The sequence below is a fragment of the Corvus hawaiiensis genome, chromosome 3, assembly GCF_020740725.1.
Source record: "Corvus hawaiiensis isolate bCorHaw1 chromosome 3, bCorHaw1.pri.cur, whole genome shotgun sequence".
NCBI lineage: Eukaryota > Metazoa > Chordata > Aves > Passeriformes > Corvidae > Corvus > Corvus hawaiiensis.
The window spans coordinates 36,668,162-36,740,250 of NC_063215.1; the positions used below are offsets into that span (position 1 = coordinate 36,668,162).

At 40.5% G+C, this 72,089-nt stretch overlaps 1 protein-coding gene across 1 annotated transcript; it reads left to right on the forward strand.

The window, feature by feature from the left end:
- The first annotated feature begins 14,732 nt into the window (after positions 1-14,732).
- Positions 14,733-39,539, forward strand: LOC125322334 (hormonally up-regulated neu tumor-associated kinase homolog). Its single transcript, XM_048295970.1, has 9 exons — positions 14,733-15,065; positions 16,022-16,314; positions 20,697-20,752; positions 21,864-22,002; positions 25,940-26,067; positions 28,191-28,326; positions 29,840-30,017; positions 36,499-36,718; positions 37,768-39,539. The coding sequence occupies exons 1-9, from the start codon at positions 14,733-14,735 to the stop codon at positions 38,517-38,519; spliced, it is 2,235 nt and encodes a 744-aa protein (XP_048151927.1). The 3' UTR covers positions 38,520-39,539.
- The last annotated feature ends 32,550 nt before the right edge of the window (positions 39,540-72,089 follow it).

A 72,089-nucleotide genomic window follows, 5' to 3' on the forward strand; every position in this document is an offset into this window, starting at 1 on the left:
TTTATTTCTTTCATTTATTTTCTCCCATAAGCTGTCAGTGTGGCCCACTGTCCATTGTCTTTTCTAATGTGTCCCCTAAGGGTAAATATGACTCTGGATGAAAATAACATTTTGCTGAGGCTCCTAACTCGCCCTTTCTGTAAGGCTGTGCCTGGTTTTGTCAAAAACAGTATCACTTTCTTCAGTAAAGTATTTTTGAAAAGCAACAGCATCGCTGTATTTTCAAAAGTGAGCCAGCTCTAGCTGTGCTGCTGAGAAACTACAGTCTTTTCATTCTTCCACAGCCTCCAACAGTATAACAAATAATAAGGTTACCAGAGGGTATGCAGCTTAGTGTGTAAAAAAACCCCTAATCAGATATCTTTATTTCCCATAAACACTTACAGCTGCAACTTCTCTGCCAAAAATAAAGGGTGGTTTTTCCAATGGGGTTGCTAAATTCAGTATCTCACTGGGAAATTTCAGGGAAGGGAGGGCAAAAGAGCATATGACTAATGAAGGCAAATCCCAGGAGGAGTGAAAGACCTATCTCAAAGTGAAAGCTACCTGTGCTGCTCTGAATTGGGGTTTTACCATGGGGTAAGCAAGCACTCATCCAGCAGCAAAGACATAACCTATGAACAATTTTTTTTCCAAGAATTATAAAACTGATGCAGAGATCTTTTTCTCTGAAATGTGAGTAAAGGTCATAGGTGATGTCACATCTTCAAAGTGGGACAGACTAGCTTACTGGTTTTCTCTTTTAAAAACAGCTCACATATTCTGGGAATTACTGTTCATCATCAGGTTCCTGGGATTGCAGAGGTTCACCCAAATCACACCTATGAGGGGTTTCAAGCTTTCGTATCTATTTGTGATAATCAGATGTGTATTTTCTGTCTGGTCTCATTGCAAAAGCCTCCTGATGGAGTTTGTGTGAAAGGAGTATTTCAGCTCTGCAGGTGAGCTATGCGAGGACACAGGCAGCCAGAGTGAGCTGAGAACTGTGAGACCTCTGGGAGGACAACCCAGTCACCCTGTATCCCTGGTGCAGGTGCTGGACATATGATCTTTCTGAAAAATAGAGCAATTTCCACAAAGAGACTCAAATCCCTTGTCTGCCTCCTGCATGCATCTCACCCCACCCAAACATCAGTCGTCTGGATGAAGCCACAGTGCAGTGGCCTATATAAAAACATAGACTTGGAGGGTCAGCAGATTCTTTGAGGTCTTACGCCAAGCTGCTGTGGGAGATCCAGACACTCAGCTTCCACTGTCTTCCCAGGCTTTGAATTCGGGGGAACTGCATCTTATTCTGGGTATCTGCTTTGCCTGGAAGCACGTGCCCTCAGTCTCAGCAGGGCTAGCAAGCTGTTCACAGCACGCAGTTTCAAAAGCATATGGGCCAAAAGTCAATGAGACTTTTTTCCTGAGTAATAAGACTGGGTTATCCAACATCAACATGCAGCTATTTCTGCAAATGTGTGACAACATGCCACAAAGCTACAGAGCAGTCTTCCCAAGAAATGCCATCAATGCATTAGGCTGTCTGCCATGATATTCTGGGCTTATGAACAGCAGCAAGGCAGCCTGGGATCAACTCAAGAGCTGAAGTGAAAGCTGGGGTTTTCCTGTGAGCAGCATTCTTCTCTAAAATAAAACCTTGATATTTTATACTATGGAAGTCAGTCTTGGAAAATGGAGGATTCATCAAGGTAAGGAACAATTTAGTAGTTTAATTATGAGCCCTTTAATGTCTTTTCATAATCAGTTAATAAATACCTTAACAATAAAATTGAATTTAAGCTTTTAATAGGCTGTGTTGGATTGAACCTAAACAAAAGAATTAGCAGCTCCAGGCATTGTGCAATAACTTCTCACTGCTTGGTGCCAGGAGAAACAAAGCATTTCAAGTATATTTTTTTGTACCTCACTATAATAAACGCTTGTAATATTCCCCAATTTCTGGAGTGTAAGATGCAGATCTTATTTATCACAGTATGTGACACATCTGGCACATGGATCAGGAAACAACTGTTTTACTTCATTTCTGTCATCACCTTCCAACAGATTTCTTTCACATTCCAATTTGGACGAGAGAACTTGGACTTTCTCTCCATAAGTTCTCCATTAACAGTTTCACAGCAACGAGCACTATTGGTTCATTCTCCTTCCACAGCAATTAGTTGCACCAAGCTGCATATTGTGACTTTTACTGCAAGCAAACATGTAAAATCGCTGGTATTTACTCCTATCTGCTCCCAGTGCCTCCGGTGCAGGCAGAGCAGAGATGTTTGCTGACTGTCATTGCCTCTCTTCAGTGCCTCTTTCAAGTGGCATCGCTGCCTGGGCGCGCCTTGCCGTTTTCTGCCGCCTCCTGTCGCTGCTCGGAGCATGTGTTTTATTTACAGTAGGGCTTTTGTTGTGTCACTGAGTGTGTTTCCCGGCTGAAGGGAGCGCTCTGTCTTCTGCTCCAGCAGGGGCGGGCATATCAAACTCGCCGAGATGGGAACTTTGCAAGCTGCACAAACGACTGTGCACTAATAAAGCTTGAAAAGCTTGAATTACACTGGAACCCACAAAAATTTTCAAATTAAAATTCCATATTTAGAGGCCCCCTGTGGGCTGTGATTTTATTTAGTTTAATCCCCTCTTGAGGCCAATTAGGTAGACACTCTTCTGCACATGCACACACTAGCACAAAAAAATAAATATATAAGACTAGTTAAAAAGGAGAGGGTAGTATATCACTCATCCATTCAAAGACTGAAATTCTTTTCCCTTCTGTTGTCCCTGAAAATAGCGTGGCTGTCAGAAATCAATAAAAGTACGTGCAAACAGTACTCATTTTTTATTTCTAGGCTGTGCTTTAACTTTCCCTTGCTTCTTTCTGCAACATCTAGTAAATTTTCACTGTCGCATACTGTTTCACCAAATGTATAATAAATGCAAAACCTCCAGTGTTACTGGCAGAGAAGGGCTGGATGCCTTGTTTCTTAGCCTGGGAAGTAAAGAGGTGCTGTGAAAATAAATTCCTCAGGCAACAGATTGAAATTTATCATCGCTGCATAAAGTGTGTGCAGGGGGTGGGAGAAAGATGCACTCCACTCTCCCTAGCTGAATCCCATTAAGTGCAATAGGTTTGCTCCAGCAGGGAGCCCAAAGAAATTCTGACTGCATATGAACAGATTTAATTCACCCATCCCCACAATTTTTTAGGGTTTTTTGTATGAACTGTTGGGAAGGAGCCAGTTTTCTCACTGTCACTCTTTGCCCCAGAAGTGCAAACTTTGTCTTCTTTGTACCAAGTGGCAGACACCACGTGCCCCATATGAAAAAGGAGTTAATAAAATGCATGCTGAAAGTATAAAAGAAGGTCAGAGGTGATGTTTAGGTAATGAGGATTTCTCCAAGTGGGAAAAACAAAAGAACAAAGTTGTTATAACTGTTACAGCTGTCTACAGCAAGGGAAAATAACAACTTGTGCATTCACTAACAAAGTAGGTTAGGAGTCCAAAATTATAAGTTCTTTGAGCTTTGTCAGATATTTAGCAACAAAAGCACCTTTCCCGGAGGTAGCACACTTGTGCTGAAGTGCTTACAGGAGAAGGTGTCTGCTGCCTGGATCAAACAGCCACTACAGTGTGCTCGGGATGGAGCAGCCTCCTGGCATGGGTGGGGGGCTCAGGCCAGAGGCAGTGTGGGGCCTGCAGAGTGTCTCCTGGCATATTTTGGGAACAAACATGAGCTATGGCTAGGAGCTGCTGGCTGCCACTATGCTACAGGGAAAACAACCCCCGGTATGGAAAAGGAAAAGCCAGTTCATGAAATTCAGCAGCTCAGCTGAATTTTCAGGATAAGCATCTTTCTGATTATCCGAGGAACTGCATGGGGTCTGTGCTCAGATGCAGTGGCTTAAATCTTTGAGAACAACATAGTGAAAGCAAGAGTTAGGGAAATGCACCTGAAATAAATGCAATTTTAAGGCATTGAAAAGAGATTAGGGAGAAAAGTCTATTTTGTTTTGCAGGGTGTCTTATCCTGTGCTCATTGCTACAGCGTCGGAGCAGCATTTTGCTGCTCCCACATGTTGTTTATTCTCTCATCTGCCACACAGGGGCAATGCATCTGCAACAACTGTCATGTCTGGGGAGGCTCCCACTTTGCCTTTTTAGAGAGATTGCACAGAGATGTGGAGGGGAGCACTTCTGCCTTCATGCTTTGTTTGGGATTTATGCTTGAGAAAGTCAAGTGCAAAAGAGAAAGCTTATTAAAGAAAAAAAAACACCAGACACTGAAGCAAATTCAACTTCTTCTTCCAGACCAAGGGTAAAGATGCATGGGAAAATCCTTATTCAAGATATACATCAGTTAAAAAAGACTCACCTAAAGGGAATAATCTAAAAAGAATAAAATTGTCATAACTTTGCAGATACTTTAAAGGATTCAACATACATACACAGAAAATGTATATATCCATCTCTGGATCTGATTCCAAGTCTGGAAAAAGATGTCTCTTAGGCTCAAACTGAGATATGGGCCAACTGAAGGAAGAAATTTTGCTGCAAAAAATGGCATTTGGGAACTCAGTCACTGTAGTGTAGCACAATTTTACCATGGTCTTTCATGAATTCATCCTTGCAGAGCACAAGAGGAAGGAGGAGAGGGTGGAAAAGGCTAACATGCCCCCCACACACATACACTCAAACCAGAGAGAAAATCATGGACTGAATTGTCAGTCTTCTCCTTTTCCCCCCAAAGAGCCAACATCTGCCTCCCACTGATACCTGAGATGGTCACTTAGAGACTAGACAAGAAAAAGGGAATAAAGGTAGGTATTTATTTGAAGGGCCTTGAAAGGTACACCCTGGGCAGGCCAAAGGCTACACCCAAGATGGACCCCATGTCACGAGTTCTTCACACTTTTATAAGTTTGGTTCATTTGCATATCAGGGTTAATTGTCCAATTATAACTTCAGTTCATTATGTAATTTCCCCAAGTTTTCCCCCCTCTTGGAAGCTTTTAGTTTACACATTTTGGGGCCTGGTGTCCTTGAGGTGGAAACCTAGAGAGGTTTGCTATGTCTAACCAGCATGAGAGAACAGCAGCCAGCAGGCCACAAGAAACCTCAGAGCCACACACTAGGCAGTACAGGACTTGAAAAACAGAAAAGCCAAAACCTAAGGCATCACCATCAGACACCTTCATGTGCACAGGGTTGGGTCTGGGGCAGTCCCCAAGCTCAATTTGTGGGCTGAAGAAGGTAGATGTTGCTGTAGTGATATGAATCAATAAATGCCACTATACCTCATCTGCACCAGATGAACAGGTTTCTTTAGATACTCGAGTGAAATTACACATCCCCTGTCTTTGTATATTTTCTCTAAATAGGCATAAAGCACACATAATATAGGGAGGGTTAAACCCATCTGGCATAACTTTATGGCAACAATGCAATTTTATTTTATTCAAAAACATAGCAGGCCTCACACTGCCTGTTAGGACTGCAAGAGCTCAAAGGCTGCCATTTACAGCCAAATACTGTGCTGGTGTGAAGGTCTGCCAGGGTGCCTGGAGTGCTGCATGGACACAGAGCTGCCACCCCTCTTGTGCTAACGGCAAGGCTGGAACACGCAGCTTATTTGCCTGATGTTTTGTGAGGAGCACCTAATGACGACTGCAAAAACAGTCTGTAGGACAACTAACCAGAAAAGATGGTCCATCCATAAGCTAGGGAGGCAGATATTTATTTTGTTCCATGGACGATGCAAGCCCTGAGTGCTTAGCCACCCCCCTCCTATGGAGAAATGAGCAGGAAGCAGCATGCTGAAATTCATTGAGTTTCCTCTACCCTGCCTGTGTTATTCCCCTGTAGGGGAGAATGGGGCCCTTTATACCTCCATAGCTCTGGGCTCTTTGAGTAATGAAGGGAACACATTTATTGGTACAAGGTTTTGGTGTTTATTGATGCTACCCATTTTTCACCAGGTTTAGCACTCTGTGGGGAAGGCACATGGACTTTCCAAAACACATTTTATAATCAAGCCATTTCAAGGTTTATGCAGTATAAGACGTTTAACTGTTAAATTGTAAATAAAAGTCACTGCCCAGTACTAAGCTTCCTTCAAGACATCATAGTCAGCTACATCTTTAATTATCTGATTTATAAGCAGCTCTGCTGCATGTGTTACATGCACATATTATTTGTCTGGCAGATGTAGCATGCAAAATTACCCTTCTAGAAGAGGTTGTGGGCTTCACCCGCCGCTGCCTCACTGTCCCGTAAGGTTTGCCCTCGGCTGCCGGGTGTGCTGTGTCCCCACGCCCGCCCCAGCCGCTGCGCTCCCTCTTGTGGCAGCTCAGACCCCAAGGAAACCCCACAGCCCAGGGGATTACTCCCAGAGAGCGGCCGGGGACACAACACAGCTCCGGATACACGGAGGAAAGGTGTTTCAGCAGGCAAAACCACACGCATATGCACGAAACACTAGGCACCTCCACCCCGCAGCAGACATTTGGCTGTATTCCTAATATAAATCAGTGGGGACTCACCGTGCTGTGTGTAAAATGTTGTGCTGCAGTTTGACGCAGGAGACCCTGCTGCCCATGGCCCGGCAGGGAGCCCCGCACGCCCAGCAGAGCTCCCCGGCTCGCCTTGAGGCCGTGCAGAGGGGTCCGTCCAGTGAGGCATGAGGAGTATTAACCATTTCCAAAATCCTGCATCCAGTATTGATTTAGCAGTCTGGCCCTGGCAAACACTGCTAGCGCAAGGAAGGCTTGCAGGAGTCATTGCTCTGCCCGCATCTGCCTTTTGGCTGCCAGCTTAGCAATGCCTGTTCAAAGACCAGTCAAGTACTCCAAATATTTACCTAGTGTGTTATTCTCCACCAAAAAGCAAACCCTCTAACGAAGGAATAAATTAATAAAAACACACCATCTCAGATTAAGTCTGAGAAACAGGTATCCCATCAGTTGTAGCTAGTAAATCAAAAATCCTCAAAGATGGTGAAATAGCCCTTTTTTTTCCAACAGCACACCCAGATCAAGCACTTCTCATGGCAAGACAGAAACTCACAGCGGGAAGCTCTCCTTTGCAGAGATTCATTTGCTATCTGGTATTGATGTGCTACTTAATTTATTGATCCACAGAGGGATGAGGACCTGAAGTCAGTACAAACTTCATTCTGCACGGGTTCTTTTGAAAAAAAAAGGGGTTTAGCTTCTCTTCTTTCTTGTAACTATTTCTGGAAACCAGCATCCCTGTCGTATTCTCACTGTATTGTGATGGTATAAAAAAATTCCAGATCAGTTTAAACCTGACAGCTTGTCAACAGGTTTGCACAATAGGCCTTGCTCTCCAGTCCATTCACGTTGTTCACTTTGTTAGCACAAAATCTGCAGATGTTCATTGAAAGAAATGAATAACTTGCATGTAAACATGGTCTGTAGTCCTTATTCTTACTTTTAAAATCAAAACCCCAATCAATTTAATGGAAAGGTGTTAAGGAGACAACCCATGTAATACATGGGTAAACATTCTCCCTTTTTTTTCCTTTATTTTTACCATTTTAGTGCTGTTCAGAGATTACAAATCCATGCATGTGAATCTTACAGCACGGTACAAGGGATCCTGTGAAAGAGACATGTGAGGATAAAGGATGGAGATTTCCACTAAGGCTGAGTCTTCCACAACTTTCATAGAGAGCTTCGTTTATGCTATGAAGGCCTCATGCTGTTATTTGGGGTATTATGTTTTCCCCAAATCACCCAGACAGTATTGGCATCTCTGCTTTTCTCATCTCGGAGCAAGGACAGGTGTCAAATAAGAGCTGTCTCCCTCAAGACTGATTAACCCCCCAGTAAGAAGAAAACACAAAAGATGTGCACTCTTTTCCCATTGCAGGAACAAGGTGTCAGTAAGATCAAGGGATACATCCTTTCTCCTATTTTCTTACCCTTCAGCCAGGTAAAGGGGACTAGACTCCAGCTAGGTTAAAAAATCATACCACTACAGGAGCTTGGCTATCACCCAAGCATGATCTCTCAATTTGCAAGATCACAGAAGGGAACTCACCCTCGCAGAAGTTGTGGAGCTTGCAAAGGCAAAGATCTCTGCAGCTTTCATTCTTCCCTGTGCTCAGTGACCATGCAAATGGTGGCCATCTGGCCTGAAAACAATGCCACTGTAGAAAAGAAACCTGTAAACAGCATATTACATTTCTACATGTAGAATGCAAATGTAATGCAAACTACAATTCAACAAACAGAAGATGCAATTCGATACAGAACTCAGCAGCAGATGGACAGCCAAGAACATGGTTACTGTCATATAATTATTTGTATTCTTGACATCACAAAAACATGCATTGATCTTGCACAATTTGTGACCTTTACATGTTCAGTATGTCACTAATCTTGGGTGCTGGACAGAGGGCACCACTCCTACTCCTGCATGCCTGAAATCTCTGGATGGTGAGGACTCAGAGAGCAGGAAACCAAGGAGAAATCTTACAATAACATGAACTAATGGCTCCCATTTGCCTCTTTTCTGCCAGCAGTATATTAAACCTCTGAACTCTAGCAAAATGTCTAAAAAAAATTTTTTTTTTGTAATTGTCCACCCTTCTCTTGGTCTCCAATGATCATTATTAATTAGAAGTCCAACATATGTTTGCATTAAAGTCTATCAGGAAAAATGGTATGATCTCCGCCCATCTTCAGTGGGATTTCAGGACTATTTATTGCCATGATTCTGCTCCCATTTCAGTGAGAGGTAGTTTTTCATTTACTTGAGCGAGGACAATGTTAGATCTATACTGAGAATTTTAGGGGAGAAAAAAAATTGCTGATTACAACAGGCTCCAGACAATAATAGTATCACTTTTCTTATATTCAGAGCAGTTAAGTGAATATAAAACAAGCAACTAAAAACTGACCAAAAAAAAAAAGGGAGTTCATTCTAAGTTCAGTTCATTAAGAGTTACAGTTTGATACTGTTGATTTCCCCTGAGTTCAATAAACACAAACTCACAAAAAAAGAACATAACTATCCTTTTCCAAAAGACATGAATGGGGAAAGGTAATAATGAGATCTGACTTTATCTAATCAGTGAATTGCCACAGCAGTACAACTTCATCTCCTGAAGTCATCAAGCTGCTGACAATCATAATGTTACATGTAAAACTTCATGATGCTGCAGTGATAAAAATCCACCTTTAAATTAGCAGGCTATCAAGGGCAAAGGATTATCTTACACACCCACGTAGCGCACTGAGGAGTGGTTACTGCCTGAGATCAAATTTCCTCCAGGGAAATCACTCAAGAAGAGGCTCAGAGTTCCTGCTGTACTCCATGGAGATCCTGGTACACTTGGAGAAACCTCAGCAGTGATTAATCTCATCCTTATCTTGGCACTGAAAGATCAGTCCCATTGTCTAGCATAGTTGTCTAGTGTCACTTGAGACACTGCATGCTATCCAAGACACCCCCCTGGGGCTGGCAGATGGGCCCTGGGGATAACCATGTCTGTCTTAAGCAGGATCTGAAAGCTGACAGGATATCTGTGGGCAATTCAAACACCACTAAGTGCCTAAACTTAACCAAGAGACCCCCTTTACTGGCCCCCATGGGGACACCTAACTGTAAATGATCAAGTTACCATGTCTTATTCTTGAACTTTATTCCACCAAAGTCAGTTGGAAACACCAGAGGTCAAAAAGTAAGTCAATAACCCTAGCAATACCCCATTTCTGAATGCATAATAATTTTGTCCTTCCCTTCATCAGGCTATAGGTAAGCAAGTAAAACAATCCAGGTGCTATAGTATGTGCAGCCACCTTGGTGAGTATCTTGTCCCAATCACAAAAAAAATGCCTCAACAGACCCAGCTCTTCACAATCTGCACTAAATGCTTATTATTTGGGGAGTAAAAAGTAAATTGAAATAACAGGGGAAAAAATTGATATAGCTGAAAAAAAGAAAAGAACTCCAGTTTCAGCAAAATCTTTGAAACTCTTCACTTCTATCAGCAATCTGAGTCCACTTCATGCCTCTGACCACACATTTTTAATACCTTAGTGAAAAGAGCAGAATGTCTCAGTTCAATTTCCAAAAGATTATTATAAAGATAATCTATAGGCACTTTTGGTGGCAGATGCCAAATCTGATTTGAGTTTGAGAAATTACTCTTGCTTCTACCATCACTGTTCCCTTCAAACCAAATTGGAAGTAGATTGCAGAGATACTTCTGCCATTCCTGATCCACAGGCAACTGAAGGACTAGTACTTCTCATCAGAGCATAACACTGAAGAATATGTTGAATTTAAGGATAAAAGCTGTGGGTATCCATAGGGTTTGAAAGATACAGTTGTAAATAGTGTTGCAAATAGTCAACAGCAACCACCTTTGGCACACGAAGCCCTCGAGTGGGCAAGTGGTGGAGCTGGGATGTGTTTCTGGTAGGTCAGGCTTCACCTGACATGCTCAACTCCAGGTACCTGGTTTCGGCCTTGCCCAAAGGCTTGGGGATGCTTTTTGGATTTTGTATTCATGTACACATAGAAGAACCTGACACAATAGTGAAACATGAATGAAAACGTAAGGCTATCTCAAGGAATAAAGTAAGGATTGCTAGACCAAAGTTGACAATATATTTGAAAAACAGCCACCCACACTTGGAGAAAATACATGTCTGACATAAATAGTTCATCTAAAATATACCATGAACCAGTACTCATGGACAATTAATAAAATATGCAGGATTTCTTTCCTAGAAATGGAAAATGATCTTAAAAGAAGTATCAACATGAATGAGAAAGTTTTTGCAAATCTGGTAAGCATATATGGCATTGCAGAAGACAGACTATCTGCAAAGTAAACCTATTCATCTTTAAATTTAACCACCAGCCTAAGGAATCCATGCAGAATCAGATGTAAATTTAGTGGTGGTATGGATGGTGTAGTGAAATATGTTCACACGTGACATCTTGGAAATACTCTTACATGAACTAAAATTTAATATGTTATGGAGAATAAAGTCTTTTGCACTTTAACAGCTTGATCAAAGCCCTGAAGACAAAAGAAAAATTCCCATTCACTTGTGTGAATGCTGGACCAGATTGATTCAGAGAAAATAACAGACCATATGTTTCTGATTCCACTGGTCTTTTGGTGGTGAAGAACAGACACTTCTTTGACTAAGGAAGTACTAGGACTCTCAAAGAGAGCAATCTCTGATTTACTTCATTCTGGGAGGAGAGTGTGACCTGCCCTTGAGTGCATGCTTTCTTAACTCCTTAACACATGGCAGTAAGTAAATCCTGCAGAAAAGCTGCTGAACTTGCACATGCAGTAACTTCTAAAGTAAACTCCACGGCTGCCAAAAAGTGTATGAGGAGTCAGAAATAACTTACAATATGGCAGGTGTTACAGTGCAATAAGGGCATATCTTAGGTACATTATAAAACGCAGACTGAAGTGGTTCCAGGACCTAAGAGTTATTACGATACAGACTGTGAGATTGCTATTTAGATTAAATTCCTCCTACCATGTCTTCAAACCAATTTTTTCCCCTTATTTGCTCCATTCACCACATTTAGATGCCACCATCTTCTCAGAAAAGGAAATCCCCACTTCTCAGCATGAAACCTGAAAAGCTTTCAGTCTTAGAAGGAGCTGCTGAGCCTACATCCTACAGCCAGGTAACATAAGCCACGTGGAAATACAAACGGTTCACAACCTTCAAGACCTTCACAGTGGGCCAAGCTCAGGACCTAAGCCAGCACCATTAATACCTCAAGCAGCAGACAGCACCAGTCAGTGGGAAAGTAGGAAGTCAATTAAGTGGGGAGCATTGCCAAAGCACCAAAGAATATGTGAGCATTAAAGCACCACTCTTGGAAAATGCTCCCATTAGTTCTGTGCATGCTGGTACATCTCTGTGACAATGCTGATGCAGGAGATGCTGACTTTGTCCTGCGAGCAGGATGCTGCCTCCCAGTTAACCAGACCTGTCTCCAGTGGGATGCTGCCCCCTGACTAATGATCCATGTTTCCCAGCCCACTGCAGCATCACTCCTGATCAGCAACACAGACTCCACAAAGCTGGCATGCCCTCAGTGCCTGTGGAAAGCCTATCCCTAGGTAGGGCATATGCTCTGCAATCCCAAAAATCCAGGTTTTGGGGGAACTCTTGAGTCAATTCAGAGGGACTTCACAGCTCTAAGGATCTGACTTTTTGGCCCTTTTGAAAAATCTCACACTAGATCTTACAAAACTGACAGCATTCATGAGAGTATAAATTAGGAATTCAAAAATAATTCCTCCAAGAAATAAACCCCAGCCTTTCATCAAGCCAAGGCTCCATCCTGTAATTGTCAAGTCCAGAAGCCAGGACCACATTGCCTCATCTCTAATGTAAAACAAGAAGACTGGAAAGAGCTGCAGGCAGGATTTTTCTTCACAGGAGGAAATCCAAGATGGTGGCTGCAAAGTGACAAATTCCTGCTTGTGCTGTTTAATTTCTGCTAAACCCAATGAGGCTGTTTAAGGAGCCTGGCATTAGCATAAAGTGGCCTCTTGCACCCACATGGCCTCATGTTTTTTGGATCAGTAGCACAGGTATCATGAGAAACACTCTTCAATTTCCCTAGAAGGTAGTAAGAATATGGAGTGATAAAGTAAAAGTTTTCTTCTTAAACATGGAGCTAGTCTCCAATTTATACAAAAAAATTTTTTTCACTTGTTGATAGCAGAACTGGAGACCTTATTCAGATCTGCAGGTTTGTTGTTTTGGTTTGGTTTGTTGCATTTCTCAAGGAAGCAGAACTGTCTCCCCTCCCACCACACCCCCAAATGAGTGCAAGGTGGTTACTCCACAGTGCTTGTTTGGGGAGGAAGACTGTTTGATTTTTGAAGCCACTAAGGTTGCCATTCCTTCTATGGTGCTAACCCCTCCTCCTGGCTGGAGATTATTCCTTATTGGCACCTTTCTTCTGTCAGAGATCTGCTCTGTTTGGTCTCTCCTCACACTTTTTTCACGTTGCAATGCATCACATCACATAACAGCTAAACCACAGAGCAGAGACACAACTAGCATTGGAGGGTGGCTCCCTTCTCATCCAGCATTTCAGCTTCATTTGGCTTGTGACCAGTAGCCATTGACTCCCTAACACAGAGATGGACTCTCTTATGCTCCTTCTGCCTTACCACCCTTTCTTAAATCCTCCACTGTGCCAAAAAAACCCCAACTTTGAACGGTATTTGGAAGCTTTTTGATTTCAACATTTTTAAAGGTGTCGGGCTGGGACTTCCCCCAAAAATAACAATAGTTAGGTTAGCTAGCTATCATGTTTTAAATGTTTGTTATATTTTTTAAGAAGTTTTTTCCTTTCTTCTGAAATGTGCCAGAAACATGGGGTTTCTGTTCTATACAGTGGGTCCACTCACTTTTATTGTCCTGGTCTTTGTAGGAACAGTGGTTTAGGAAGACAGGAAAGAGACAGAGCAAATAGCAAGCACAAATCAGGGACAATTTCCTTGTTCTTCCCTTTAAAAAAAAGTCTCATTTGTTTCAGGCTTTCTGTAATGAATAGCTAAAAGGAACCTAAGTCCCATTCCAGCTGGGCAGCAGATATATCTCGAAGTGTGACAACCTGTTCAACTTAGTGGGACTTTATCTTTTACTTAAACACTAAAAGACAAGTGTTTGCCCTGTGCCTGCAAGAAGCTGCATATAGATGGCGATGCACTGAACTCACCCAGGAAGGTTTGAACTGCAAAGCATACAGTAAATCCATTTGGGAATATAAACACTATTTTTTAAATTCCTTCTAATTTTCACTCATCCTGGGAAATTTTTGCCCTTAGTAAGCTTCACAAGTCAAATCAGGCAAGCAGGACACTTATTTTTCAACTCCAAGTGATGAAGGGCGGAGAGAGGATTTGTCATCGTACTAAGTTCTGGGAAGGGCTTTGGGTCCCAAACATTGTAGTCAGTGGAGAAAGATGGCAACTCCCATCTCAAATTGCAGGTATGTGAAAGCACTCTTTGGAAAAGCTCTTTTCTCTCTTCATGACTTTGGAAAGAACCCAGGTGATGAAGACAGATATAGACAGACAACAGCTGTCGGAAAGAAAAAGCCTCTTTTTTTTTGGTTTTTTAATCAGTCATTGCTGTACAGAGGAAAAAGCTCACACACACATATACATAGACATGCAGAGTCCCCACCGGACAGAGAACTAGAATTACATCCCAAGAAATGCAAAAGACCTCTGTGAGACCTAGACTCAGATCAGTACTTAAATGTGCTACAAGGGCATGAATAGTTATATGTTTTACACAGCAAATATATAAATGCTTGCACAGCATCAGGTACATAACTCAGCTTTGCATTCATGCTACCACAGTGTTTTTAGAGTAAACTTGTGTCCTTGCACACCAGCCATATGTGAGTCAGGAAAACTGTGACTCAGTTTAATTTGGTGCAACTTACACTGGACATGTGTTTAGGAAACTGTTGTAGGAGGAAGAGAGCCTTATATTCCAGGCTAAGGCTGGGATTATCTGTCATCTGGCTTGGCAGGTCTGGGGCATTAACTGGCATCACATATCAGGTTAGGTTAATAATCTACCACTTGGTTCTGCTTGAGCAGATCCGTGTGCCCAAACTAGGGATCAGTTGACAAACCCAGAGTCTCGGGGAAAAGGGTTAGTTGCTCTGTGATCAGCAGGATGTCACTTGCACCACGAGATGTTCAGACCTAATGCCTGGATCTGCCGTGAATCAGAAGCTACGTCTGGAAAGTGGCAATACATGTCCAGCTCTCCAGGGATGCCCAGGGCAATGAAAGCAGGCTTGGATGACAAAATGACAGATAATGGCAACTTGGACGAGATATTACCAGAATGGGAGAAAAAGTTAAAGGGTATAAAAATACCTTCTTCATTTAACAAGATACCCCAAGAGACTGGGAAGACATTCCCTCACTCCAAACAAGTTGGGAATTACCTAGTAGGCAAAATGATCAACAAGGGCTCCTTTGCCAAGGTGATGGAGGGACTGCACATCCCCACAGGGGAGAAGGTAAGCTCATGAGAAGAGGGTAACATACACTAGGAATCACAAGTAACCTCACACTAATTCACAGCAGAAAATTTCAGACCATTTAATCTGAAAACCACAATCTACTCAGTGAATTATCCTCTGAACCTTATCCTCATAAATTAACCTCATAAATTTAGTTTATTGCTCATGTATAATCAATCACATGTGTGAATACGTATTGAGTGCAACTATTTTCACAATTATAAAATATAGACAACAGAGATATCCTCCTTCTGAAAGAGAGAAGGATGCTGGCATAAAGACAATTTCCAATCTGCCTTGCCTAATAATCCTCATTGAGCAATTAGTGCCTTGCATCTGAACTTTAAAGTTATGGACAACACTTAGTGAAAATTAGCTGCTCCAACAGCAAATATTTATATGGCAGGACACACATAGCATCTGTTATCTCTAGTTCAGTTGGGATAAAATAATATACCACTAGATGCAAGTGTGGAAAGGTGGGTTGCTCTCAAGTAACTTTTTGAATTTTACTTCTCTTGTGGCTTCAGTAGCTTCACTGTCTGAATAGCTCCCCAAACTGCAAAGAGTCCAATCTCAGCCCATAATAGCCAGTACCTGGAATGGCTTTTAGACTAAGTCAGAAGGGAGCATGTTGGAAAAAAATTGCGGTGTGTTTCAGACACAGTTATCAGTCAAGCATGTAGGGATTTTTGCATTTCAGAATATTTCATATGTGCCTCTTTATTAATGCAGTGAGAGGGACAGATATGACAGACTTCAGCCGTCTTGTTTTGCCCTTCAAGAGAAATAAAAAGCAGATTCTTCCATCAGGAACCTCTCCCTCTGTGGTACTGATTATCAACACCATGTCAAAAAAAGCCTCTCCCCCATGAGAGCTTACTCCATATCCTTCTGAAAACTAATCCTGGTTGCAAAGCTTGTTGCTAATTTGCAAATATCCTGCCATTTAGGTAGCCATAAAAGTCATTGACAAGAGGAAAGCCAAGCAGGATTACTATGTTTTAAAAAACATGAAGCGTGAGCCACGGATACACCAGATGATTAAGCACCCCAATGTTGTTCAGCTATATGAGACCTTGGAGACTGACAACTCCTATTACATGGTGATGGAGCTGTGCCTTGGTGGGGACCTCCTGGACAGAATTTGTGACAGAAAGAGGCTGGTGGAAGAGGATGTAAGGAGATACACCAGGCAAATTCTGTCTGCAGTAGAGCACCTGCATTGCCAGGGGATTGTTCACAGGTAAGATGTTTCTCCTCTTTCAAACAGTAAGAAAAGAAAATGTTCAAGAACATAGAGTGTTCTTCTTCACCAAGAGAATTTCTTTATTTTTCCCTAATAAAAACAGGAATTGCAAAGAAGACTATGTACTCTCAGCTCATATTAATGAAGCATTTTATTCTCAGTAGTGGTTATTACTATTATAAGTTGTTATGAACTCCTTGCGCAGTAAAGTGGCAAAGATACTTGTCCCAGGGACAAGAGCTGATGAGCACAACAAACCAATACTTTACCACAATTTTCTCAGAATTAGTTCATGACAAATGTCATGAACTCATTCAAATATTTTAGTGTGGCTACATATATAAATATTGTCCTTTGGTTAACCACAACATATTGAAATAACCATACATCACTCAGAACAGAAAACTGAGGAATCACAGCCCATGGCTTGTCGAGACGACAGGACCCACAGATCTGGGTCTGTGACAGGTTGATGACCATGTTGGCTTTTGCATTACAAGGACAGATCATACGTGGTGTCACTGCTAGAGGAACCTCAGCAGCCCATGCAGGGAGAGCTGATCATCCCCTCTGTCAGGGATCTCGGCACATATGCCAAGAGCAGCAGTGTAAGACTTCTATGTTAGGTGGAAGAATAGGCAAGAAGCAGTTTTTCCCACCGTTTTTCTGTTTAACTTAATGATTCACAGTCAATCAGATTCTTAATTTTAAGTGGTAAGTGCACTCACCAAGAAAGCCCACAGGACCTAAGAAGTAATCCAGTTGACTCCATTGTTACAGCAACCATGAAACAAATAAGCTGTAAATGTGATGCCTCAGCATTTACAAGGGCTTTGTGACTTGAAATGCTTGCAATCCAGCACTTCATTATATTGGATTTTTCAATTAATAAGGAATGAACAAGAAAGAAATAGTTAGTATCTGACCTACAGATTTTAAACGAACAACAAAACCAAAAAACACCAGAAAATAAACCCAAGGGGCTTCACCCATTTAGTCCAGGCTGGCATCCCTGCCTTGCTGGTTCCCTAAGTAATCTATTTTACAGCATTTCTTCAGTGCTTACAATCATAACATTTATGTTCTTCCCATGACAACATTCACCATTAATTTCTCAAGTCCTGTTCCCATCTTTTTGTTTGGAATAATTCTTCACAGTGAGCAGGAGAGTAGCCTGACTTCTTGCCCGACTTCTTTCTTCTTCCATCATTCATGCTTTGCCGGAAGAGCTTAGTGAGAGAGAAGAATTTTGCTGCACACCCTGAGAGTAGCCAGGTACAAAGTGACATGAGCTCCCCTGGTGACTTGATTTACTATCAAACTACCCTAACCAAGGGAAAATTCATTCCTGGCTCTCCAGCACTTTGTTGTAGGGTTTATGAAGTTGCATGGTCTGGCAGGATCCCAGTCACAGGGGTAGGTTCAGTCAGCAGTACTTCAACTCGTGACCTGCTGCTAGCTTTGAGATTCAGACCTATAGCCTTGACCTCTTACCAGAAGAAGATTGAGAAGGATCTGGACGGGCTTCCCTGCTCAGCTCCAGCTGCAGTGATTTATTACAACTCACTTCAGAGATTAAACCAACAAGGATAATTGTGGGTGTATCCTCTTCTGAAAAGAAGGCATCAATGTTTCCAGAAAGATGAGCAAAGAAGTAGGAAAGTTACCTCACAAATCCAGTCTGGTTTTCTCATCTAAGCACTTAGCAAAACTCAACTCCTTGCATTGCTTTAGCCCAAGGAAAGGAGGGTTCCCAAGCTGCCTGTTGGGAGCAGCTGCTGATCCGTGGGGAAGATCCTGGTAGAACGTCACCAATTATACGTTCATGAGATGGATAATTGTTGCCAATGCTTGGGTCTATGCCAAGAATGGAGGTGTCTGGTGATTGTGAAGTCTCATCCCTAAGCTCATCACTTAGGAACGTCCTAATTTAATTTACTTTTCTCAAAAGTGTCTTATGGGCATTCCTGATTTTTAACCCTGTATATATCTCAGAAAAACAGTATCTTCTACCGCCTTAATAACGTACTTGATGAAAAACTGGCTAAATTTGTAACTGTTTTTAGTCCAAATTGATACATCTCAACAGAAATTCGACACTATGTTCAGACAGCTATTTGGTTTCTTAAGCTTTACTTCTCCAATTCATCGCTAAAATCAGCACTGATCCGACAAATCCTTACAGGTTAAATTAAGTTTGAGTCTACATTTCACAGTAAAGGTAGTAACCTTTCTTCTCCATGCAAGATCATGGCTGATCTTTTGCCATAGTTGCCAAAATGACCCAGAAGATGGACTATTGACTCACTTGTTCTCCCAGCATTTTGCTGTGCCAGATATAAGGAGGCTCAGGCACAAGATCTGGCTCAACAGCTCCACAAGCTAACATTCATCAGCTGAGTTCTGCTTACTATCCCTATGCCTGCTCTGGACACGGCCAAGTGGTGAGGTAATGCATCTGAGCTTAGAAACCGCCAATAAAGACGTGCAAGCTAAATCCCATCGCCTTGCAACTGGATTGGGATAGCGCATGCGCACAGTCAGCTACCAACCCCTACAGCTGGCGCTTGTGAGGTGGCAGTAACTTGCTTGTATGTACAGTTCCTAATTTTTCCTGGCTGTTTTTCCTGGATATTTTCCCTTCTCTCATATAAAAATGTCATATATGCCTTTGAATCCCTACTGAACCAAGTCCTGGAGAAACATCACAAGCTGCCCTCTAGGCTCTCTCTCTCTGAAGTACCCATGGGAATGAGGGGGAAAAAAATCACAGTGTTACTTAAATTTACAACATTCCTTGGAAAGTTTCTTTTGGGAAAGAAAAGAGCATGATGTATCTTTGATGTAAGATAACTTCTGACATTACATAAACTTTCATAGTGACCATTATCAGGTATTTCAGGCAAGAAAGTCTACATTTTTATTAACTCTGCGAGCAGTCAGCTCAGCCTATAGAACAGTGGTTGTAGCAATCTAATATAACATTATTTAATGGCAGTGAGTAAAAGTCATCAGAGTGCACTGTGGGGTGCTAAATCTGATAGAAATGTCAGATTTGCAGTAGCCTGAAACACAAATAGTTTTAAACTGCAGCATTTCAGTGCAGAGTTATGACACAGGCAGGCTATGAACAAACTTACCTTAAATCTACCTCCCAGCTTTTGGGCACTGGCTAATTTTCCACTCCAAGAAACATGCTATTCGAATAAAACTTATTAAAGAGATATCATTAAAACCATTCCCATTCTCGGCCTGGGGCAGCAGAGGGTTTTGAATGTAATGCTGTCCCATCCAGAGCCACAGAGTTAAAAGGATGTTCACCTCAACCCACCCATCATGACCACCTCCAGACTCAATCCCCTGCAGCAATGCAGTGCTGTTCATGCAGCACCAATCCATCCAGCCCTTGTTCCTTGTTCCCATCACTCCTTCTACTTTGTCCTCCTGTGCTCTCCAAGGTCTCTCTAAGAGCTGACAAAAGAGCTTTATAACTTCAGAGCAGGTGGGAGAAAAATTCATGTTCCTGGAGTTGTTTCTGAAACTTGTTCTGTCCCTCTCATGGCCCCTGTAGAGCCGAGGGAAGCCCCCAGCAGCAGACTTTGACAGGACTTAGCAAAGCATTGCAGGCTCTTCAACTGGCTCCCAACTCTGAAATTACACTGTCTGAGGACTCCTCTGTGATGAAAAAGATTTTGATTGCCACTTCTGGCACTCCCCACAGTGGGGCATTATTCTGGCTTGTGCTTTTAATTTGGAAATATGTAAATGTTCACACAAGTACCTGAGCCAACATTTTTCTTGCAGCTTGGATTACATCCTCCTTGCAGGGGCTGGCTGATACTGGTTGACCCTGTTTTCACAAACATCACTGAACATGTCTCCACTTTCACAGTATCTGTCTCCAACACAGCTTTGGTACATCTCCCCTCTTAAACAAGCAAGGCAAGTCTCACTTTCCAGTTCCCCTCTCATTCTTCACATCTCCTCGGCACAATTTACTCGCAGAGAAATAAGAAATATTCTGCAGTGCTCAATACTTCAAAAAAGCCAAAAGAACTCTGGTCCAATATGCACAACTTTTTTACTCAAAAGAAGAAATAAATGCAATTCATTAAAAAAAGTCTAAATTCGTAGAACAGATGATTCCTAAAATTAATAGTCTATTTAAAATGTATATTCATAAAATATTCCCTGAAATACTGAAAGTTTCCATTTTCCTGACTGAAAACTTCAGGAAGGAATAAGGATCTTGTTACAATTGTAGGCAGAGCTTTGCAGAACTATTGTTATAATTTCAATTAAATTTTGCCAAAAACTATCTGCAAATGTTTAGCTGGGACATCAGGCACTCTAAAGTTTGCTTTCTGTCTTAATTTCAGGGACCTAAAAATTGAAAATTTTCTTCTTGATGAGAACAACAACATCAAAATCATTGGTAGGTGCACCGCTATCTGAGAAGCTTGTTTTCTGCTTTTTCTGTGTGTGTGCAGCTTCCAGTGACAGTTCAGCTACTATTCAAACACCATACTTGATGAGTGAGCTTGTGATTATTCAATAAACATATTTGAGCTTTTAGAATAAATAAAAGTTATGAATTATAACTTAACAGCCTGTTTGTTTGAACTTTAACTGAAACATACCTTTAAGAGAACAAGGAAAACAATTTTGCCTATTGTTTTCCCTTGTGTATTGCTGGAGAAGCAAGAAACAATTACAGCTTTTACGTGTAGAAAGCTGTTCCTAGCAGAAGTGATTTGTAGACAAAGAAATAAATCTTCTGGGGTGAAACACAGGTACAGACACATTAGTTTGTGTGGAGTCATTACTTCCACTAGAGACCTTATCATTTGGTATGTGTTTAAAAAGAAAAGACTGTTTTGGTCACTAATAGAAATCTTGCTAGGGCTGTGAAGCAAACATTTATAAAAATGAGAGAATTTGCACCAAGCAGTTAACACATCTCAGAGAAACATTAATCTTATTCTATGGGAACCTCACAGAAAAATCCCCACAAGGGATGCTAAATCTTAGAGAAGCCACATGTTTAACCCAGTGTTTCCCAAACTTTTAAAAGCTTAACACCTCTGAGAAAAAAAGGTACCAACTCTTCACCCCTGTTTTATAGCCAGCCAGTCCTTTACAATCACACCTTTCTCTTTCCTCCCTCTTGCACACATGCACATGCACAGAGAAAAAGGCTTAAGTTAGCACTTTTTCCCCCACATTTACCATGGGCTAAAGCCCACGGAGCTGAGCCCAATGTCATAGCTCATTAAGCCAAGCTAATGTGGCTGTGTTGTTAAGCTCATGCACTCAACAAGGGCAAAACAAAATAGTTAAGCCAAAATCAACTAAACCAGGTCCATGGCTGGGTAACTTTACTCTAAGTTCTCTGCTAATTCATGGCATGTTAATTCAAACCCAAATTGGCATCCACAGCTGAGACATCAATAGATGCTACAACTATTTCTCCTATCTTTGGACAACTGGTAAATTTAAAGTAGTTTAAAAAGAGACTAAAGCTTCTTTGCCTTTGTGACCATTAGATTTTGGACTGAGCAATACTGCAAGGTTTGAGGGTCTCTCCCAGGAGCTGTTACATACCCAGTGTGGAAGTCCAGCTTATGCTGCCCCAGAACTGCTTGCTCATAAGAAATATGGTCCAAAGGTGGATGTCTGGTCCATGTAAGTAGATCTAAAAATGTACTTATTGAAACACTCTCAGCACTGAATGGTTTAGATAAGACTCTGATATAAATGGGTTGGTGGCATTCAGCTTTGGGGCATTAAAGGCAAGAGCAGAAATATATGAGGGAAGGGTTGCCAGAAAAAAAAAAATTGAGTATTTAGAAATGTGCCTCCATTTCAAGACACTGGAGAAAAAAAAAGGGCATAATCAATACACATGCTATTCTGAAGAAACCCTGTGCCAAGAGAAGGCAGCAGAAGGTAGGGTATCTGCATATAGGAACCTGTCCTGAGAAGTCAGAGAAATAACTTGTACATATCAATCCCCTCAAATGAACCCCCCTGCCTTCCTGTCCTGGCAGGCAGTTTCAGCTGATAGCTGAGTACCTTCTGTCAAAATCAGACTCCGTGAAAGCCTTGGACTGACAAATGGCCATTTTCTGTCTAAGATGTATTTTGCCAAAAGAAGAAATCTATACAGAAAAACTGAGTCTGAAGGACACGCAGGCCAAAGATGTGGCTGTAACAGAGCTATGAGATCTCCACCCATACCTTAGCAAGGCCCTTTATACTGAATTATGATAATAATGTGGAGTTATTTTCCGTCATAGGTGGCACAAACCTTCATGGACTCCATTTTCCTTTTTTATTACATCTACAGGATACATCTCCTGTAACAAGCAAGAATGCAGAAGCTGCCAGGAGAAGAGCAGTTTCTCACATAAAGTATCTCAGACTTTTCAAATGCATTTCCAGTGTGCAGTTCTAGCAGTCAGGTTATGGGGGTATTTACATTATTTTTCTAAGTGGAGCTGGTAAAACGATAATATATTAAGTTGATCTTCGTATTCTTTAATCTTCATGGATCTGGACAGGAGAACAGCTCTCCATGTCCATCATTTGTCCAAAGGCAGTTCATGTTTTTCTGTATGTATGTATGTTATATATATATATATATATATATATATATATATATATATATGCATGCAAGTGTATCACCTTCTCCTCAGCTTTTTCATAGTAACCAGATGTCTGTGTCTCCACCTAGGAGACATTTTATAAGCCAATTTCCAGCAGGTATGATTCAGGGTATGGCAAGTGAGCATGAATAATACAGACTGAACTGAATCTTTGCCTAGAGCATTAAGATGAAAAAAAAAAGTGGCTCATCAAATGCACCTTCATCCAGACTCCTCCCACTTATTTGCAGTTACAACCATAATTCCTTGCAGTGACCTGACTGACAAGTGTTAGAATAAAGATCCAGCTATTGAAGCCAATGATAAAGTCCCATGGATTTCAAATAGCTCACAAGATTTCTAAGAGTAATAGCACTTTTTGGTTTAGAAGCGCCACCTCCCATCACACCCCACAAGCATACCCATTTAAAGGATGTTAATGTTATGTTTCTAGAACAGGTTGTCTAGAAGAGTTGTAGATGCCCCATCTGTGGAAGTGTTCAAGGCCAAGCTGGATGGGGCCTTGGGCAACCTGGTCTAGTGGAAGTTGTCCCTGCCAATGGCAGAGGGTTGGAACAAGATGGTGTTTAAGGTCACTTCCAACCCAAGTCATTCTATGATTGTGTTCAACACATAATGCTGCATTTGATCTAAACCACTTCGTTCAGAACACCTGCAAAAAGGAAAGGAAGGCCTGGATGTACACAGCTGCTCTGAACTGGGATGTCACTCTTGCCTGTCCATCTGTGAGAATGAGGAGTCTCCTTGAGGAGTTCTCAGCAGTCTTTACTAAACTGTGTGTTCACAAAGGATAAAATGTTTTAGTTTGCTCTACAGGATTGCTGGTACCTACATACAGGCATCTGGTTCAGGTGCCTAAAGCAGAAAATTAGTTTTCCTATATGCTCAAAAGATAAAAAGGATTTATATGCACATAGTTATATAAAGTATATTACTCCTCTCAAGACCTGCTCTGGCAGACATACTATATATTTGGGGTTTCATCTAATGATGACTCCTATACCTCAGCTTCTTCTAAATTTACAGGGTATAAATGGTACACAAAGTTAAGGATGAAGGGACACATGCCACCAAACTACTTCAATATATGTCTGATTTTCAAGAGTGCTACTCTGAATTTATGTAAACATAGCACAGATTAATCAGGTCTAGAGGATGCTGTCAGCACTTAAATAGGATAATACTGATTTCACATTTCAGGTATCTGAATGAGGGCAAAGCAGTAATCTTAGAACCATTTACTGAGCTCACTATGTTAATAAACAGCAAATAACAGGTCAAGGTCTATATAAACTTATATATGGCCCTTGCTGTTTAACACAGGTTCTGCACCTCAGGCATAAAGCATATTTAAAATTTATATTGGAATTGTTCATATTATCATAATGGGAAAGGGAATTCTGATGGACTAAAATATTAGTTAAAAAGATAAGTTACTTCTGGTGTCACAAAATAAGTAAACGACTGCAGATTGACTGGACCTAGAATCAAAAGATTTCAGTGTAGTGCAGAAAGACTGACTTTATGCAGAAGGACTGACAAGGAGTTGTTACAACAGGAACCAGAGAGCCAGTCAGCCAAAAGGACACTCACAAACCCAACCAGATCCAACTGCAATACAGCCAAGACTCCTGAGATGCAACAGTGAACTGCAGTGCCTGTTTGCCTATCATGACTTCTGTGCAGAAGATTTTAAAGGTTCTTTGAAGGACTGCAAAGTGATTGGCTTTCATGCACCAGCTGAATTGAGGAAACAGCTGTTGTAGTCAAACAAATCCAGGTAGTTCAATAGGACAGAGGAGAAGCAATTTGTATGGCTAATAAACTTCCAAGTTAAACATGCCATCAGATTCCATCTACAATTAACTACCAAGTGTGTTAGTGTTTACTAGCTATAACTGTGTGCAGCTCCATCTCATGGTTTTTCAACTGTTGGAACACATTAATAAAAATCATAGTTGAGCACATCACAGATTTGCTTCACAGATATCATTTGCACTAGTGTACCAACCACGCCAATTAAATTAGAGTTGCCTGAATTCCTAAAATTAGTATCTCTGCTGAGCTCAGTAGAGAAATGGTAAAGGACAGTCGGAGGGAACTCTGAACAACCTGGTCTAGAGAAAGGTGTCACTGCCCTCAGCAGAGTGATTGGAACTGCATGATCTTTAAGATTCCTTCCAACCCAGGCCATTCGATGATTCAATGATTCAATGATTCATTCTATGGTGAAGAACAGTGCTGCTGTGGCAGTGCAGTTCAGCTGGAGCAAGGAAGTACCATGGAGAGTGTTCAAGGAAACCTCCCTGTCCACAAACTCAGGACAGCTAACAAAGTTTTCCAAATGTTGGTACTTCTCCAGACTGAATGGCAAACCTTCACAAAGTTTGCTGGTCGCTGCTAGCAGACTGTTAGTCTTTCGCAAGAGTTAAAGTTTTAAGTCTTTAGCCAACAGCAAGCTGTTACCAAATGAATGCCTTCTGGGCATAAGTCACACCTAATTTAGCAATTTGAGCAAAGCAAGAAGAACTTAATTACTACTTGGAACAAGATCTATTGCATCAGTCCCAGTTCTGTGTTGTCACTCAGCCTCCAAAGCAAAATGCTTTATTCTGATGGGCTGGGTACATTACACTGTCACTCCAATTAGCTTATTTTTAAAATAAACAGCAGGTCTCCACTTTCAACACCACAGGCTTTCCAGTCACTCACTGTACACTCTATTTTATACACACTTCCCACACCATTCTTTTCTAGATAAAATGGCATTTAAGCAAAGAAAAAAAGGCATAAAATGTGTATTCAGTACGAATTTCTGCTTAGAGGTGATCTGTTACCTCATTTGTGATGCTGAAGGCAACTCTCTGAAAACTGACTCATAGCTTTGTGAGATTTTTAAATAAGTACTTATTAGCATCATATGGAGCTCTGATGTTTGTCTTTTCTTTTGACAGAGGTGTGAGCATGTTTGCTATGCTAACGGGCACATTACCCTTCACAGTGGAACCTTTCAATATCAAGCAACTACATCAAAAGATGTTAATTGGAGAAATCAGCCCTATTCCATCAGATATTTCCACTGGTAAAGCAGTTCAGTCTTTATAAAGAATATCAATGCAAAAAAGTTTTAACCCATGTAATAATGTGAATTTAACAATAACTCAACCTTTTGGAAATTAAGATGTACCTTTTCCAGTTGCTCTGTTTGCATTTAGAAATAACTTTTTTGAGGCTATGGCAATATCTCTTTATCTCAGGCTACAAGAAAAATAACGTTGTCTCTTCAAAAGGCCATTATTCTTGGTTTTCATTTACAGGGGGAATAAAAAGTACATTGCTTTTACATAAGTGGAGTAGCTCTGCAATAAATGAGAACACTGCCGTGTTTAGTATGTCCCATGCTGTGTGTCACAGCCAGGCATTCTTTCCTGTTTTTCCCACAAATAAGTTATCTAAACCTTAGATATTTTTTCCTGGAGACCTTATCTTTTGGCTACTGACAGGGCCTACAACACTGAGATTATTAAAGACATGGGAGGGCTATTTTTGCGAAGAGTCCGTTCATATTTTTCGAGAGAAAGAACTGAAATATAACATTTTTCAGTTAATTTTACTGACAATCTTTAATGAGGTGCAGTCAGTGAAGTCTTTTAGGACAACTGGGAAAGATAGTTCTCAGAAATTCTAGCCTGAATTACAAACCATGGCTCTAAACCCCAGAATTCCTGTTGGTGTATATACGCTATCAGTCAGCAGTACAACGTTTACTTCCTCAGAGTTAAAAATTCTGCTGCTTTACAACAATTCTTATACACCTCTGGCTTTAATCCCCATTTTCTCTCCACCTGGAGTAGCATCTTCTCTGTTGACTGTCACAGGCTCGGGCCCCTTCTCACAGCTGTTATGGTAAGTCTTCACTGACCAAGTCAGAAAGCAGAGCAGAGTGAGACATGTTTTGCCCAGCTATCTACCAGCAAGAGTTCAGATCTCCCCATGGTTTTGAGAAGCATGGCTATGATGTGAGGCAAGAATGATCCTAGGAACCAGGATGAGCTTCAGTGGCTGCCTGCAGCCAAGCACTGGAAAGCAGCAGACAGTTCCAGACTAAGCTAGCTGGATCTAGTCTGGAGTATTAAGATAATGTGATGATTCAATTTCTTTCTCTCCCCTAGTAAATGGAATAAGGATATCTACCATAGTTGTCAAGAGTGTTTGTACATTAGTCTCCCATTTCTCTTTCTTTGGAGATCAGTTGCCAGATAGCAGTTTCATTTTTGCAGAATCCTTCCATAGCTGCAATTATTATATTTCTAATTTTTCTTATTTATGTTATTGTTATGGCTTCTACTAATAAATGCATTATCTCTGCTTTTCTACAAAGCCCACACAGTTAGTGGAAGATTGTGGGTAACTCCATTGTTCTCTTGCCCACTGGGAATTCAGTGAGAGAGCAGTAATAAACTAGATTTGCATATTTTAGATCTAAATTCTTCTGAAGGAGATTACAAGTGAAAGGAGCAGTATGTTCCCAGTTTAATGCTCACTTGCCTTTTCGTTCACTTTAAAACTTCCCCAAGGGATATGGAAGAATTCAGTAAAGTTTTCCCAAGAAGAAAAAAAAAAAGACAGGGACTTTATGCAGTGTTGGAGCTGAGTGATTGACGGACAGGAATGTTTGGCTCCAGCTCCAGGGAGCCAAAGCACAACACATCATGTGAGCACAGAAGTCCATCTCCAGACCTCATTACAGAGAGTTTTATTGATGCAATTGGCTTCTTTGGGTGAGGAACATAACCCCTGTGTAGTCAGCTGGCACGGAAGTGCCCCTTCTCAGACGCCTGATCAAATGCTGAGTGGGCACAATGCTGAGATTACTGCTGATGCCATAGGCTGCTTTCACTGGGGTAAACCAAGCAAATTAGGAACTGAGTTCCAGTACTGTATCTACAGCAGCATCCAAAGGTCCCTAGCAGACATCTCAGCATGGTTTGGCCACTGCTGCCCACCCTGCCCTTGGGGGAAAAGTGTCACCCCATGGGACCACAGCAGACTCAGAGAAAAGCCCTAGAGACTGAATTTTAGCTGAGGCTCTTACAATGTCTTGAAGCAGGGCAAGTACCACATTTCTGCAACAGGAAAAATATGCAGTGGTCAGATAATGAAATATTACTAGCAAACAAGCCATTTTACTGGAATACTGCACAGGAGCTATACAATTCATGCAGTCTCTACTTGAGCCCGACCCTGCTAAGAGGCCTGGAGTCAAAGAAGCAGTAAAAGACAAATGGTTGAATGAAGGTTTCACCAGGAAAATACTGAATGCTGCTGCCTCTGAGAACAGGTAACAGTTTTGACATCTATCTTCTACCTTGGGATTTCTGGATTGCAGATTTGGGAGGGAAGTGTTTTTAGGATTTTGTTTGTTTGTTTTAGAAGATTTTTGTTATCTACTATGGGCTCTTCCAAAATGACAGAGTTTTACTTCAGAAAATACCACATAATCATTCTAACTGTGGATAAATTTTATTTAAGAGGAAACATCCTTATATAACTGTTTATATCTATTGTATCAATAATTTTGTTCTTAACATGCCTCACAGCTGCCAGTAATTTCAGTGTCCTTCTAATCCTTTCCTACAAAACTAGGTCTCGCATGCCACCTGAAGAAATATTTTTATATTACACTGAAATTTTTGTTATTCTAATGATTTTTATTCTCACCCATCTTTGTAACTGGTTTTAACTATGCTCCATTTATTCTTAGCAGGGCACTTTATGGTTTGAGATTATTATAAAAGTTTGAAATAGTTATGTGCAATATGACACTTCACATAAACACTGCCAACTTTCAAGATGTTATTCATCTTTCATATTGGGATGCTGCAAAGCATACTTTGCATGTCTTTAAATGCCTAAATTCAGTGATGGACCTTTTACATCATACTCACTGATTAAAGTAGCTAGTAATGGGTCAAATATTTCATTCCCAAATTGTTCTGTAAAAGTCAGTATTTCGCACTAATTGAAAAAGAGAATAATTTGGCCTGTGTAATCTGCACCATCTGCATCAGTGTCTAGAGGACTCTTAGCAAGTTCTCCTACCATGGTGATCCACTGCCAGTCACAGCCAGAGCTGTTAGAAATCTACTTGCAATTTCTGTGAGAGTTGCCCACTGTTTTTACCTTTGCCCTCCTTCCTTCCCTCACATGTCTGTGCTCATTCATACTGAAGTTTGAAAAAATGTCTTAGGAGTCTCATAATCCAAGGCTGATGTATTTCTGTAATGCCTTTGCTGGACTTTGCTACTCACAGAAGCCCATGAGTAAAACAATTATCATTACAACAAAACATGTTTTATTTCACAATCTGAGTTATATAAAAATTGGAATCCTACTGTACTTTCTTTGGTTCTTTTTTGTCCTTCAAGAGTTTCCTGCCTTTGCTACTTTTCTGTCTTCTTATGTACATGCACACACACTATCTCCCTGTTAATCCGTTTGAGGATTAACTACTGTACTGAGAACTGAAACACACACATTTGATTAAAATGAGAAAATGCTGTTTTCCATATTTTAATTTTTCAAGCTTAATCCTGGTGGGTGTCCTTTCAGAGTAATCAATTGTATCAACAATAGGATGTTTAATGATGCAGTAACAGAGCCCCAGCCCGGCAGTGAAGTTAGCGTAGCCAGACAAGAAGCTTATTGCACAACTGTGTATCATAATTTGCCTGTAAAATCAACTTAGCCAACTCCAGCTGCATCACAAGAAGTGTAATGTCTGCTTACTGTAAATTCTGACATTGTACCTGGCCGCATCATTTGTATTAAAATAATTTTTCCGAATATTTCAGATTTTGCCCCAGTGAATTGAATCCTGTTGTTTTAAACTACATGACAGAAATTATGGGGTTCAGTCTTTCAGAAGTTATCAACACTTTAATAAATAACAGACCCTCTCCTGCCATGGCTTCTTATTGCTTATTGCTGAAGAAACTGCTCAGGTACCAGAAAGACCACAAAAGAGCTCAGGTAAGATATTATGATCATGAGAGGCATAAAGGGCTCCCTGGATTCTTATACGGAACAATCCAGCAGCTACATAGCACACATGAAAAAGGTGGTTGTCCAAAGAATGGGGAGAAGTTCATCAAAAAATAGTCATGAAATTGCAGATCCAAGTGCAGTCTCAAGAAACCTACATTCTGGCATTCTCAGAGGTGATTAATTTATGAGATTTTTTTATTCCCAGAGATAAATATACCTTTTTTATGACTAATGAATTTTTAAAATGAGCTGCTGGTTTTAATGGGATTGAGAATTATTTTGTTTTACATATAAGATTACTTTTCCATTGGGAAAAGGAGCATTAGCATCTCAGTGACTTCGCCATCCTTTTCCTTTCTGACTGGTCTGTGAGGGTTTAATCCAAAGTCTGGGGAGGTGAGTAGGAAGCTGTGAAAGTTGTAAAATCTTTTCCCAGCATCTTTTTTTTTTTCATACTTTTACCCCTGTATCCTATGCTCACACTCCAGCTCCAGCTCACTCAGGGACATGGAGTGAGATCAGAGGGGACAAACATTTTAAAAATAAATTCAAAAAATTATGGTAATCATTGGTAAGGCCACAATTAGTCAAAAAGGCTGTAAGCTTTTCTTTTACAACCGTCTCCACTAAGGGGTTCACAGCTCAGCCATAAAAATTTTGCTTCAGGCAGAAACTAGGCAGACAGGAAGCCAAATTCCAGCTTCTAACACACAAGTGCAATGGGAAAAGTTTCAGCTACAAAAACACACACATTAGCGATTAGCCTCCCATTCAAAGCCTTTGCCCTGGAGAAGCTGTATTTTGAGAAGGTCCAGTTGACTCCTCTAGAAATTATTCAGATGAGCTTGAGCAGATCCAGATCTCCATGCCAGCACACAGCCCCAAGGTCGCAACAGTCTGTGCAGTGTCTGCAGACAGAGCCATAACTCAAAAATATGAGTTGGGGAGTGTGTGTGTGCATGCTTAGGGAGAAGAGGCTTTTCTTCACATATGTGAATTTTTTCATATTACAATTTTAAGCAGGATCTGCTAAATCATAAGTCACTCAGAAAGACCCATATTGTGAAGGCTATTGACCAGCTTTCTAATACCTCTGGATATCAAGCTGATTTACAGCCAGCAGAAATCTAGCCTTCCAGGCAAGTCATAGTGTTTCACATTTTGTATGACCTCTTTCAGCATCCTACCTGGGAGAAAGAGGGAAGTGATCATGTACATAAAGTTGCAAGCTGATTAAGGGTCTGTGATACTTCCTGCCACTCCTGACATCCAAAATGCCCTCTTATGGCAGAGAGTCAAGCTGAATTCAAGCACAGACCCTTAAAACAGCTCTGATTGTAAGTCAATACACTAAAAATTATTGTTTTGAAGTCCTAGTAAATACATTTTCCAGGCAGACTGAAACTTTTGGTAGAGCAAGGAGGAAAAGAGAGGGAGTGTAACAAAGGAGTGAGTGACATCTTCTTTCCCTGTGTTGACATTTATTCAGTTAAAGGTTTAAACCCAAACCAGTAGTGACTCAAAATAATATGACCTGTTTCCAGCTCAAAACAGTGACTACTTTCACAAAATCACAGCATCACAGACTGACTGAGTCTGGCAGGGATCTCTGGAAGCTGTCTGATCTAACCCCCCTGCTCAAGCAGGGCCACCTACAGATGCTTGCCCAGAACCATGTCCAGACAGCTTTTGATGGTCTCCAAGGATGAACACCAGCATCCCTGGGTACCTTGTGACCATGCTCGGTCACCCTCACAGTGAAAAAGTGTTTCTTGATGTTCAGAGGGAAACTCTTGTGTGTGCTCCACTCTCTTAATCATCTCTGTGGTGCAGAAGTCTCTACACTATGTCCACGTCTCTCTTGTACTGGGGAGGCCAGACCTGGACTCAGAACTCCCGGTGTGGCCTCACCAAGGCTGAGCAGAGGGGCAGCATCCCCTCCCTTGACCTGCTGGCAACACTGCTCCTATTGCAGCCCAGGATACCATCAGCCTTCTCTGCAGCAGGGCCATATTACTGACTCATGGCCGACTTGGTGTTGACCAGAACCTCCAGCTGCTTTCCAGCCCGGTGGCCCCAGCATATGCTGGTGCCTGGGGTTGCTCTTCCCCAGGAGCAGGACTTTGCCCTTCCCTTGCTGGACTAAATCCAGCTGGGACACATCTAAGCATGTAAACTGGAAATGCACCTTGGGGTCTGTTCAGTTGTGTCATATCCCAACTCCCCAATTCTACACCTTCCCCATGTCCCCTTCCACATAACTCCCAGGTGTGTAGTGCTTTCTTCTGCACCACAAAACAATGCTGATCTGCAAACTTTTGCATGATCAGTGTGGGAAGTTCTTAAATTTGCAGACAGATTCTCCCTTTGATGGTTTCACAGGGAAACTACTCACTTTTAGTAGGACATCTTTGCTGAGAACTTGAAATACAGGCACGAGCTAAATGTCTAAATTTGGCAGAGTGGATTCTACCACAAATAATACCTTCCAATATCTGCTACTAAGACATACAAATTAGGAAATTAGAACAGACCAATTCATACCATCTTTTCATGTCATTAAAAGTTTGTTTCCCTTTTTCCCTCAGTACAAAGTTCATAAATGCTACCTTTAAACTCATGAACACAAAGCCTGCTACTAGCACAGTTTAGAGATCATTCTGTTATCAGACTGTAATCTCACTGGTTTTTCCCAAGATAATCACGCTACAAAACTTGTTTCTTATTTTTTTCCCTCTATTCCCTGTTACATTCTTTTCTATTATGAAAATTAATATTTCTCCCTTGCTCGTTGTTAGGCTCTGCTACTTTTTGCAGTTAATACTGGTCTCTTGATTGTTTCTTATTCCAGGCTTTTGTATAATTAACCTTTGCAATCACTCCTCCCCAGGAGCTCTTTCAAATCATGACTGTTAGTGCTACCACCTTTTAACAGTTTCTCCAACATTCAATAATATTCATATTTCTCAGCAAGAATTTGCGCAAAAAAAGGGAAGAAAGAGAGGAAGGCTGGCTAAGAAATCAAGCTGGGCATTCTTACTCAATCAATGCTCTTATTTTTCCAATATCCTCTGGCCTGTTCTTCAGCTAGAGCTACTTTATGCACATACTTGCACAATGGCAAAACTTAGCCCTAAGCATATGTGAAGTATATAGGGAAAAGAAAAGAATGCGATCCCAAGGCGGAGCCCCACACGGGTGGCATGACGTTTTTGGGCAGAGGCAGAGCCAAGAGCAGCCCCCAGCTTCCCTGGAGACTGGCCCATGCTGTGCTGGCACAGCTCTCGAAGGAGGCAGCTGGCAGGGGATTATCTTGCGGGAAGGATTCTCTGCTTTGGTCTAAAAGAGGCCAAATTCAACCACCTCTTTGGCAGGCTGTGATGCACTTCTTTGACCACCCAGCCACAGAGAGCTGAAACTGAGGAAGAAGAGTAAAGATTGTTAACTGAATGCAAGGGGGAAATTTCTCACTTTTTATTCATCTTCTTGTTGAGATCCTGATGTTACTAGAGCTTAATTGCAACAGCATGGGTATTTGTGTTATAAATTATGCCAAGGATATTTCAAAATGCACTGATAGATATTCTCTCTATTCTGTATAAAGCCAACTATTTGCTATTTATTACTAGCAGTGTGTCATCTGTCTTTAAATCACATAATATCCTTTCAGCTCTTCAGATCTTGCAAATGTATGCATCTGCTTTAACTTTAAGGATATGGATAGTTTCACTGAGCTCAACAAGACAGCTTGTGTGTATAAAATTAAAGCAAAAAAATTAGAATTTGCATATAAATAAGTGGAAATTCAAATCTAAATTATGGAAACAGATAAGTAACAAGTAACAGTCACAGGTAAAATGAAGAAACCTGAAAACTAATTGCTGTTGATTTACATTATTTCTTTCTAGGACCATAAAGATTATTTCATATTTCTATCTGCCTATGAAAAGAGATATTTACAGGGAGCTAATATCCATAAAGGAGCAAATTTATGGTAAAAAAATACTCCAGTATTTTTGATCAAGTTAGAAACCTCCTTTCCTCTCAGTGACTTGTAGAGAAAGTTGGCATCTGGCTCTTCTGAATATTCTGTCCAAAAAGAATGAAGCATATCAAATATCAACACAAACAGAAAAGTAATTGCATTCATAATAATGCCTATGAATAACAAGCAATAAAATATTCTACCAACACAATCAGCCCACGACATTGTTTGGAATTCAAACGTGTATTCATAAAACAGTGCATTCAACCCATTCCAGGCAGCAGAATATGCCATGATTTTTCAATACCAAGAAATATACAATTTCCTGAGGAAAATTTTTCAGCAGAAATTCTAATCTAAAACTGAAAGAAAAAGCCTGTGGAAATTACTTTTCATGTACAAACCCCCTGCATTTGAAAAAACAGTGTGAGTCATTGTATTTGCACCCTCTCCTTGTATACAGAAGTTTGTACATGCAAATAATAGTTTTGTTGGATGCAAACAGATGTGATTCTCATTTTTCTGGCTGCAATTAGAAAAGTCTGTTGAAAGCTTTAACCTTAAAAAAGCATAAGATCCTTTCCATGTTCAAATTTGAGCCATAAGTCATTGGATAAACTTAAAACACAGCCTGTCCTTTTATGCATAGTAGTTTCTCCAAGCAATGTATTTACATTTTATGTGTTCTGCTGTAGAAGAGGGAGCCTTAATGACTACAATTTGCCATCCAGAACTTTATAGCTGGTCCTTGCAGAAAATAGCATTTCTGCCAAAAAGCTTCCTGCCCAGGTGCTTAACCAATTAGCTCTTAAGAGGTCGGCAGTAAAACCAGTCATGGCAAGTTTTCCGATATACTGTATATAAGGTGACAGCTTGCAAAATGTAAGATGAAAATTTGTTTTCTTAACTAGCAGTGTGTAAAATCCTGGGAGACTATTTGATTGCACAGCCTAAAATATTTATGACATCTCAAATTCCCAATTGATCTAGTGTGGTTTTAGCAATATGTTGTCAACTTAAACGTACTTTGTTTCTTTTTATAAATAAAAAATTTATTTTTAAATAATTTCCCTAATTGTGATTGGGTACTACAGGTAAGTAGGAAGGATGCGGTGACCCCACAAATTTGAGGTTTGAGGTCCTTAAAATTTTTCCAAACATTTTTGCTAACTCACAAAATACATTCAAGCTATCAAAAGTGCCTTTTGTCCACAAATTGCACCCACATTTTAAAATGGCATGTTAGATTAAAAACATATTTTTCACAAGGGCAGTACTTTGCAATGCAAAGATTAGGAGAAAACCATGAAAAAGATGAATACACCATAGTAAAATTAATTACCTCTCTGCCAATGGAAGCAAGAAGTTTGTATTATGTGGGGATGGCAGTAAAAAGATCAAAACTCACTACAGATAATCCTTGAAGTGGTAGCCATGTAATGACAAAGTGGGCCTGTCAGAGATGATATGGAAAGCAGCAAAAAAGAGCTGGATGTTGCACTGGAATATCCATGTGGGTAGGTGTCTTGGTTTCAGAAACTCCATTTCAGAAATTCCTTTTTCAGGCATGCCAGACCTGAAAGGAGATGTTCTATGACAGAAGCAGCACACAGAGCAGTCAGCTCATCACAGGACTTAGTTCTGTAGGAAGGGATTTATTTCTTCTATTCTTTGCTTTGCAAAGTTCTCCCCTTGCAAAAAATATGTTTTAAATCTAACATTTTATTTCGCAGCTCTTGCATTTTCACAAGGTTTTGATAACTGAAACTCAGTGTGCATGAGGCTTACACAGTGAGGACTCTGAAAACTGGGATCATAGCTGATTTACAAGTGACCTACATATGAGAACATATCCCTTGTGCACGGAAGATGCTTGTAGGAGTGAGGGAAGCGGCACTGCAGCAAGCAGTGAGTCCTGAAGCCCATGTTCCTGTTGGGATGAATGGTCCTGTTACCACAGCTTCATGGACGTCTTCCTGCTGCAATTCCACTGCAGAACCTCCCCAGATGTGTTCTAGTCTCATGCTGACTACTTGCCCTCACAGCAAACGGCAACAGTCGCATGACATGAATCTTCTGGATCAGGGAGTGGCTCACAGCATTCTGTAATGTTTGTGCTTTGCAGCAGGATCTCTGCGGTACCCTGACCTTCCTTACACATCTTGGGAGACTCCGTGAGCCATAAGCCTCGAAGGAAGTGCTATGGGCTCTCCAAAGATGGCATTCTAGCATTCAGTGGATTTTCATGAAAACTTTCTCCCTACAGCCTGTGTGGTAAAGGGAACGGTCTGCCAGCCCATGTACAGCTGGGTTTCTGGAAGAACCTCTGGCATAGGGTCTGTTCAGATGGAATGTTGATCTGTGTAACTAAGGCTTGTGTGAAAACAAGATTTCCCATTACACCTTAGAGAGGGATTTCTTTTAAAGTTTGAGGTGCTTTTTTGTTCCCTGAAAATCAAATGGTGTCTGATCATTTTACAGAGGGAATATGAAGCAGAAAAACACAGTATTAATCCCAACAAACAGCTGAATAAAGAGTCAGAAACTAAGATTTCCCAGAAGACTGAAAAGGACACTCTGGAAAACCTCAGAAATTATGGCAATACGGCATTTCCTACTGTACTAACACTGGCAATGCAAAATGCTATTCAAGAAGATGATATCACAATTGCATTGGAAAACCAAGAAAACTTCTCAAAAGGTACTGTTCTGAAATAAGTCTCAGCATGTCAGTTCAAAAGGGTAAAAGGGTATCTGTCTGAGGAAAAAAAGGGAACACAGTCCCTGAAAATGCTATGGAAATATCTTTGCATTTTGTTTTGAATTTCAAGTATTTTGAGCAATTTTTTCCCAGGCCCAAATCTGGTGATAGATTTAATCTTGATCAAGTGAAATAATTTTCAGATAAACACTTGACCCAGTGCAAGCTCTGCAGATACTAATCACAAGTAACTGTTCCATGTCCATGTGTAGGTTATTTTATCTCTGAGTCACCCTGGGACAGTACTAGTACCTCTAAGGCACTTCCAAGAACAGAAATTTATGAGTAAAAAAGGGCATTTATTTAAATTCCCGGGATGAATGTGAGCATGGTGCAAGTATCACAACTTCACTATACTCAGTGAGGGGTTGTCCTCATATCCATGACATCATTTTCCACAGTCTCAAAAATATAGAAGATGCACAGTACTGAATAATCAAACTCTATATCTGAATATATTCTTGTTCAAGTTATTGCACCCCCACAACTATTTACTTATGTGCCATGTTTAAAACGATGTGATAAATATCCCCAGAAGAATAAATGAGTATGTTGTCCAGAGAAGCTGTGGGTGCTCCAACCCTTTAAGTACTCAAGGTCAAGTAGGATGGAGCTCTGAGCAACTCTGATCTAGAGAATGGTGAATGGGGATTGGAATGACAAGATCTTTAAGGTTCCTTCCAACCCATACTATTCTATTATTCCTTGATTCTGTAGTACTCACTAAAATTAAGCCAGACAGCTTTGTGCTGAGAGGCTCATTCAAGACTGTTCACCCAACCAAAAAACTGACAATTGCCTACCTGCAGATCACCATCTGCCTGAAATTATCAGTGCAAAATTTCATTCTGTGTCAAGGTTTACTTTTATTTATGACTTTACAAATACAGATTTATTATGGGACGAAGCTGATGTGATATTAGCATGTTATTTTCTTGAAAATACCATTCCAGGAGAAGCTGATCTGATTTGTTCTATATTCTATTTAGTTTCCAAGTTTGCAGGCAGAGAGTTGGTCCACTGTGGGCCTCCTAAGTCATCAAGCAAAAGTATGCCATGTGAGCCCATTTATCAGCCACTTTTGGACTCTCAGAACAGTCAGAATGATTTTGAAGACTTGACAGAGGCCAGAAAACCATGTCTTCATGAGAAATCCTCATCCACACCAGCAAACCAGCAACCTCCCTTTTCAAACATCCAAGAAATGACAAGTACAAGAAAAGTACCTGCACGGTCCCTGATGGAAAACAGAATTATTACCAGAAGCCCTTTGCCTCGTCAGGACATGAGGTTTAAAGATCTTCTAAAGGCAGTATATGACAATATTTACATCCCAACACAGAGGCAACTTGATAAAGACAGCGCTGACCTCCTCGTGATTGACTCTCCCCAGTTGTCACCTTTCCCCAGGCTGCAACAAGCTACCCTGAGAGAAACCCTACCTAGAAAGATTCCCTTGATGGGGGCAACACAGGAACACAGAGATATCTGCCCTCTTGTTATAGTGAATGGTTCAAAACCACCGGCTTTCCCCATGCCCCAACAGCAAAAGTTTACCATAAGAAGTATGAGGCAATTTAAAGAAAACTCAAATCATTTTTTCAATAAGAAAACTAAGAAAAACTTTATTCAGCTCAGACACATACCTACAACTACAGATGTAAATCTTCCAGTTTTACGCCCACCGTACCAAACCACATTGGGGAAAAAACCAGAGATTCTAAGGTTAAATTTTGCATAAATAAATCACACACAAAACATCAGAAGGAAAAAGGATGAAGGAGCAGGTAAGAAACAAAGGTGGACAGACAGAGAGAGCAAGAAAAGGAAGGTGGGAGAGATTAATCCAATCTTAAAATTAGAATCATCCAAACACAAAAGAATTATATGATTAAAGCTGTGTATCCTCTGACATCAACCAAACGCCATGCTACAAATTTTGTGGAGCACAACAAAGACACAGAAAAACAGATGCCACTGTAACAGAACAACATAATGTATATTTAGGCACAAAAGTGGACACTGAGGGCAGAAGATGTGATTTTTAATATTTTGTACCAAAACATGTCCTAAACTTGTGTTACTATTCCTTATGCATTTCATTAGGGAAATAAACCTGGGCAGGCAATTTTCATTAAGCTGTGAACATAATGCAGAAGGTAAAAAGCCAGCAGCAGTGAGGGAATAAACAGTTTTGGGGGGATTGCCATGATACACAAAATAGTCATGGCACTGATAAATTATTTGTTTGTTTCTTTGCTAGTTTGTTAGTTTTAACTGTGTGTATTCCAATTAATGGAGAACATGCAACCTAACTCCCCTGAGAGTTAGTTGCATTTTCTCTGTAAATTTAACAACTTAATTAGTATTGCCTGTTTGTCACTGCCTTTGCAATGTTTGTACCTTACTATTGAAAACATGAATTTTCTCTCAGTTTCAATGTATTGTGGTTCTCAGTTAGATTGTCATAGTACTAAGCTTTAAGCCTTTTTCTGTCCTCAAACAAGTTTTATATCAGTTTAAATCCCTTAAGTTCAATGGATTTGAACTTGACTGACACCAACAGAGGTGAGAATACAATAGGAGTTTTCATATTTGCTGCTCTGTAGGATCCCACATAAAAGGGGAATGTTTATAATTTAGGAAATATTTATGTCTTGAATATGTTTTAAGCTTTGGAGCACCCCTAAAAAGCACTTTTCAGTGAATATATGTTTTGAAACAAATGGATTCAACTGTAAGTTTACATTTCAATTCACTGTTTCCTTTCACAATACTGAAATGCTTCATTCTGGACATAAATCATGGCATCACAGACTCACAGAATTGTTTATCTTGAAAAAGACCTTGAAGATAATCAAGCCCATCACTAAACCATGTCCCAAAGAGTCATACCTAGACATCTTTTAAATACCTCCAGGGATGGTGATTTAACCACTTCCCTCAGCAGTCCGTTCCAATATTTGACAACCCTTTCAGCAAAGACATTTTTCCTAATTGCCAACCTAAACCTTCCTTGGTGCAGCTTGAGGCTATTTCCATTTGTCCTGTCATTTGTTATCTGGAAGAATAGACCGACATCCACATGGCTACAACCTCCTTTCAGGTAGTTATACTGAGCCATACAGTTCCCCCTGAATCTCCGTTTCTCCAGGCTAAGCAACCCCAGCTCCCTCAGCCACTCCTCAGAGGACTTGTGCTCCAGACCCTTTCCCAGCTTCTTTGCCCTTCTCTAGACTTGCTCCAGCACCTCAATGGCCTTACTGTAGTGAGGGGACCCAGAACTGGACACAGCACTTGAGGTGTGGCCTCACCAGTGCCAATTACAGAGGGACAATCACTGCCCTGATCCTGCTGACCACACTATTGCTGATACAGGCCAAGATGCCATTGGCCTCCTTGGCCACCTGGACACACTGCTGGGTCATGTTCAGCAGCTGTCAACCAGCACTCCCTGGACCCAGCACTTTGCCTTGTGTACTTTGAACCTCACACACTTGGCTTTGGCCCATCTCTCCAGCCTGTCCAGATTCCTCTGCAGAGCCTTTCTCCCATCCAGCAGATCAGCACTCCTACCCAGCTTGGGGTTGCCTGTGAACTGACTGAGGGTGCACTCGATCCTCTTGTCCAAATTGTTGATAAAGATATTAAAGAGCACTCGCCCCAATACTGAGACCTGGGGAACACCACCTATGACTGTACACCACCTGGATTTATCTCCGTATCGTATTATTCACCACCACTGTCTGGGCCTGGCCATCCAGCCATTCTATCCATTGAACAGTGTACACATCAAGCCACGAGCAGCCAGTTTCTCCAGAAGAATGCTGTGAAAAATGCTGCAAAAGGCTTTACTTAAGTCCAGATATACAATATCCACAGTCTTTCCCTCCTCAGCTAAGTGGGTCACCTTGTCATAAATGGAGATCAGGTTAGTCAAACAGGACCTGCCCTTCACAAATCCCTGCTAGCTATGCCTGATCCTCTGGCTGTTCTGCACATGCCATGTGATGGCACTCAAGATGATCACCCCCACGACCTTCCCCAGCACTGAGGTGAGGCTGACTGTCCTAGAGATCCCTATATTCTCCTTCCAATCTATCTTGTAGATGGGTGTCCCATTTGCTAAGTTCCAGTCAGCTAGGACCTCCCCAGGGAGCCAGGGCTTCTGGTAAATGATGGAAAGTGGACAGGTGAGCTCTTCCATCAGCTTTCTCAGTACCTCTGGGTGGATCCCATCCAGCCCCATAGACTTGTGCATGTCTAAGTGGTATAGCAGGTGGCTGATGATTTCCACTTGGATATAGGGGCTTCATTCTGCTCCCCATTTCCGTCTTCCAGTTCAAAGGGCTGGGTACCTGGAGAGTGACTGGTTTTACTATTAAAATCTTGGGAAAAGAAAGCATTAAGTACCTTAGGTTTCTCCTTTGCCCTTTCTCTCCCTGAGGACTTGTGGAGGAGCTGGAAGATAGTGGAGAATGAGAGGAGCTTATGCTTCTTCGTCACCAACTTAGTCCAGGCATGTCTGTATGGGTGCCAAGCAGATGACAGACACAGGGAAATACCCATTCCCCACTAAAACAAACCCCAGAGAGATCAGCATTTAGTGGCTGTGCATCATGACCCAAGTGCAGAAGAGGTAGCTCTTCCTGGAGGAGCTCTGAGTTATGATGCTTCTCGTGGCCTCAGCTGTCTCCAGTCCCATCTCTTCTCTGTCTGTGACAGAGAACAAGGGCTTCCAAGGGGTACTTACCAGAGGTCAGAGAAAATTTCAGGTCTTTGTGGGGTCCTGCCACCTGCTTATTCTTTCCACATTCAAGGTAATACAATTTTCTAGTGGTTGAGCCTGGCTGGATGTCAGGTGCCTACCAAAGTCACCCTACCATTTTCCCTCCTCAGCTGGACAGGATAGAGAAAATATAATGACAGTCTCATGGGTTGAGGTAAGGGCAAGGAGGCATCACTCACCGGTTACTATAATGGACAAAACAGACTCAGCTAGGGGAAATTAATTTATTACCAATCAAGTCAGAGTAGGGTAATGAGAAATAAAACTACATTTAAAACACCTTCTCCCCACCTCTCCCTTCTTCCTGGGCTCAATTTCACACCCAATTTTTTCTACTTCCTCCCCCATAGTGGTGCAGGGGGGCAAAGACTGAGGGTTGTGGTCAGTTCATCATATGTTACATCAAAGGGAGGACTCCTCATACTCTTCATTTGCTCCAGTGTGGGGTTCTTCCCATGGGAGACATCCTTCCACAATCTTCTCCAACATGAGTCCTTCCAGTGGGCTACAGTTCTTCATTAACTGCTCCAGTATGAGTACCTTCCACAAGGTGCAGTCCTTCAGGAACAGGCTGCTACAGTGTGGGTCCCCCATGAGGTCACAAGTCCTGCCAGCAAAGCTGCTCCAATGTGGGGTCCTCTCTCCACAGGTCCTGCCAGGACCCTGCTCCAGTGCAGGCCTCCCGTGGAGTCACAGTCTCCTTTGGGCATCCACCTGCTCTGGTGGGGGATCCTCCACAGGCTGCAGGAGCATCTCTGCTCCCCCATGGCCCTCCATGGGCTGCAGTGGAAGAGCTACCTCACTATGCCCTTCCCTACAGGCTGCAGGAGAATCCCTGATCCAGCACTTGGAACACCTTGTCCCCTCCTTCTTCACTGACCTTGGTGTGTGCAGAGCTGCTCCTCCCACGTATGCTCACTCCTCTCTCCCAGATTGTTGAACAGTTTTTTTTTCCCTCTTCTTAAGTCTGTTATCCCAGAGGCACTGCCACCACCACTGATGGGCTCAGCTTTGACCAGCTGTGGGTCTGTCCTGGAGCTGCCTGGCATTGGCTCTGTTGGACATGGGGGGAGTTCTGGCAGTTTCTCACGGAAGCCACCTCTGCAGCCTCCCACTACCAAACCTTGCCATGTACACTCAGTACAGGTTTCTTATGTCTAGGACTGTTCCACTAAAAAGCGAGGGAATATTCCTCCTTCTGCCGTCTGTCCCTTTAAAGGTAACAACAGGCTCCAAAGAGACAGTTTCTGAAGGAGTATTGAGCTATTTCATTACATAAATAGCAATTCCTTGTACAAAATAACTTCACATAGATTTACTGCTGGGATGACACTGGATCTGTCTTCAGGTCCTTCAAGTCAGTCTCTATAAGTGGATCCTGCTACTTTCACAGTCTGCCAGTGCAATCACAAGAGATTCCCAGACCTCAGTTTCATAGGTTTTCCATTTACACATAGGAAATGGCACCTTTTACTTCTATCCTGTTTCTGTTTCTGAGTCATATTAATAAGTTCAACTGCTTTATGTATTACCAGTTTCAAAGCTGTTCTGTTTTTCAAATCACAACTGTTTTCATGTCAGCAAAAGAATTTCAAACCACAGGAAATTCTGAGGATGAAGTACAAATATACACTTAGACAGAGCTATCAGGAAGCAGAATCAAACCTGCAGTTGGAAAAATATGAAAAGAATGTCACTGCTTTCATACTCCACTTTTAATTTCATCATTCTTTAAAGACATAAATGAACAAGATTAATAATTCAGACAGTAAAGGGAAGCCTCTGAAAATCCTGAATAATTCAGAAGTTCTGACATTATATAGCCTTTGTCATACTGATCCATCCACCCTGGGTAAGATGATGAAGAGAGAGTGAAGTGACCAACCCATTCTCTCACAACCCTCTCATATTACGGTTTATGGATAACAAAACTCTGCAAATCAGAAGGTCACAAAAAGAGAAAAAGCAGCTCATGTTCACCAGTGGTCTGGGCCAGCAAGATGATGAGAAAGGGCAAACAGGAGCATGATAAGCACAGTGTTAAAACTACAATACCTGACCTGCAGCCGAAAGAAAATCCACTCCTTTGACTTACCCAGGCTCTAAGCATAAGGTCTGTGAAAGATTTAAGAAATTCAGATAATATCCATCATACAGAAAACATTTTAAAAGTAATCAAGGTTTGCCAAACTGAGAGTGAGCCTGATACATACACATATATTTCTTTCAATAAAGCAGCAACTAGAATTTTTGTCTCCTATAAGTAACATGCATTTGCCTCATCCATCTAACTAAATTAAAATCTTTCTGTATCATAATGATAATGAACTATAAATACCTTCCTCTCTTTCACCACTTTTTCAGTTCTGGTCATTGTTTTGGGTCACAGGTTATATAGATGGATACTACAGAGAAATGTAAGTTAATGTACTTAAGAAACCTTGTCTTCTTAAGAATATATATTTGAGATTTCTGCTAGGACTCCTGGCATAAAATATTCCAGAATGAGAATCATCCACCATTTGCCTGGCTGTAGAATTTGGGCTCCAGTCCCGTATACACATATTTTGTGGCTAATCCTTTAGAGAGAAAGCCAGAGGAGGCTTTCAGAAAAGAGTTATTTCCAGCTAGGAAGGCACCATCAGGGACTTTAAGATATTTACCACCACTCAGGACAGTGGGCAGAGGGGCAAAGGGAACAAATAGAGCTAAACACCATGAGGCATACTCAGGCTGAGATTTTGAGGAGCAAGGAGGTCCTGTAGCAGGACTTTGCTTACCCAGCATTAAACAGAGGAGACATCTCTGACTAAGGTGGTTGTCCAGACTCTTTTGTAGTCACTTGAGTTTATGAACATCTGGAAAAGAGGGAAAGTAAATTCAATTTGGAGGTCCTTGAGCAGACTCTTCAAAGGTTGCCCAATGGCACTGCCATAAGGATGACTTGATCCAATATTTGGGGCTTTGAGCTTCCACAGACCGAGGAATAAGAACTGAACATTCATATCATCTAGTGAACCATTTAGATACAGGACTCTTTCCTGACCTCTGGAGGAGCACAACAGTAGGGCTTTAAGTCTTTATCTGGAGCATATATCAAAGGCTCTGAAAGGTGGAAAGGAGGATCAAATAGGTCCTTAAACCTAATCAGCTGCTGCTAGGCAGGCAGATATTTCACTTGGGGCATCTGCATTAATAAAGGTAACAGCCTTCTGAGGCCAGACAGAAGACTGAAAACCACTTTTTACGAATCCTTTCTTAGAAAGTAAGTCCTCTATAAAGCAGAAGTAAGTGTTCCTCTAGGTTCCTCCAACCCACCCATTGTTACAGCTCAAAAAGGCAATGAAAAGCACAAGGGACTATGTTAGACAAGTCTTTTCTATGCTAATACTTAACTCACTTCAGCAGTTTCTACAGAACACTTAAATGGGACCAGAATGGAAAGCAAGTGTTCCCCCAGCAAAGGAGGAGCTCTCTGGTTCAGGCTTTCAGAGTGTCTTCCCAGTGCAGTTCTGCATACGAACTCGTGTGGGTATGGCAGTATTTCAAACTACTGAGAGGTCTCTTTCACAGAACAGTCTGTGCATCTGCCAGGCATCCACTCTTGGCCAGCCTACACCCTTTCCTAGCAGGACTGTGAATTCCCACGTCATGGAGACCCTTCTCTTCCCAGGCATTTCTACTTGCTTCTTCCCATATGCTTTAGTAGCTCAGCAATTCTTCTGCAACTAAACCAAAAAATAAGTCCCCAAGATGATTGACATCCAGTCATTGGCACACATTTACAGGCTTTTACACATAGGGTGGCATAGAGAGGTGCAGAGGATATGCTGTTACATGATGGATGTGAAAGATCAAATGACACTCTGTGTTTCTTCATAATGCCTCCCTCTTACTGCCACAAGACCATCCCTTTCCTCAGACATCAAGTGAGACAGACAAGCCATAGAGATGATGATACAGTCTTGTTATTACAACCTTCTAGAGAAAGAAAACCATGTTCCAGTCACTTCACTATTTTCATCAGGAGTCAATGACCCAATCCTGCAGCTGAGAAGAAAATTTATGTTTCAGAAAACCCACCACAAACTGTTGGAAACACTGTAAGTATACAATGTGCCTGGTTTTCTTCCAATAAGTTAATTATCTTCCTTCCACAAAAAAAAAACAAGCAAGCATCCCTTGAGTTCCCAAAGGCAATCCTTTGAGAACAATGGACATTTGATAGACTTCTGTGCTCATTAAATATATAGTAAAGATGGAAAAAATTCCCATAAAGCCGGAAAAATATTTAGCAGTGACGGAAAGTCAGTAAAATTATGACCATCATATAGCTGTTATGTTATCCTGATAGCTCTCAGTATGCAAAACTATCAGCTATCAAATATCTGAGCTCAAAAGTACAGCCTCCAGCTACAGATCCTATATTACACATCTCTGTGCAATACCAGGAAGAATTCACACGCTGCTGTTGCTGCTGTCTCTGCAGGAATCCCTCTGCTTCTATGTCTAATTCTGCTTTTGTCCTGTGGATGTGATGCAAGAAATGCCAAGCACAGCTCCCAATGCATAAACATATTATGTGGCGCGGTAAGAGAAGTACCTCACAATAGCCCAGTTTGGAAGTATTGACCAAAAATTTGCTTCCTAATAACTAAGAGCTGGGACTTTGACCCTTCTACAGAAGCAAGGAGAGCAAACCATGGCTTTAGGCTTGAGCAGTTGCATTGAACTTAGCACCACTCCAGTGACTGGGCCACATTAGATATGCTTTATGCCCTCGTAGCCTGTGTTCTCTACAGATTTTTTTACTTTGATTTACCTTTTGACAAGGAGCGCCTGCTCACCACGTCCTCACTTTTGCTTCACCGTGTCTATCGCTGACTCAGAATTTGCTTGTTGGAAAAACCAAGCTCAGCTCAGTGCCTGAAATAAAAATAAAACCTCCCTTCAAATGGCGCAAAGCTGCTTAAAAATGTTAATCTCCCTCATTTTTATGATGTGTTTAATATTAAATGTTCCCATATGGGTACAACACAGCAAACCATGTCCTTCCATTTAAATAGCCTGTTTACTTTAAAATCTGAAACTAGCTACAAATTTGAACCCTTTTTGTTTTTGTCCACCTGGAAAAAATTATTAAATTCTTAAGTGTGCATTGTAATAGGAGCAAACACCGAAGAGTGTGAATTCTTAGGTTTCAATATCTATTTTTAAATTGTTTTGCATGTAAGCTTTTAATTTAGATTTAATAAGATTCTAATTGCATTTTTTTAAAAATACCAGTTGATTATTAAAGACATATTTCTGTAGGATTAGCTTACACAGTTTAGAATTTTAAAATATTGTTTTAAATAATAATTTAGTATTCTGTGATTTATGCTACTAAATTTAAATATAGTTAGTGTAAAATAATTACAGAATGATTGCAAGAAATAAACTTATTGAAGATTAACTATTTCATGAGAGATGCACATCTCCTGTACAATTATTCAATGTCCTTAATGTCATCAGAAAGCTGTGGGCAATTAATGTATGAAGAGTGCTTAGTTATAATTTAACATATTGTGCAATTAAAGCAAATCAAAAGTTTTGTCATTTTCCATATAGCTCAGAAACGGGAAGAAAATGTATTAGAATGTTAACGAAATGAGCTGTGTAATTTCAATTCTCAGGTCTGTCTCAGCTGCTTTTTGCCACTTCAGCAGTGTAAAAGAGCCAGAGACCCAGCAGTCTTGCTCTCCTGATGGTCTTTCCTCAGGGGAAATACTTGGTAATTCAAAGCAGGAATAGTGGCTGTGTGCCACCTTCTCTTCTTCAGCTGGAGGGTGTAGTATCAATACCACATTCCTCTCTTGCTGCCAGATGTACTCTTCAGGGTCACAAGTAGCCAAGATTAGTTTATAATAGCTTTACAGCAGCCTAAAGATCTATAAAGTAATTTTTGCCTTGCTAATCTGGCACTGCCTACTACTACCTGGGCCTTTAAGCACAGGAAGGTCTTAATTAATTGTTGTCTTGGGCTAACTGTAGGCTTTAGACCTGGATTGAAAAGCCATTAAAGTTACCAGGAATCCATTGCTCACCCTCACTGGAAGCTGCGCAGACCCTCAGCATGTTGCACGCTCCGTGGAAACGCCGCTAGCACCGCTCTTTTGGCAGGCAAGCATCTCCTAGAATAGTTATTACAACAGATATTGTGGAAGAACTGCACAAGCAGAGAGGTTAATGAGATAACCTCTTTCTTCTTTTTCACCAATTTATTTTTGCATTTTCATAAATAATACTTCTTTTTCCGCTCACTATTGTTGTGACACCCCTCACTGTAGTCCCCCAAATATTATTTAGAACATTCTCTTTAGGAGTTTTAAGGTAGAAACTGTCTTTTGCTCTGTTCAGATTAAGTCACATGTTTTGATTTTTGCCATTAACTTTATGTCTAAAACATGAGCTAAATCAGGCATCCAAGAGCACATCCAACATTCAAGAGGCACTGGGCATTGGAAGAACCACTAAAGATAACATCTGCCTGTACTGCCCCAAAAAGAAGAGCACTGCAGAACAGCATCAGAACTACTTCCCTTAAGTGCTTCTAAATATGTTAGAGGCACCTTCTGTACCACCTTCCTTTAGTGCTAGTTCATAAGAGAAATGTAATATTTGACATCTTTATTTGACTTAACACCACTTCATGTCAAAAGTTAAACTTACAAAACTGCTGTATGTGACAAGTCAGCCAAGCACATATCCCTCTGCACACCATCAGGAACCTCCAAAGAGCTGGAAGACTTCTGGCGATCCACATCATCACAGGCTCAGTAACTGCTTGAGACCGCACTGATGATGGAGCTGTGTTCCACTGCCATGAATCACTCTTCAAGTAATTAAAACCATTATTCAAGTCAGAACACAACAAAGAATAAAAGCCTGGAACCCCTGGTTTTGATGCTTGATCAAAGCCCTTGCTTCTGGTGCAATGTGGTGGCACTAGCCTGCCGGGCTGCTGAAGGCAGCTATCAACCACTGCAAACATGCCAAGAGCCCAGTGCAGGTTGGTAATGGCAACAATCCTTCACAAAACAGAGGTTATTTGGAGCTGAAATACGATTGATGTCATTGTTTTCTAGGCTTTTGAAAATTAATGAAGACTAAGCTAATCAGCCTGGTCTGTCTTTATATTTACTGAAGAGCAATATGTCCACTGGGGAAAAGATTAATGTGAATGTGGGCATGTTGCTCAATGGAGTAAGGGACTGAGTGACAACAGGCTTGAAAAAGGCAAAGGTACTCCGTCTCTTTTTTTCTCCTCATTTTTCAATGGGAAGATATGTCCCAGGCATTGCAGCCCCTGAAGGCTACCAGCAGAGTCTATGGGAATGACTTGGAATCTGCAGTAGAGGAAGGCAGGGTCAGGGACAACTTCAGCAAACTGAGCACATGCAACCCATGGGAGCAGATCAGCTGCATCTAAGGGTGCTGAGGGAGCTTTCTGACATCATTCCAAAAAGAGCTGTCATCTTTGAAAGGTCACTGCACTCAGAGAAAAAAAAAGCCAACATCACACCCCTCTTCAGAAGGGGCAGGCAGAGTGACTTCAGTCAAATAGCCTCACTTCAACCCCTAGGCACTTTATGGAGCAAATAATCTGGGAAGCCGTTGCTGATCACATGAAAAGCAAGAAGGTGAAGGGGATCTAGCAAGGGCAAATCACGCCCAGCCAATCCCATAAATTTCCATGATGAACTGACAGGCTCAATGGACAACAGAAGAACAAAAGGTGTTGTACATCTTGACCGCAGCAAGGCTGATACTGTTCAGTCTTAACTAATGACTGAAGACACTCAGCCTCTTTGCAGGTGATACCAGGCACTATGGAGGAGCGTAGGCTGCAGTTCAGAGGGACCTGGACAAGCTGAAGGAATTGCACTGATAGGAACCTCATGGGGGCTAAGGCACATACAAAGTCATGTATCTGTGAGGGAATAGCTCCAGGCAGCAATACGGGCTGGGGCTCAAGTGTCTGGAAAAGCTTGGCAGAAAAGGACTGGCGCATCCTGATGGACGATATGCTGAATGCAAATTGGCAGTGTCCCTTTGCAGCAAAGAAGGTCAACTGAACTGTATTGGCAAGAATTAATACTGTTTCTGTAAGTCAAAATGTTTGTCTCTATTTGCCCTTGTGAGACTGCACCTGGAGTAGTGCACCCAGTTTTAGGCTGCTCAGTACCACAAAGACATGGACATGCTGGGGTGAGCCCAGTGGAGGGCCAGAAGGATGAGCAGGAGACCAATCCCCAGGATGCACAAGAAGAGGCTGCATGAACTGGGTTTTTTCAGTTTTCTGAGCAGAAGGCTCGAGTGGACCTTACTGTTGCCTGTAGCTAGCTCATGAAAGGGAATATGAAAGACAGAGGGAGCCTCTCCTCAGAGGCCCATAGGCACAAAATAAGATGTAAGAGAAGCCAGTTGGAGCTCAGTTGTGTCAGAAATTCTGATCACATAAAAGGAGAAAACTTTTTACCACAAGGCTGATCAAACACTGGAATAGGCTTCCCAGGAGATTTTCAAACAGCAGGCTGGACAAGCCCTGAGCAACTGGCTTGTCTTTGAGCCAGGAACTGGCTTAAATGAACTCTAGAGTTTGCTTCTAACCTGCACCACTCTGTGGTTCTGTTCTAGGAAAAGACAGGCACAGATGCATTTGCATCGCTGGGGATGCCCATTTTTTTCCATCAAATATAAACGGAAATGAAGCTGACTAGCTTAGGCATACACTACCCACATTTAGATGGGGTCAGTTACAAGAGGGAAATATCACTTTTAGAAAAGAAAACTTCAGTAAAATAGAGACACTGTGAAGCATTAGAGTTTAGTAAAATACGTACTGCTACATACAGTTATCCTTGAAAAAGTTCCTAGTTGAAGGAGATGCTTTAACTATTAGTTTCTTTCCTATCTCCTATGCCATGCTGGAGATAGGAGAATTCAATGGCAGCATGGGCTTACAAAACCAGAAATGTATTTGAAAGATATAACAGATTATTATATACTTTATATGTACATATACAATCCACAATATAGAAAAACATACATCCTTAGTTGTGGGTTTCAAACAATTTGAGTAGTGTAAAAACAATTTTCTATACTGTTCCAAAGGCCGTCTTTAAAAATCAGGAATTCCATTGCTAACATGACTAGATCCCAATTTAAATGAGAAAGGATCATATAAGATACAGGACACTTTGCATAAAAAATCTTGATTCTGAAGTTTTCTTTCCTCATTTTTTTTCCCAGAGTCTAATTTTACTGCTTTTTAGGTCTGTTGTACATCCCTTTCTCCAAAATATCCTGCAGTGAGGCTGACTGGGAAAGGGCTGTGGGAGTGTTTCAGTCTGTGTGATTAAAGCAGACTACTAAGATGTGCATTTTAGTTTAGTTGGTAAATTGCATTACTTTTTCTAATTTAAATATATATTCAGGTTTGATTTGGGGAAGGAAGCAGAATTTTTGACTACTAACACTACAGTTTAGACTCGAAGACCTATATTGCCTTCTACTTGTGTCCATCACTTTCCATATTCTGTAGATAACTTCCTGAAGAACTTTTCTCATTGTTTAGGCATTTCAGCTGAGTGCTTAAGGTGAGGTAGTGTAAACCAAGTCCTGCATGATTATGTGGCAGTGTATTGTGATTTTCTGTTATGGAGTTGTGCCATTTTACTAGATTTCCTGTGTTGTTATTTTTAAAAGGAACATCAGGAAGGGTATTGGCTCACACTCTTGACATATTTAATGACCTTATTCCTACTTGATAGGGACAAATTCCAAAGAATTTCTTTTACCTATTGCACCCTTCTCTGAAGCATGAAGTGTTTCTTGTATGTTTTCTGGGAACATAATCTGGGAAAAAAATCCCAGGCTCATCCACACAGAAGATATTAATATTAGGTTATTTATGAGCAGCAAAGGGCAAGAGGGTATGGCATGTAATTATTTGAACATCTGATTTCTACAATAACCACACCTCATACCTGAGAAATTGAGTACATACTTTAAAACTGTTACTTATTCATCAAATGAGTCTGGTTTTGGATAAGAATGACCCATGTGTATGTCTGTACTACATTTCCTGTAAATGGTAATACTTATATGGAAACCGGAATACTTCTGAGACTTTTGAAAGATGTGCTATATTTTGCTTTGAATATCTAATTTGGCCAATTTCCCAGGCCACTAAACACTTTCTAGACTTGGGTAGCATTTTCTCTATGATGTCTCCCTGCATTTCCTGACACTACCTAGAATGTGGAATTGAAGTATTAATAAAGCTACAAATCACTTGCAAAGTACTTACCCCCTCCTTCCCCCCAAATAATTTAGCATTCTAAATATAACTTAAATAGAAAGAACTTCTTACAGTACTTCTGGGGTAGTTTTGCAGGCTTTGCATCTTGCCCTGTTATTTTCATCTGTTAGAACAGTTTTTAATTGATAGTATTTTACAAGTGAAGTTTAGTTAGTTCAGAGGAAACTTTGGGTACTCATGTAAAGAGCTGGTGCAAAAATTATACCACAGTTCTGTATTTTTCAAACAAACTCAGTCTACATAAATCACAGACCTTCAGATGCTGCAAATCAGCACAGCACTACTGCAATCAGCTTTATCAGCATCTGGGTCTCTGGCATGGATAAAGCCTTTCTTGTTGAATTAATAGTACTTCTTCTTGTCAGCATCTCACTCCCAGACAGTCATTCTCAAGAGCACTGATTATGGCTGCTCAAATATTTTGTGACTAGAGAAGTAGATTAATAATGACAGGCCACACAGTAATGATATCTCTTTCATGTCTTCTTTTTTTGTTGCAAGGAACAGGTGGACCCAGGTCCCAGCCCCATATTTCATCAATTTTGTCATTTCAAGAAGCAAAAGGGCAACTTTTAATCAAACATCAGTATTATGCAAGTTGAAAAATAGAAAAAGCCTTCTAGTGGGATTACTCTGTAAATACTGAAATAGATTTTCTGTAGATTACAGCCTCTCTAGTGGACACACATAATAATAGGAAAGATGAACTCATCAGGAGCAACAGAGCTATAGTGCATCCTACCCCTAGGTAGGATAATGGATGAGGTGATGTCTTAGATCCTTCCAGACATATTTTCCTGAATCATTAATACTACCAATTATCCTTCAGTGTATGTGAATACTACATCTCTTTCCTACGTGCCATGTTAAAACATTTGCTCCATTTAGATCTCCCTCTCTGATATTGCAGTATCACATTCAGTCCTTATTTGCAGTCGGTCATTATGAAAATCTGTGATCATTAATTTACAGCATCTCTTCTGAAATGTCTAAATACCATAAATTTATTAATTCAGGCTTTCAAACAGACCAAAATGTTGTTCTCATTTAACCAGAATTAAAGACATGTTACAAAGCACTAAATTATCAGAGGTAAGGGAGCAACCCAAATTGAAGTCCATAGTTAGCTGTGTATGTGGTCACAGATACTGTACCAGTGAATGGTGAATGATTCAGCCTCCCTCTGGAGGGATTATATGCAGGAATCTCTGCACAATTCTGGGTACTTTAATACCAGAAAAAGGCAACAAAAATATGGGTATGTGAAAAAAATAAAAAAACCATAAAAATAATTGAACAGCTGGAGGGTTTGATTTATGAAGAGATATTAAGGGAATGATGTTTGATTGGCGGCGCGATGTACAAAACCCGTATGTTAAACACTTTCAAGTATCTGAAGAGTGTAAACAGCAAGCAAGGGAAGAAATAACCGGGCTGGAACAAGAAGGTGTAACTAAAAATCAGAAAATAAATATATTAGGGGAAGTTCTTAACATTGAGCTCTGTTAATTACAGATAAGTATCTGAAGAAAAGCAGCAGGAGTCTTCTTGTTCCTAATAACTTAGAGACTAAACTGGAGAAATCACTGAAAAAAATTAAATATCTATTTGGGGCTGGCAAGAGAGCTTGACAGCTATTATTGCTTGATAATATCTTCCTTTATGATATTTATAAATCAAAATGCAAAAGACAAGTGGTCATTCAATGAATTGAAATAACCATTTACCTCAATTAACCCTACTTGTCTAAAATGTTAGAGCAAACAAAATACCACTCTTATGAAACTTTCCTCATAAACACTTCCTGAAGATATTGTCTGTCAGATATTTTTCAAAATAATAAAACAAGTAGCACTGCACATTTAAAACAAACCAACAAACAAAATTGTTCCTACGCAATTGTTTAGGACACAAAGTTGGAACTACTAACAGGAAACCAGTATCTTCTGCATTTGTAATCCAGAATTCAGGGATTCTTCTTTTCCTATGCAGCTTCAGAAATGTTCTTTTGTACTTCTTTGCTACTCAGCCTTGCTGTTGTAAGAACAAAAGTTTGTTCCTTGTCAAAAAGCTGGAGTTCCCATTTATTTGTAAAAGAGGAACTTGATATTCCCACTCCTCTTACACAAAGCCCTATCATTATTTACTAATTCCCTTAGTCTTGCTTCTGTGTTTTAGAGATGGATTAGAAGGTGCAAAAGATAAAAATGTACTCTAGGTGAACTCCAGGGAAAATTCCCCTCAAAAAAAAATCTGCTTTGGAAATAATTAGACCGAAACTCAGCCAAATAAAGGACATAAGAAACACAGAATGGGTTGGAAGAAACAGTTTGGGTTGGAAAGGACTTTTGAAGGTCATCTAGTTCCCCTGCAATAAGCAGGGACATCTTTTACTAGACCAGGTTGCTCAGAGCCATCCAGCCTGGCCTTGAATATTTTAAGGGATAGGGCATGTACCACCTCCCTGGGCAACTTGTTCCAGTGCATCACTATGCTCACTGTAAAAAATACCTTCCTTATATCTAGTCTAAATTGACCCTCGTTCAATTTAAAGCAATTCCGCCTTGTGCTATTACCACAGGCCCTTGTAAAAAGTCCCTCTCCAGCTCTCTTGTAGGGCTCCTTTAGGTACTGGAAGGCATTATAAGGTTTCCCCAGTGTCTTATCTCCTCCAGCCTTAACAACCCCAACTCTCTCAGCCTGTCTTCCTAGGAGATGTGCTCCAGTCTTCTGACTGTCTTCACGGCCCTCCGATCTGGAGTCACTCCAGCAGGTCCTTCTTATGTTGGAGGCCCCAGAGCTGGATTTGGTACTCCAGGTGAGGTCCCACAGGAGCAGAGCAGAGGGAGACAATCAGTTCCCTTGACCTGCTGGTCATACTTCTTTTGATGCAGCCCAGGGTACAACAAGGTACAAGTGCATGTTGCCAGCTCATGTCCAGCCTCTCATCCACCAACACCCCCAGCCACTCAGCCTGGTGTTCATCTGAAAACTTGCTGAGGGTGCACTCAATCCAGATGTCCATATCATTGATGGAGATAAGAAACAGTCCTGGTCCCAGTACAGACCCCCATGGGACACCATTCCTCACTGATTTTCACCTGGACATTGAGCTGTTGACCACTACATCCTGAATGTGACCATCCAACCAATTTCTCATCCATCGAACAGTCCACCAATCAAATCCATATATCTCAAATTTAGAGAAAAGGATGTTGTGGGGGGCTGTGTCAAAGGTCTTACGGAAGTCCTTAGGGAGGTTGACTTCCATGCTAGTCAATTAGCTACTCAACAGTGCAGGAAAGGAGATTATATCAACAGCTGTCTCATTTGAGAAAATAAAAGCCCAGTAGTAAACAAGTGCCTCTACAGCTGGGAACCAGGGTCCACAGCCAACAGTGGGTACAAGCCAAAGGAACTTTGCTGGCGTGCTGATACAGCCTAGAGTACATGCTCACAGATTCAGCAAAGGGGTACAGACACCAAAATGCAAAATAAGAGTATCTAACACAGAAAGGGAAACCCCTTTTTCCAAAAAACAATTTGAACATAGGTTGAGAATTATTGCCTCAGTCCACTTACTAAGATTGCAGCTACCAACATTCTCTATTCAAAGCATATCTAAAAAGTGGAAACCTCTTTGTCAAATTGAAGCATTTTTTGTATTCACAGTGTTCTTACTTTTTAGCTTTTCTTTTTCTTACTTTCCAGGCCATCCCAGGAGGAATGAATCTAGAAAGTAAAAAAAAGAAAAGTGAGAAGAAAAGGAGGAAGAAAGATGTGAGAGAGAAGAAGAAAATTGATCATGGAAAATATATTTCAAAATATCAGAAAAAGTTTAAAAAAAATGTGGAGAACTCTCATCAGGATCCAGTGAGGGTCTTTCAGTTTACTATCTCATCTCCTGGTGAAACTACTCACAGAAATCTATCAACACTTCAGCAGAGCAACAAGTCAACAAAGGAGTAAAAAGGTGGAAATCCAGGACTGTGAGAGAGAATCCATCCCGCCAAGATGGCATCACCGCCACGACCTGCTGGTGGCAGCTGTCTGCATGGCTTAATGCCCACATCCTTAAAAGCAATGCACTTAATAGGAGTCAGTGAAAATGAAGCACCTACATAAAGGTTAGTCACCTAAATATCTTTGCAGATCCAGGTCTTATTTCAGTGAAGGGCACAATAGGGCACTATTTGTCATGGAAATTGAGATTTGCCACATTACCAGTGACAGAAATTGCTAAAGAAGGTCCCAAGCTGAGCAGCTTTATTTGGAAATGACCACGTGTACAGTAGCAGCTGAGTAAATGTGCACATTTACACTTGGTTCCCAGGGAAACAATTACAAGAACACTGAAATATGGAAAGATTTTTGCTGTATCACGTGTTTCCATAATAGAAAGTTTGTCCACAAACATAGTCCTCAAAAAAAAAAAAAAAAAAGAAAGAAATAAAAAAGAAAGGAAGTGTGACTCAAGTAAAAAAGCATCCAGGGCAGAACAGAAAGTAAGCTGACAGCCCTGTGAACCCAAAACAGCCCCCAAAGAAGATGTGTCTGCCAGCAGAGCCAGCCGCGGCGTCAGCCAAAGAAGTCAGCCACAAAGCCAGACACGGCTGCTGGAAAAACACATTCCAGGTCCTATACACTGCTGCCAAGTCCACCTCATGATTATAGCCATGGACTTTGGAGAACCCAGAGGAAGAAGGTGAAAAGGAATAGGATCAACACTGCCTACAGGGAGAAGAGGCAGTGCCAAGGCAACACAAAAATTACTGGTTAGTCCCATTTTACTTCGTTCTTGCCCTATTTTAATGGAGAGTCTAGCTACAGTCTTTCAAAGTTTAAAGGGGACTTTGTCATTTTTGGCAGCAAATCTAGCTTTCCTAGCAAACATGATAATGGCCTGACATTATGTGGACTTACGGCCCAAAGGATTCCAAAGTGTTTTACAAACTTCAGCTGATACATGGCCAATGTATACAGGGACCTCTTCATCCCCCATTGAAATGTGCTCAGCCTCTAAGACAACCGGTCACAAATGCTCAGCAAAGCACAGGAGCTCTTCACAGTATTTTAGGCCAGGATATGGTGAATGCTTTGTGCTACTGAATCTGAATGGGAAGGTGGAACAAAATTATATGAGCAGACGTTCAGCTGCATACACTTACACTCGTTCTGCTCTACACCTGCTCTTAAACTCTTACTACAGTGCCTTTTAGTGTTACAGTTTGATGACCTTTCTTTTCCAAAGTCTCTTTGGTTAATGTCGTCAGCTGCGCAGTTGGATTCTCCTTCCCTTGTGACTGATGCATCTATTGGACTCACACCAGTGGTTACCCCTCCACATACATGTCCTACCAGCACAGCTTCCCAACCAGCTTCAACTTCTTCTGCGACAGAAATATATATAAAGGCCAAAAAAATTCTGAGTGGAGCCTTGCAGATTTCTTCCCCTTTGGTTATTTACTGCACAGTGATAATTTACCACATATGATGTTTTTTATCATAAGCACTGATGCAACTTAACTCTTTCCTCCACAAAAAAAAAAATGAACAAACCAAAAACCAACAACAGCAACAACCCAAACCACCATTTCACAAGCAGTACAAGGTTTTTCAGGCCCAATGTCTACCTGTCAACATGAACATTCATCTTAACCACAATTTGATTCCCTTCCCTAATTCTATAACAAAATTATCATTTTTACCCTAAGATCTCTATTAAATGAAAGCAAATCTTGTGGCCCTTCCAAAGTCAAGAGATAATCAAATTATTTAATCCTTTTAAAAAAGCTTTGTATAGCTAAGCAGATTTGTGCAATATCTAGAAAGTTTGATGGATTTTGAAATGCAACAAAATATCTAATGCAGATTTTCAGACACAGCAACAACAGAATCCCAGATATTCTAAACAAAATAAAATCGAACACACTTTTAAACTTCACCTCCAAGATAGGGATATAGGCAGGTATTTCTTTTCAAGGGATGTTAGGGAAACAATATTTCTAATTCCAGTTGGTTTCAACTTTCTTTTTCTTCTCTCTTTAAGTATTTTCTCTGGTACCAGGGCTGATTTTTACAGCTGTCACCCACACTGCGTCCAAATCTGGCCCATCCAGTACCACCATGGACTCATGTCAGGCTAATCATTGTGAGAATATCAAACTCTGATTTTTTATTTTTAGCTTTTGAAAACAGATGGTATTTTCTAAAGGTAAAATATTTCTGGTCATGTGTGAGAAAGAAATATTAACTGTCTGTGTGACTAAAAATTTCATCCTAATACTCAGCAGATGGTCCCACCCCTTTCAGTTCACCTGAATGTGTCACACAGTCCTACACTGTGCATCCAAGAACAGATTCGGGCCTTCTTCATGTGGTAGATGTACTATTGCTTCACAAGGACTATGTAGGAAATCTGTTGCAGTCGACAATAGGTGATAAAAATATGACCAAATTGACTATATTTGCCTCAGAACACTTCTACAAATCAGGTGCATGCTAGCCTTGGGAAACTGTTTTCAGAAGCTCATACACTTTAGGAGACTTGAAATAAAACTATTTATTATACCTCTTAAATATGTCACTACACATCTAGTAAAAGCAAGCAGATGTAAAAGTCTAGCCTGTCAATCTCAAGCTGGCATGTATCTAAATACACTTATTTTCCTTAAAAAGCTTCTCATATCCAAAAAGTGAGGAGAATGTGCTAGATCTGGATCACATGGTCTGACTTCATGGGTCTTTAAATCATACACAGTTACTCCTGTGCTGGGCTCAGCAGGTTGAGCTTGGCTGACTTCTGTGAGTGCAGCACACCAATCTGGCACTGGGGCCCTGGTTTGATTTGAAGATGTCCAGAGATGGAGACACCAACATTCCCCACAGTGGTATTTTCCAAAAGTTAGTCTTTTCCCTTTTAAAAACTTGTGTCTTATTTCCAATATGACTTTGTCTGGCTTCAGTTTCAGGCCATTGGTTTTCATTATTCCTTAACTGAAATAAACCTGTTCATAATCATACACATAGATATACGGCCCTGACACTCCTACCCTCCTTTCTCTGCAGCTCCCAGAGATCTGAACAGATGGCAAAGGCAGACTAGCTCATGTGTTAAAAAGGGGAAGGCCCAGCTAGGGAAAATGTTGCATTTAAGCAAGTTTTGTTGTTGTTTTTTAAGAAGACAACAGCACCCACAAATACATGCAGCATTTTGAGACTACAGTCTTTTGTTGAATTCTCACCACCAGCTCCTTGCTGGAGAGCTGTCATCACAGAATCCCTTCCCGCAACAGGTAGTGGTGAAAATACTTTTCCTGCTCCGAGTTTTCTTGATGGGGGATCCAAATTTATTCCTCTCTTTGCCACATTTCAAAGGGAATTATACAATGCCAATCTCTTCCAGTGCTTCTTTGTTGGACTGCTACTCTTAGCTGAGGTGGCTGCAGAAAATCACACCAGCATTTTAATGAGGAATTCAGAGAAGTTAAAAGACCTTTCCATTGGTGTTTAAATCTCACACAAACACCAGGCTGCAGCTGTAGCCTTTGCTGCTTATGGATAAATGTATTATTTTAGAACATGGCCAAGACCTCCTTCTAGGAGGTCCTGCAGGAGTGGAGCCAACAAGTGATTATGAAAGCCAGCCTAAAGAACATTTGACACTGTTTTCTGCCTACGTTTAACAAGCACCTCGTAGTTCGGGCTGCAGTTTGCACAATTTTGGCTTTTAGAAAATATGAAACACCTTAGTAGATGGATTTTACGTCTAGGAGATTCCATCTGAGGCACTGAACCCACCCAGTTTTATTACTTTCAAAAGGTTGGGAAAAGCTTCAAAGTCGCATCTGACAAATTCATGAACTTATTCTAAAAAAATATCTGGAACTTTGGCATCCATGCACTTTTTAAAAAAATAAACACATACAAAAAAAATCTACACTTCAAATAAATCTCACTAGACTTATTTTCTTAAGCTAAAATCAATGAATTTGTTCATTATTATGTATTTCATTTCCTTTGAATAAATAAGCCTTTATTTACTACTTTTTGAGATACTATTCAGTATGTCACTCGCAGCCCTAGTCTGCCTTATGATCCAGTCACTGGGATGGGAGAACCACCTGGCAACTGAGAACATTCGAGTAAAACGAAAGCAAAGAGCAGAAGCTGCAGACTGGGCAGAGCTACAAAGGTGAAGAGAAGGGCATCATCCATTCTGGGAGAGAATCTGGGACCACTGTTAGGGACAAACTTCTTTCTGAGGAGTGCAGATGGATTGCAGACTCTCCATGCCTTTTCTCATTATTTTAGTAAGACACCCAAGACTTGACCCACAGAGGAACTTGGGTAAATGATGACTATCTTATACACTGCACAGCCATTAGTGTCAATTCCACAGCACTCAGCAGCCACTGGTGCTCTCTACACTCTGCACAGGGCTGTCAGGCAGGTGAAGATTGGATTGAGAATGGGGACCATACTGAGAAGCCAACAGACAATGCTACAGAAAAGTGTCTTATACCTTATCCACTTGTGATTTTAATTTTGGGTAAAATAGTGTAGAACCCTAAAAGACTTGATTAGAGCTCACCTCTGGTGTCCCCCGAGAAATGCTCACTTACTCGGATACAAAGACCCCCATCAAGTTACATGAAATTTTCATTTATTTCTACAGAGCAGTCCAGCTTCAAACAGAAGATTGGAAACTGCCTCTTATAATGTTAAGTTGGTCAATACCCTTCTCCTTCAGAGTTCTTCTGAGGGGAGAACTGACCTAGGTTTCCCATTTCCTAGCAGAGAATAACAGGATATTTGTGAAGTGGTGCTGACTGCTGGGTTATTTGTCCTGACCACACTAGTACTGGTTTGTGCTGGAGGTGTTCGTCAGAGGACCACCACCAAATCTGAGGATGCCCAAGTGATGGAGGTGGTGTACCCTGATAAGAAAGGTAGGAAGGTTGCCAATTTTGACTACTGCAGCAGTATGAACTCTGCTGATGTGCTGTCTTATGAACTACATTTAAACATGTTGTAGCTGTTTGCAAAAGTGTTTTCTGCAGCATTGCCCGCTGCTCATGACTTTAGCCCAGAGGGACTAAATCAGAGGAATAGGAAGGAAACAAAAGCCTTTTGCAACATCCAACCTTGGTATCTCAGAAAAGCAGGTGTTCATCCACAGGATGAGATCAATAGAAGTATGGGGGCAAGGGACAAAAGAGAAAGAGCAAGCAGAGGAAGGCAGTACAAAGAAGGAAGAAAGGGGAAAAAGTGAACAAGTGACAAAAGGATCATGACAAATTTCCACACAGGCTTGAAGTCACAAATGAGAAAAGAAGAAATCAGAAGATCCAAATGAGAAAAGAAGAAATCAGAAGCTCCCTTTGAGACCATTAAGGAAGAGGGAGTCTGGACAAGCAATCTAATACACAAGAGGCAAGGCTGGACTTGTGCGGGCCTTCAGCATTTAATTAGGAATGGAGCAGGCTGACTCTATCCAAGAAGGACCTCAGAGACTAAAAAAAAGAATGGAGGACAACATATACCAAGGCATCATGTAGGGTTACTAGCCCTCTGTTCAGAGATTTGAGCCTGGCAGCAGACATCCAGTGACTGAAACACTTCAAAGACATGCACAAGAGAGGAAGACCGCTGGAAGGCCAGCTACTAAGCAGAACTCCAGACCAAGAAAAGTCAGCAAGCCAGACGATGATGTTAGGAAAGAGCTCAACCTCACCCACACAATAAAGAAAGCAGTAACATCACATTTTGTTGGGCCAGTCAGCTTTCCAGCATTCCAACAGTGCTTGTCCTCTGGCATCTGGTATCAGATAATATGACTAATTCAAGAATTTCAGGTAGAAAACAATTGCACTTGGCACTGTTGTGTTTCTAAAAATTTGTGTTGCTAAACCAAAAGAGCACAAAGTCTCAATAAATTTGCTATGCTACTCTACCTTCAAAATTAAGTGTTATAAAACTACCTGCAGGATCCAGGTAGTGATTTCTACCGTCATACTCCAAAGTCTGCAGTTTTCTGGGCCTAGCTCAGTTATTCAGGACAGCCTAGGAACAGGTTATCTCTAGACTGTTTTAAATCCTCATTCTTGAATTCAAATACAAGATTCAGCAATTTGTCATCAAGCTGCTTGAGCTTTCACCCTTCTACTCTGCCAGCCTTGGTTGTGTAACTAAACATATTACAGCTGAAAATAAACCAAAATGATTGGTAGATTGTGGCAGTGAAATGACAAGTAACTGAGCATGTCTTGCAATATAAGGTGAATAATATATGAAGGAAATTAGGACAAGTATGCTTGAGGATTCTCAGCTGGGGTGTCAAGACATTTATTTATTACACTGTTCACAAGTAGTTGCTGGCTTACTTTGTTCTCTCGTCTTTATTTTGTTTTTCCATTTGATGTGCAATATCAGGACAGGCGCTCTTTTCAAGTTTGGAGAGGAGGATGAAAGTGTTGTTTCTTTAAAATGTTCTGTCCTTTTTGTTCATGTACGTAATGCCTAAAGCAGGACTGTAATGGAAATTATGGTTAAAATATTTTCTAGAGGAAAAGGTCAGCCTAAGCAACAAAGAAGGATGATCTCATATTTCTGACAGCTCAGATGCAAGCAAATCTTAGCACCAATAAGTTATGTCATCTGTTAAATTCACATAAGCAGAATGCCTCTGTAGATTTTGCATTGTTATGACAAGGCTGTAGAGAACAGGGGTAAATATTCCATATGAAATAACCATCTATACAGGGTTACTTTTATCTATTATTATCTTTAAATAAATCAACCGAGAATTAAGGCCAGCATGGTTTTCTGTTCTGTCTTCAGAGACCTAAGCTGTGCCACATTAAAAAACATAGAAAGCATAAATTTATATTTGGCCAGAATAACACTGAAAGCCCTACCTTAGTATCTTACTCACTGAGATACCGTCCATCCTGGCCTTGGCTATAGCTTCATATTTTGCACACTATTACTGTCATAGTAACAGACAGAGCCAACAATAATTTGCTCATACAATTTACAATACATTGTCTCCCAGCCACACTGAGGTCTCTTTAACCATCAGCAGATGTGTTGCTTGTATTAGCTATATTTGAACAAAGCAGAATCTATTCAGCCCTAAAGTCCCTATGGCTGGTTGGCTGTGTCTTGAGCTTAGTGCAGAGCTAATTTGGCGTACATACCACTGTAACTAATTACAGCACAGCTGAGGAGGTCCAGAAGTTTTAGCCCACAACCTGATGACTAAATTTCATGTATTTCTCCCCTTGCTGGCATCTGAGTTTTAGGAGTCCACACTCAGGTTAATCAGCAATTAATACTGTAGGTGCTCTGTGACGTTCAGTTCTTAAAGGTCTTTCTATGTGAATAATATCCAAAATTTCTTTCACCATAACCCTAAAACATTTAATGTCACCAATTAAATTCTCACTATTCATGCTTTCATAATCGAGCCACAAAATCTTGCACAAAAATCTATATATTCATGTTAATATTCCTGAAAAATAAACTAATGTAAAGAAGAAAATACACCATCACTGTTGTCCCACATGAAAGACAGAAGTACTGTGGTATTCATTAACGTGTAGCTACAGACCTACTTCTAGAAGCAAAGGCAATAAAGAAAGAAAAAAGTGGATGCCCCCCGCCCAAAAAAGGCAAATCTTTAGTTCTAAGTATGGGTTCCTGATACAGCAATACAAATGTATCCAGCACAGTGCAATAAAGAATGCAGCTATAATTACATTTTTTCTGGGTATAAAGTCATTCTGACGTGATGAAAACAGGTTGATCCTAACACTTGGTTAGGATCAGCAACTTAAACTAGTAGTCCCTGAACTCAAATTCATTTGGGCAGAAAAGCTGTGTGGCTTCAATGATCAGTAGGCTAAGAGCTACAACTACTATTTTTAACAGCTGAAGTAGACAAAGAACTGTCTTCCCAGAAGTTTCCCCAGAAAACTTTTTCTTCCTATTAAAAGAATATGAAGGAAAGGAAACAGCTCAGAAAGCTGCAGCATATTTTACCTTTTTTTGCTAACTTTTGATCTTTACTTTTCAGAATAAGAAGACAGGGAACAAGGCAAGTCTGAAATAGAGGGAGTTGACTTTAGCAGTCAGTATATTTGTCTGCTTACTTACCTCTTCTTCTATCAGTATTTCCTTGCACATTTTACCGAGTATACAGCCTTTTCTTTTTAATACCTTTATCCCATCGTTTATTTCCCTTCCTGGTATCCATAATATCCATCTTTGACATCTGGTTATTAAACATACCATTATAGCACAATTTTAAAACACGGAGTTTATAAAGTTTGTTGCTTATTTTGATGGTGTGGCTCCACAGCTCGAAGATTTGGCTTTTAAGCCTGACATATCCAGTCTGCAAGGGATTCATACAGCTGTAGAGATGCTCTTATGCTTACTAGAAAATGAGAAATTTAGGTTCAGAATTTCCCCTTCTTCTAGCTGCCTCCACAGGAGATAGTATTTCTCTGAGCTGATCCCCAGCTGCTTTACTGGCCCCTTGAGTCCATTGTCAGATAATACATAACCCCAAACAGCTTTAAGTTTGCTGGAAGTTCCTGAAGGGTCTGGATGCAGGAACACTGCAACTCAGAAAAAGGCAGCTTTATACTTCCTCCCCTGGGCGTCCTTTTTGCTCTTTGGACATAATAGAGCATCCGGACTTCATATTTAACTTCTTTCTCTCTCTGCTTCCCTTTCTGGAACACCAATGTATGTTAGGCCTCATGTCTAAAAATCTAGGTGACTTTGCTGTAAGGTTAGATGTTGGTCTAGTTATTTCAGACTGGATGTTTAATCCTTCTGCTGCTTCTCTCTGAAGAACCACAATGCCTGAACTGTCAAACACTGGCAGTGTTTCTCTAGGATCTTTTGTTCTTATACAATAATATTCATCTTAGTTGAGATGATTATGAAATGAAGGAGCTTATTCCTTTTCCTGAGATGGTTTTGCTTAGTTCCAATATGTCTCCAAGTTTTCTGAACTTCAGGGTAGTAATTGTCATCGAAATAGATAATTTTGTTCTTATACAGCTCTTCATTGTTCTTCTCAGCTGCCTTTAAAAAAATTATTGCTGAGTTTGATAATTCTGGAAACCAAAAACTATGTATCTTGAGGGGGTTTGTGCTTCTGCCCTATAAAATCTTTACATAAGACTATCAAAATGCAAGGATTGTGTAAGTGACAGAGACAACATTCCCACATTTTAGTTATTTTCTGTGCTTTTAGGAATGCCATAAATCCTGTCATTGCTTCTCCTTTGAGCGGTTTTCTAAATCACCACATTTTACTCTTTGGAGCCTGTTCTGTTTTACCAGGAAAAATGAGATGTGTGTTCCCTGCACAAGGTTAATCGATAAAATCTTTACAGTCTCTTCTCATCTGGCCAGCCTCACTTTAATTTCAGTAACAGTGCTGTCAACTCACTCAGAGAGGCAGTTTAAGCTTTCTGAAGCCTTTGTACTTCATTTCCCCATTCTTTTACTCTTTATTGCTAAACCTTTTGGATGTTTTATCCAAGTTTCTGATAGCCAATGATTTTCACAAAACCCAAGCTCTTCAAGTCATGCTACCTCATGAAAATCTCCATTTTTAAGAGTATCTGTTAACCCTCAAGGATGTGGAAGAATGCTTGGAAAACATGTTGCAATGTACAAGAAACACTGAAAAAACAGGGTACAAATATCTTCAAATGCGTAGTGTTTCTGAAAGCTCGTATTTTCTTCTTAATCTCATGATTTCTGAGGCCTGATTCATGATTTTCAAATGCTTGAGACTGGCAGTGATATTTGTTCCCAAAAGTACAGCAAATTTTTCTTTTTGGCTAGCTGAGTACCTCAGGACAGTTCTGGACAAGAGTCACTCTGTATCTCACCGCTTGAGCCACTTTCCCCAGCAGCGCTTAATACCGTACTTGACCTTCCTTTCCGATGGAAAAGACTCTTACCCAGTGTTCCAAGTCCTTTTACATCCATTTTTTCACCACCTAAGTGTTGAAATGGATAGTGTGGCAGAAAACATTTATTTTAAAGACATATCAGTCTCATTTACACATGCATCTCTGCAGCTTATACACAGAGACACATCAGAAGACTGGGTGATCAGACACAAAAGCAACAATGAATGCTCCAGGACAGACAGGATTTGCTTCTGCCAGACTGTTTGGTGCTTGTGCCAAATACCTCACCACAGCCTGAGATTTGATGAAGCTGAATGTTTTGGAGAATATTGTGGAAGGCTGCCAACATCACCCTTAAAATTAAAAAAAGCATGAAATATTATTTTTAATTTTATGATTCTGAGAAAAGTAAGGGTTTTATTCAGGATAAGCTTTATGACTGAAATAGATTTTTTTAATTGGCAATTTCACTGTACTTAATTTTTTCAGATCCATCTGTCTGAAAAAATTAAGGGAAAAGGAACTGAAACGGTGCACAGAACTTCAGCAAGATAACAGGGTTGTTTAAAATTTGTAATATTAATGTACTAAAAATATCTACTCTTTTTTCAGTCTTGTCATTGTAATATTTGAGAACCTGAGATTTTATATGCATAGCATTCTAGTTTTTAATTAAGGAAATTAAGAATAAGATTAACTGGTTTTCACTATTCTTGTGTCCTTGTTTTTAAAGACCATAATTTAATCAAACATAATTCAAAGTGAATTATCCTGCTAACGTGGCCTAAAGATTACTGCACAGGCAACAAACTCAAGGTTTTCCAAATTAAAAATTACCCTAGACAGACCTGATGGGAGACCTGGGAGCTGGGTTGTTAAACACTGAAAGTAGTGCAAATATGAAAGCATGAAAAGGCCTCTTGGGCATGTCTGTAAAGTATATTTTTAAATACAACCTGAGGAGAAGTGGGAATCACTGAAGAAATTTAAAGGGTAAGTTAGGCTGGTTTATACTGAAAATTTAGGTGGGTCTGGAATTCTGGATAACATGAAGAAGGGTTGACCTACATGTGGCAGCTTCCACTATGAAGAGCCATCAAATGGCCATCAAAGGGCCATCAAACGCAGGTAGTAAGAGCCACAACTGAAACAAGCAGGATGTGACAGCAGCCTGCAAACCCACACAGTTCCTTGACTAGGAGCATTGCAGATAAGGCACACGTACATCATCACCAGGGAGGGTAGGACACACACTTCATGGTCAGATCCACTGAACACTACAAAATACAAAAGCTACAAATCCAGGAAATCTGAGCTGACAGAATAGTTGGAACTGGGAGACTACAGCAGGTGTTATGACAGTACTAACATATCCTTGTCCTGTTCCTGCTCATTCCTAGCATCAACTTGCAGCCACTGTTGGAGCCAGGACAATGGTAAAGGAGCCCTTGCTCTGAACTGCTAAGAAAAATCACATGGTTTTATGGCTTAAACACAGATATTATGCATTTGTATCAACTTGCTGGACTCCTGAGCAACCCACTGCAATGATTTTTCCAAATGATTTCTAACTGGAATGAATATCCAACAAATTTTACGTTCTGCAGCATCACACACCTAAATTTTTATTAAAATAAATTGTTTTTCCAATATTCATAGATTCCATCTTTAAAAAGAAAGAGTTTTATTTCCAAAATATTCCTTTTAGAGATCTTCTTAATTAAAAAAAAAAACCTCAAAGTGAAGGTTCTTCTTTAAATAAATAACAAATTTTAAGGAGATTAGGACTATAACGTGTTTTAAAACCTACCATCTTGGTGTGTTAAATAACAAATACATAATATAAGAATAGATCTTTTTCTGTTCCCAGTTGTCTAGAAGTAATGTCAAAAATGTTTCTAAACAACAGGATTAAAATACTGCACATTACTTATTACGCTGCTTGCAGCTGTACTATCCTCTGCAATCTTAGCTTTTCCAAATGATTAGAGCTATGTATTACAGAATCATGCTTTGTTTACTTTTCTATCTAATATCTTTAATTTGCACTCTGAATAGAAATGCTTTAGGTTCCAACTCAAATAACAGTAGGTTTTGAAGCTGTAGCCGCAAGCGCTTTAATCATGTGCTATATGGAACAAGTTCTAAATATTAAGGAGAATATGAGCTCTAGCAGCTAAATGAAAGGCTGGGATCCAGCAAAACTTCTCTGCAAACACAAACTAAATCTCACTCTCTGTGTGACCTTGAGCAAGCTACTTGATCTTTTTGTGCCTTGTCAAGACAATTATTAAAACTTGGACTTCTCTGACGAACAGATGTTTCTGTACATCAGCACAGAGAATACCAGAGTAAAAACATTACTGAAAACATTCATGACAATAAACCAATGTGGAACCAAATTTCTTTCATTCCCTGTGATTTGCATCTTCATAATTCTTACTGCACTCACTGACAAAGCCACTTAAACCATGAGATCACTTGTTTTCCAACAAATTAAGTCCCAATACTTGCCAATCATTCTGCTTCAGAGGTCAACAAAGATAATGTCCTTCTCTTCCTTGCACAGATCCTTAAGACCATTAGAATTACATCTATTTGCAAGAAGTGCTCACAAAGCTAACAAGTTCCAAATGTTTCCTTTTCTTAGATGCATGTTTGTTTCAAATCACATGTTTTTAATCTGTGCAAACTGCCCATTTCTTATTAAGTATATGCTGTCCAAGAGAGAGCATAGCTAATACAAGTTAAGAAAAGATGGTTTTTTTACTATCACACAAACTGTTGACCGAGACAAAAAAACCGACTATCTTCTCATGACCAGAGTATGAAGTCTGTAGTACCACTAAGTAAAATACGAATTACAGAGAGTATCATTATTAGAGCTGATTACTTAAAATAGGCCTAACTGTAATTAATACTAAATACATCATGGCAAAAGGTTTGAACGTCTTGAGTCACAATCACATTTACCTAATCATTGTGGGTTCATTATGTGCTATCCCAAGGGGATCATTCAAAGGTTAAGTGCTTATTCAAAGGTTATGTTAAATTCTAGATGTAGTGAAGAGAGGGAGGGAAATGCTTCTGAAGGTGGGACATGCCACCCAGTACCAGCTGAATAAAATCACATGTCTCAGTGCTAGAGACAGTCTAGATGAAACTCCTAGTTGAGTTACCAGGCTAAACACCTCAATTTAGGTGGGGAAAATGCCAGCGAAATGTGGGACAGTCTTCTTAATGATGCCAGGCAAAAAATGTAAAAATTAACCAAGGTCAGCAAGTCTGTTAGATAGCAAAATACTTCTAGGTTTCTAATTCTTCGATGTGTATTGCTTGGTGATTCTTGCTTGGGAGAAAGAACCTTGAAGCATCTTAAAACTATATGGTTTTGGGTTTTTTTAGTTTATACTCAAATGAATATGCTTTATGCAATTATGACAGCATATAAAAATACAGAGAAATAATATGCTTCAATGTGCGTCCAATGGTTCTACTGTAAAAGGAACAGTGTTAAAAGAGACAATGCACAAAACAGGGTAGGGAAAACATTAAAGCTGAGATTCAGGAGAAGCGCTATTCCATAATTAGTGTGACCTCTGGTGGATTCAGATTATTGCTATTCAGGCTAATGTCAAAGAAACACCCATTAGATGTTGCAGACTCGAGATGGCTCCATGAAATTTGCTCTTCTACTAGGCATCATTATAGATTTTGGGCATTATTTTACTTTTGTAACATTCATAAGCTTTTATCACAGGGCAGTTAAAATACAAGTTTTTAAACAGGGGGTTGGTTTGGAGAGTTTTGAGGGGATTTTTTTGCTTTGCTTAGCATAAAAACGTCCAATAAAAATTATTACTTTCACTTAGGACTATTACATGTGACTCCATATTTTCCTAAGGACACAACCTTGTTAAACAACCTTTCTAAGGTTGTTTACAATTAGGGTTTGAAAAATTATTTCAGTTATATAATAATATAGGGATAAATCAGAGTCTCTCTGGTGTTTCAGACTGTTTCCAGAAGGTCATCCCACAACAGCAGTGATGTAATATGTTATGTGTTATATATGCATCTTGTCGTATCACAGCAAGAACCTATTTCATACCAAAAGGAATCCAAAGAGATTTTGGCAAGGAAACAAATCATCCTCAGGACATGTAAGCCAGTGAGGCTCTAGTGGCATCCATTCTTCCAACAAGTGCATGGAGACTAGAACTAGCTGTAGAGCACGGACGGAAAGATTAAAGGGTAATTAAAAAGAATATTTGAGCAACACTAATGGAATTATGCTTCCTATTTGAGTCTGGTATGAACTCTAATGAGGTTTCCTCCACACAAGTCGAAAATTTTTTCTTTGCCACTCATATTGAAACAGTTCCAGAAATTTGCACTTGGCTCTAGCTGCAATGTCCTGAGTTTTCTCTCCATTCTTATCTAATTCTTAGAGACATTGAAAACCTAACAATGCCAAGCTCTTGAAAGATGTCTTCACATGACAGTTTCCAGCACATAACATTGACAAGGCTCTCTGGTCTCTCACCCATTTCCATGCCGTGAATGAAATGCTGACATATAAAGATGTTAATCCAAGAAACATTTTAACACTTCTAAGTTAAAAGAACCTGGCCATCAAACTCTGCTGTATGTCAATATCACACAGGCAGTTGTCATTACAACTAGCTCTGTCCATCTTTTTTACTGTGATCAGAGGTTGATATGAAACCTGAAGCCTTTTGCCATACTTCTCAAGAAAAGAAAAGAAAAAAGACAAAACAGCCAGAAACCTGACAGATTGTTTCTCAAAGCTGTAACTGCAAAGAGATGCTAGTTAGAAGGTTTCTAATGAGCCTTATGAGTAATTAATCAGTTTCTTCTGGGACAAAACAAATCTTCAGACTCCTACCAGTTACACTGTTGACTAGGGAAAGAGTTGGGTTTTGATGGGATTTTTTTAAGACAGTTAGAGTAGAAAACCATATGGAGTGGCTTCACCTTGCTGTACATGGAACTAAAACATACAGTTCTTTCCTGCGCAGAGAAGTCCCAGGTTAAACTGGGACATTTTTTTCCTGTGAGAGGCCCACTGGAAGGCAACTTCATCAAGTCTCCTCCACAATCACCTCGTGGCTCTGGCCAAGCAGGCACACCAGGTCTGCAAGAGGAGGACAAATGACAGCAAGGCTCACAGCAACTTCGGGGGGTGATGTGCATTCCCTCTTTCACCCCCTTTTTTGAGTAGAACCCAGCACACCAGGCAGCTTCCACCACTTCCCTGGGTACTCAGTGTCCCCCACACCATCCCTTAGTAATCTCTTTCCCAACCTCTATACTATGTCATTTCAGCTTTCATCAGTTCTCCTCCTGGCTTAATTCCTCTCTTTCCTGCTTCTTGGCCCCTTCCCAACCGGTAAAGACTTGGTTAGGACTGAACATTAGCCCTAAAAGGAAAGGACAGAATAACCACAGTCTAGTGGTTACAGATGCTCTTCTTACTTTCAGTCTAAATTTATCTGTATCACTTTGCAATGCTGTGCCTTCCTTCAAGAGTTAGGTAAGACTGAGTAGTTCCCAATTGTGTTTATTCTCTGTTGTCCTAACCCACTAAATACATCTACAGACTATTTACACCCCTTATCAGCCTTCACCAATCAGGCTAAATACCAATTATTTTTAGTCTGCCCTCCTGAAGCAGGCTTCCTCTTCCACCCTTCTCTGCACCTGTTCCAATTGGAATCTTTTTTGTGTTTTTTAACACAAGCAGATAAAATTGTACGAGAATTCAGCTAAGGTCATATTGGTACTACACTGAAAAATTCCTCCTTTGTTTAATGCTTCTGCTAGCAGTATTCTGCCTGAGATTTATATTTACTTTTTTCCCAGCTGTGCCACATCCTTGGCTCAGTCAGAAACTTTTGTCTTTCCCCGCTTTCAACTGCAGCTTCCTGCTTCACATAAAATTTAAGGGAAGCTATGGCAATGAATTGAAATGAATTGAAATGTGTTTAATAACGTCTTGCTTCACTTAATTTAGTCACAATGAAGATTAAATGTTATTTATAGTGCTATTTTACTTGTTTAGGTTAGAAGAATTTCTTATTCTTGAAACTCTAATAACTCAAAAATTATGCCAACAATTATAAACCAAATGCAGGGTGAAGTGCAGGCATCTGTGCCATGGTCTGGGACTGCAGATCCAGAAGCTTCAGC

Excerpts from the sequence above, each read along its gene's own strand:
- LOC125322334 (XM_048295970.1), top strand. The coding sequence starts at position 14,733 with ATGTTCAGACCTAATGCCTGGATCTGCCGTGAATCAGAAGCTACGTCT. Across the intron at positions 15,066-16,021 it reads ACATCCCCACAGGGGAGAAG|GTAGCCATAAAAGTCATTGA; the intron begins GTAAGCTCATGA and ends CCTGCCATTTAG. Across the intron at positions 16,315-20,696 it reads TGCCAGGGGATTGTTCACAG|GGACCTAAAAATTGAAAATT; the intron begins GTAAGATGTTTC and ends TCTTAATTTCAG.